We start from the raw sequence: 72,089 nt of genomic DNA, 5'->3' as shown, positions 1-72,089 counted from the left end.
GGTAAACTAGCCTATTATTAAGTTTTTTGATCTTTCATCTTCCTAATCAAGGCTACACATAAGAGGAAACGGCTCAGGCTGAACACAATCGGTTGGGCAGTGTCTCCCTTAAAAATTCTAAGTCCAACCTTAATTTGCCAGAGGCCTAACTTCTTACAGATTGGCTTTAGCCATTTTTTCCTGGCTTTAAGGTATGCTGGGCATATAAATAAAACATGGGACACATCCTCTTTCAGCCCCATCTCGCAAAACTCACATATATCTGAGCCAGCGGCCCCGGCCAACCCCTTATTGCAGTTCCAGCTAGTTGTCCTTTCTTTTAATTGCAAAATACCATACCGGAACTTTAAGTATAGGCTTTTGGCCAATGGAGGGTACATTTCGTCCATAAGGGGCTCTAATTGCATAGTCACTTTTAATTAAAAACATTTTGAGGTTAGGGTCCCTGTTCTGGGGTTTGATAGCACTGAGTCTCTAATATAGTCCCAGTACCTTTGTTTCAAGATCCTTTTTGAGCTATTTGTAAGAGAGTCAGGGTCAAACCAAAAAACGCTTAACCCTATTTTTTCAAACCATTTGTTGACGTACTCTAACCATGGCAAATGCGTGGTATTCTTTATAGCCAGTATCTCTTTCAATGCTTCTCTATAATCAGTCAGCTCCTCAGTGGACCATAAACGGACCCAATAGAGCAGCGGACGGAGAGAAGTATAGTCATCTGTACGTCGAAAATTAAGGTCCCATAATACCGGTGTCAGTGGTGTTGACCCAGGTATCCCTAGGAGTTGCCTAATAAAGGAATTTTCCCTCACTCGGAAAGTATCCTTTAAAACATAAGCCCAAAGATCCGCGCCATAAAGTGAGGATGATTGCACTTTGTACTTGAATAGTTCAATGGCTGGTGAGACTGCTTTAAAATGGCTATTTTTATGCCTCTTTAAAATCGGACACTGATTTTGAGTCAGCCTTAGTTTTGAGTTCTCCAATTGTGTTTTCCATGTAACGTTACTGTCTAAAATGATACCCAGATATTTAAAACTGGGGACTTCTTCAATCGGTTCGTTATTTATCTTAAAAACTTTACTAAAACCTTTATGAGGGTTGATTGTCATAACTTTTGTTTTTGAGGAATTGATTTCTAGTTCCTTGTCGTGGCAATACAAGCTACATTTATTTAAAAGGTTTTGAAGCCCCCTGGGTGTCTGAGAAATTAAAATGGTGTCGTCTGCAAACAACAATGCCGGAACGGCTTGCCCACTTAATTTGGGAGAGTCATGCTCGCAGCCCAAAAGAGTGTCGGGGATGTCATTGACGTATAAGGAGAATAAGCTAGGTGCCATTACGCACCCTTGCCTTACCCCTTTCGCTATTTTTATCTTCTCACTGACTTCTCCGTTTGGTCCCCATCTAACTCGTGCATAATTATTCTCGTGAAGTCTGATTAAAATTTGAAGGATGTTCCCGGGGACGCCCATCTTGTTTAATGTCTTCCATAGGGCTACCCTTGGAACCATATCGAAAGCTGCCTTCAAATCAACAAAAGCCACGTATATATGGGAACTTCTTATAATCATATATTTCCAGACTAGACATAAAAATCTAAAAACCTGGTCTATAGTGCTTATCTTTGATCTAAAACCTGCCTGGTATAGATAGAGTGTTCTTCAATCCAAGTGGAGAGCCGGCTAAGGACTTGACGGGCAAAAAAATTTTGCAACACGTCAATTAAGCTGATAGGCCGATAATGCGAGGGATTTGACCTATCACCCTTCTTGAACAGTGTTACAATCTCCGCCCCGTTCCAGGTTTCTGGGACAGGAGCTCCTCTAGCAATATCATTAGATAGTAAATTGATATAAGGAGCCCAAATATAGTTCTCGTGCTTCCAAAGATCACCTGGTATTCTGTCAGGGCCTGGCGCTTTCCCTGGCTTAACTGCCTTGATTGCTAGAATTGTTTCTGTCAAGGAGAAGACAAGAGGTGTGTCATGCGCAACCAAAAGAGGCTGCAAGCTGTCCCAACCTTCAATCTCGCCAGAACTTTCACAAGCATATAAAAAGGTGAAATGCTTGACCCAAATTTCCTCCTCTAAGAATTTATCTTTGCATTCAGTCGCCCCCCTGGTGCCTCTAGCGATGAGGCTCCAAAAGGAGGTCTGGTCTTTACACTTACATGCGTCCAACAAATCTGACCAAACCCTTTCGTCCCACTCTTTTTTGGCCATTAATAGGGTTCTTTTGTACTGAGCTCTCTTAATTCTCACAATGTCCGCTGAATCCCCCCTCACTGCTGTAATTAGGTCTGCTTTAGCTCTCCGGCAGTCCTGGTTGTACCAGGTGGTCCCTGTTTGTTTACTCTTTTGGGCGTTATGTGATCTTTTTACCGCCCTAGTTAGGATCTCGCCAAGTTGGTCAATTAAATGATCATGAGATTCTATCAGACAAGGATTTTGGGTGACAGTACTATTTCCTAAGAGAGGGGACATGTGCCTCACAAATACATTATAGATTTGACTAATGATTGTTGTGTTACCTAAAACCACTGGCCACTTCAGGGATCTACGGTTGTTTGCCACTAGAGGGTCCTGTGGCAAGGAAACAGTACTTTTAGTACTTTTATCAATGGTTTTAAAGATCTGAGTCTGGACAGATAGAATCAATGGATAGTGATCACTTTCCATGCGGTCATCCACCATTAGGTCGATGATCATGGGCCATGAATTCAGAGAAACTATAAAATAATCTAAATGGCTGGGATTCGCCCCTCTGGTAAATGTTGGTTTACTGGGGCAGTCTGAGGGCAACCGCCCATTGCAGGCACGTAGGCCTTGCTCGAGAGTCAAATTCAATAGTTGTAAAGCACTCACTGTACAAGGTGCTTTATAATTTGTGTCAACCAAGGGGATATTATTGACACTATCCTCGTCCTTGTGGATGTCTTCTAGGCCTATTATAGGTTCGAAACCTCTATTGAAGTCACCACCTATAATCATTATTGCATTTTGATCAAACCCCGCCACAATATTACTCAAATGGGTTACAACTGGTGATTCTTTACACGATCGATGTGGTCTGCTGTAAATATTGATCATGTAAATGCTACAACCCTTAGTGTTTTTTAACTCAAGTAATAAAAGGTCGGGATTATTTGTATCAATTTGCTTAAAGGACAGGCCGCCTGTGATTTTCACCCATATTGTTAGGCCGCCAGAAGGTCTTCCCCCATTTGTGTTAACTGCGGGGATAAAAAAAGATCTATAATCAACCTTGAAATAATTCTCGAGCCCCCAGGTTTCCTGGAACATAATTAAATCCCCACAGCCGACCAGCTCACCGCCTCCCTAAGCCAGCACCCTCCTGCCGGCTCAGCGAACCCCAGCCAGGCCGCCGACAACCTCACGAAGTGGATCAGCAACTGCGCAAACGAACTCGCCCCACTGAAGACCCCGCCCAGCAGACCCGGCAGCAGAAAAGCCCCATGGTTCACCGACGAACTCAAGAGCTCCAAGAAGAACTGCCGAGCCCTCGAGAAAGTATGGAGAAGGGAACCAACAATGGACAACATGACCACCCTCAAGCTCGCCACCCGGAAACACCACCAACTGATCCGCGCCACCAAGAAAAATGCATACAAGGACCGGCTGGACAACAACGCACACAACTGCAAGGAACTCTTCAACATCGTGAAAGAGCTCTCCAACCCCAACGCCGGAAACAACGACATCACCCCGTCACAAGACCTCTGCAACTCCCTCGCCTCCTACTTCCACAACAAGATCGCGGACATACACAACAGCTTCAGCATCCAACCGACGCACGCCACGACCGCAGCAACGCCACCCACCACCACCCTCCGCGCCTGGACTCCGATCAGCACCGAAGACACCGTCCGCACAATGAACTCCGTCCACTCCGGATCTCCGACCGACCCCTGCCCTCACCACGTCTTCAACAAGGCCGACATTGTCATCGCACCCCACCTGCGGGACATTATCAACACCTCCTTCGACACCGCCACCTTCCCGGAGAGCTGGAAGCACGCAGAACTCAACGCTCTACTCAAGAAACCCACAGCGGACCCCACCGAACTCAAGAATTACCGTCCCATCTCGCTCCTCCCGTTCCCGGCCAAAGTCATCGAAAAGACCGTCAACAAACACCTGGCCGCCTTCCTCGAGACGAATGGATCCCTCGACCCCTCACAGTCTGGCTTACGAGCCAACCACGGCACCGAGACCGCCCTCATCCCTGCCACCGATGACATCCGAACCCTGATGGACAACGGAGAAACAGCGACCCTCATCCTCCTGGACCTCTCCGCGGCATTCGACACTGTCTGCCACCGCACCCTAGTGCAGCGCCTCGGCAACGTCGGTATCCAGGAGAAGGCACTGGAATGGATCACCTCCTTCCTCGACGGAAGAACACAGAGAGTCCGCCTACCACCGTACAAGTCAGAGGCCACCGAAGTCATCTGCGGCGTCCCTCAAGGATCCTCGTTGAGTCCCACCCTCTTCAACGTCTACATGAGCCCCCTCGCGGCCATTGCACGCCAACACAACCTCAACATAATCTCCTACGCCGACGACACCCAGCTGATCCTCTCCCTGACCAACGACCCCGCCGCCGCCAGAGCCAACCTACACGAAGGGATGAGAGATGTAGCCGAGTGGATGACGACCAGCCGCCTGAAACTGAACTCAGACAAGACGGAGGTCCTCATCCTGGGCTCCTCGCCCTCCGCCTGGGACGACTCCTGGTGGCCTCCCGCCCTGGGCACCGCACCCAAACCGACGGACCACGCACGCAACCTGGGCTTCATCCTGGACTCCTCCCTCTCCATGACCAGACAAGTCAATGCCGTCTCCTCATCATGCTTCAACATCCTGCGCATGCTACGGAAGATCTTCTGGTGGATCCCCACCGAGACCAGGAAGACTGTCACCCAGGCCCTCGTCACCAGCCGACTGGACTACGGCAATGCCCTCTACGCCGGAACCACCGCCAAGCTCCAGAAGAGACTCCAGCGGATCCAGAACGCCTCAGCCAGACTCATCCTCGACATCCCACGAAACAGCCACATCTCCGGACATCTGAGAGACCTGCACTGGCTCCCCGTCAACAAAAGAATCACCTTCCGTCTCCTCACCCACGCACACAAAGCCCTACACGACCAAGGCCCGAGCTACCTCAACAACCGAATCAACTTCTACGCTCCCAAGCGCCACCTCAGATCAACCAGCCACGCCCTCGCCGCCGTCCCCCGCATCCGAAGAGCGACAACAGGAGGAACGTCCTTCTCCTACCTGGCCGCCAAGACCTGGAACTCCCTCCCGACCGACCTGCGCCTGACCCAAGACCACCTCTCCTTCAGGAAGAAGCTCAAGACCTGGCTGTTCGAGCAGTAACGGCACCCCCCCCTCCCAGCGCCTTGAGACCCTACGGGTGAGTAGCGCGCTCTATAAATGTCTTGATTGATTGATTGATTGATAGTCATGCCAGGCCGGATCTGAAAGGTTTTTTTTCAAACCTGCAATATTCCAACAGATTATTTTTGTTATTTCTAAAACACCTGGTTTCCCTGTTACCTGCTGTTGTATAATAGACCCGTTTACATCTAAGTATGGTGTTTGTGCCATTGTGTCAACATAGTGCAGTGGCTGTTGAGGATTTTTAACAAGTGCGATCTGCTTTGGTACAACTTCAGGATACAAACTAGGATGTATATATTCTATGCCACATGACATTGCCAAAGCCCCTCCATCAAGTCAATCGCAATCAGCTAGACCAGCTAGGGCCCCAAACCTATTTGAGGTGCTAACTCCCCAATTATAAGATGGGGCCCCAAGACCCCAACCATTTGCTGGTACATTCCATCTAGGTACAGGGGTAATAGGACATGCTGGATTCTGGTGAGCACCCAGCCATCCTCCATTATGGTTGCCATTGCCTATGGGTACAGGGGTAATAGGATGTAATAAATTCTGCTGCACACCTGGCCATCCTCCGTTGTAGTTGCCATTGCATAAGGCCCCACAATTGTTAGCAGATGTACCGGCCCTCGTTTGCCCATTAAATTCCAATTTTGCCCTGGAGTGGTGAAACAGGGAATATTATGTTGATTAACTTGCCATGGGCCAGCCCTATTTTTAGAAGCATAGTTTGTGTCAAACATTGTAGGTCCCCCATCCATTATTTCTCGCTAGCCAAGCTGGCTTCAGGGACTTATGATTATTGGCTTTTTGCGACTCATTATAAAAGAATTCTAATGTAAGGGGGATTATAGAACTACTTCTTCTTTGTGGTGGAAGAATATTGGATAGAATATCGGGAAGAGCAGCTGGATTTGAAAAATTTAGTATCACACAGTCGCCCTTCCATTTTTTTTGCTTATTTCCTTTCCATCTAACCCTCCTTGCCATTTTGATTTCGTCAGCCAGCCGCTGTTCACCCCCCTGTGCTATCCGCATATTATTTGACAGCCAGTATAGTGCCTTACTTATTAGTGACGGTGTTGACTCGGTTTGACCCGGTGGTAGGGTTGGTGTATTAGCTAGAACTAGCACCAATGGCGATGCTTCAACTACAAATTGTGTTGAGTCTTCTTCAGAACTAGGGGGCACTGTAGCATGAGGTGGATCAGTTAGTTGAGCAATTGGGGCATCTAGTGGCAAATCATTGATATTGGGGCCAGTTTGCAGGCATTCCGGAGAAGTTGGCCCTGGTGGGGTAACATCTGATGTTGACCCAGATTCGTTATCTTCCTTTGGACAATCGTGGCCCTTGCTAACATTACTTAAGACATTACCTATCATATCTGCTAATACATTTTGTGTACCTCCCAATTTCTTTATGTCCGCAGAAAGTTTATCAATCTTGCTAATAAGTGGCTTGATAAGTGTCTGAATTTTTATTTCTAACAGCTCTGCTATTCTTGACATTTGGTCCTCATCCGATATCTCCCTCCAATTGTTCTCCTCATGATTCTGGCGAGTGATTTTTGTCTTTGGTGGTGACGTAACCTTATTTTTTCCAGAGCGTGCCCCCCCACGTTTGTTTTGTAATCTACGACAAGCTCTAACTGCCCTTGTGGACTGCTTTACAGATGGTTCGTCCTCCACTTCTTCTTTTTCTTCAACCACAATGACAGCATGTGCATCTAAGTCATTGTCCACATGTGGCTCAGTATCCGCCACATTTGCTGCACTGGTATCGATACTGACATTAACTGGGGAGTTTGTTTCATGAGCATCGTTATTAAAATCTAATAGCAGAGACTCATTTGTTTGCGAGGAAGTCGGTGGGCTCATGGGAGGGAGAATAGGTAACTGAGTCAGTCCCAACGACTGTCTGCGCTCACTATTTATCTTGTTGACCACTTGAACAAGGTAGTTTTCCATGGTGTTATTTGGTGTTTCAGATCCCATGTGATTATTTCTTCTAGGCATAATTATACAAAGGGGTGTGATAGTCTTGTACCCAGTATTGTACACACAACTCAATAAAATGACAAAGTGTAACTCTCAAGGTTTAAAAGCAAATGTCTTACTTCAGTGCCTTATATAGGTATCCTGCGAACTCATTTCCTGCTTCGCAGTGGTGTTGTATCTGCTAGAAACTTCTCATCGAAGGCCCCCTCCTCTTTCCAAGCTCCTGGGCGATTCGGTGGCAGCTATACAGACTACTTACCGACCCCCGTCTGGTAACTAGGACTTGGGAGGCGGTCGACCAAAAGCAATAACACTTCCACTGTCAGTGAGCTGGCTGGAACTGATCCCTGGTGCTCAGTGATGAATTTTTTTAGGGGGGTGGCCTAGCCTGGCCTACTCGTGCCGATGAGGGCCGTAGAGGGCCCGCCCTTTGCCCGGGCTTAGCCCCGGGCGCTCCCGCGACCTCAACGCCGTTTTGAAGCACCTCCTGGTGATGGAGCGGGTCAGCAGCGTCAGCGGTGCGCGCCGCCGCGTTGGCTGCCGGGAGTTGGAGTCCCGGAACGGCGACGCTGATGTCTACCCAGCTGACTCTAGGCGGTGGCGGCTACTGGCGGGTGTCCGTGCCTGTGCGCCTCTGCGCTATACCCTGGACTGTCGACGGTGTCGGCTTCTGTCCTCTGGTGCCCAGGTAAGTGCTGTGCTGCTCCTCACAATTTAATACATATGATACTTTCTCCTTACCTTCAGAATTATTTAAAAGTCACTTACTTTAGTAGTATTGCAGCAGTTTAGGTAAATATAAGGACATGAGCAGAATAAAGCATTGTAATTAAACTTGCTAGGATGGGTGGTCGGTCCTTTTCATATCGTGGTCTGACCCTTTGGAATACTCTCCCTCTGGCCATCAGTAAAGAAACCATTTATCCCTGTTTCCGCAGATCTTTCAAGACCTGGTTATTTAATCAGTAACAACTTCTTATTTCCTCTCTTTTGCTACCAGTTCCGTCCAGGCGCCGGGAAACCCTTTTTGGGGTAGCTGTTGCGCCTTATAAATTCAACAAATAAATAAATAAATAAATAAAGAAAGAAATACATCTGTTAGGGAACATTATTACCGCTAGAATCCTAATTTGTCGTCACTCAAAATAAGTAGTGTTTAATGTTCATCTGTAACGGTGCATTATAGATTTCTGTTCATTGTTCATTTTCATGCAGCCATGAGCCACCCGGCAATTTGTTTTGATTAATTTCAAAACAAATGTGCTGATACCACTGTTAGAAGAAAAAGACAAAAGAAAATCACGGGGATCGTGTTCTGGGGTTTTCTGCACCGACTCTTCCTCGGCTATGCGTGAAACGAAGGTAATTGCAAAGTAGTCACACATAACTAATATGTTCAAGGAACTCGAAAGCCGTCTTTAATTTTAATCGTCCATGCTGATGCAAGTCGACTGCCCCGGTTCTCGTTGTGATTTTATGCAGTGTGTGCGTTTACACCTCTTGGATGGTAACCAGGTTTGAAAGCACTGAAAATGGTAGAACGTGACGCTTTAGGTGTGTGCAAGTGCATCCCTGCAGGCTATACACTGTGCATTCTAAACTCCACCATTCTACAGAGTTTTGTAATAATTATCGGGGTTATTAGTATTACTAATAGTATTATTATTAGTATGCGTAGTATTTTCTTCTTCGTGATCTCTTTCACCTTCTTATTAATAGTGTTCTAATTATGACTGTAGTATTATTACAATAAATAGATCAGGGGCGGCTCTAGTCTCATGGCGGCCCTTGACAGGGAGCGTAGGTAGGGGGCCCCAGAAGAGGGGGTCAGGGCGGGGTGGAGCGCGAGGCCAGTGAAAGGGGGGCGGGGGGGGGGGGGGGTGTTCAGGGTTTTTGGAAGTGGAACAGAGCCGGAGGCCGCCAAATCCCTGCCAGGGGCTGCCACGCAAATATGGATCCATCCTCAGAGGATTATTATATTAAGGATATATATTGGCGAGTCGGCCCCTGGGGTTTGGTGGCCCTGTGCAGGTGCACAGCTTGCACATGCCTAAGGCCGCCCCTGAATAGATATGGGCCAATTTACCTAGATATTTATGAGTACCGGAAGTGGTAATCCTGCACTACCGAATCACAATATAATAAATGCCCTTTGAATTGGCCAGAAAACATTTAAAATGTGAATATATATATATATACATACAATTAGAAAAAATAAAAAGGCCTGTTTCCTCTCGGCGCTAATGTGTGGAACAAATAGATTAATGCCAGAAAAGCCAAGCCTTCCTTGGTGCCCAAAAGACCTTGTAAGAAAAATTGTAAGTACCGTGTGGAGCAGATATTTTGTTAGTCCACACGCATGGTTGTATTTTGTTGAGAGCAATGGTTCATAATGCGGGAGTGTGATGTTTTGAATGGAAAAGAATGCATGTTCAACATCACAAGGAAACGAGGCACATAAAGAACAGGAAAGCCATTACGGAATCCAGAACATTGTTGGCAGTCAGTTAAGGTTACTGTAAATCACCGAAGAAGGGCGCATTTTAGCTTCCTTTGTGTACAACAAGGATATTGGAGTCTGCAATTTCGAAGGACTGGCACCAATGTATTCCAACTAGCACAATAACATGCAGCCAGGAACCACTTCAGGCAGGGAGTTCAGAGAAAGCCTTTTGCGCCGATTTAGGGCGAAATGTGGTGGACACAAAAAAGAATAGCATTTTTAGTGGCGTGTAAGAAAAAGCCATCAACAAACTGTTTCGCTTCAAAGGAGTACCCTGGAGATACACGATTCACAATAGAGCTTGTTTCTATGAAAAAAAACAATATACGGAAAGGACATCGATTGAGCAAAGCTACGACAAACCAAGCAACATGTGCCCCTGGGAAAACACCTTAATACCTGCCAAAATGAAAGTATATGTTTTGAGAAGTAATTAATAATTTGCCTGCTTATTGCCTGTCTTATACCACTCCTGCTTAACATATATTAACATTTGCTGTGGAGTGTCTACATGCAGGTGAGAGAGAGATTCATATGCTCAAAGAATGCGTTCAATTATTGTTCTTTTTTTACATAAAGGAGAACAAATAGAAAAAAGTAACATCGTAAATGACATAGGATATCCATTGATATTTGATACACTAATGGGGCATGGACGTCAATAAGGGTAACCACGGCTAGCAGCTGTTACCCTTAGATTGTGCTTTGGTTTCCATGGTACTGCCCTTGCTACCAGTGGTCTTTGAGAAGCAGCAGAAGGAAAAAATACCAAGACTCTAGAACCCTTCTTACCTTCTGCAGTTCGCACTCTTTTCCCTTCCTTAGCCTATCTGCAGCAAATAGAAAGCTGTTGAAAGGCTGTGTGTGTGACAAGAGGTAAACCTAGTAATACCATTAGGATCAAAGGTAGTGTGATGTCACTTCAGGTGGCATTTTAGTGATTCTCAGGGCCGTAGCGCTTAAGTCAAGGCGAATTACCTCCTCGTCCGTCTTCCCGTCCCATTCCTTAACAGGGAGCAGCTCGTCTGCTCGCCAGAAACCTTATACCTAACAGGGTTTTTTAACACTTCCCCCAATATGGCGCCACCTATCAGGTGAGAATATAGGGGAAACATCCTGTTTTTTTAGGTCTCGTCCTATTAATCGCGCAAGAGATAATAGGACGAGAGTATAGAGGCTCCTCTAAGCTCTGAAACCATAGCGGATTACGTCGAGTGCATGTGCACATGCACGCGCTTTTTACCATTTTCTCCCCCAGCCGCCTGCCTCCGAGAGCTTCACTTCAAAGGGATCCGCTCCGCCGCCCACTGCTTCACACTTTTCACGGCCGCCAGGCCGTGTCTCGCATTTCTCCTCCCTCCCTCCCCACAGCAATGCCAAGAGCTTGTCTCATTAGTCTCCCAGCGGCCGGCACAGGCTTACTTTCCCCTCTACTGCCTTAGTATCATCTTTATTATATTAGCAGCATATACACGGGCTCTGTTGCTTCTGACGTTACTATCCCGTATTAGTCTCCCAGCGGCCGGCAGAGGCTTACTTTCCCCTCTACTGCCTTAGTATCATCTTTATTATATTAGCAGCATATACACGGCTCTGTTGCTTCCGACGTTACTATCCCACTTTTCACGGCCGCCAGCCGTGTCTCGCATTTCTCCTCCCCCCCTCCCCACAGCAATGCCAAGAGCTTGTCTCATTAGTCTCCCAGCGGCCGGCACAGGCTTACTTTCCCCTCTACTGCCTTAGTATCATCTTTATTATATTAGCAGCATATACACGGGCTCTGTTGCTTCCGACGTTACTATCCCGCCAGCCGCATCCCTTTTCAGTTACCCGCCGCATGTCCCTAAATGTGCACAGCTGATTCCGGCGCTACCGTCCTGCCAGCCACATATGTTTCGGTCAGCCGCATGGACCAATTTGTGCACAGTTCACTCTCGTGCACACCCTTACCCGCAGCATCTCCTGCCCCATTTCTGCTTCTCCGGTACTCATGCTCACCACAGCCCCCCCTCACACGGCTCACACCCCTGCATTCAGGTTACCATGCCATTCCCCATCTTTCCCCCAGTGTTTTTACAGGCTAACTTTCCCCTCTACTGCCTTAGTATCATCTTTATTATATTAGCAGCATATACACGGGCTCTGTTGCTTCCTACGTTACTATCCCGCCAGCCGCATCCCTTTTCAGTTGCCCGCCACATGTTCCTAAATGTGCACAGCTGATTCCGGCGCTACCGTCCTGCCAGCCGCATATGCTTCGGTCAGCCGCATGGACCAATTTGTGCACAGTTCACTCTCGTGCACACCCTTACCCGCAGCATCTCCTGCCCCATTTCTGCTTCTCCGGTACTCGAGCTCACCGCAGACCCCTTTCACACGGCTCACACCCCTGCATTCAGGTTACCATGCCATTCCCCATCTTTCCCCCAGTGTTTTTTGGGCAGTACGCGTGCACCCATTGGAATCGCGGCCTTTGGCCTGTTTTTAGGTCGAGCTTAGAGCAGCTTGCTTGACTTTTTGTAAAGGGTACAAAAAAGTGCTTCCTACCAGAGTTTAGCTGGCCTGAAGCTTGAGTGCATATGTGCGTGCACACGTCGCCATCTGGCTCCTCAGTCACAGGTCATTCAATTGCTTTCCGATAACTTTCACTTTCGTGGCTTGGATTGTTGTTCACGATTCAGCAGGGTTTCTGTGTACATTTGTTCCGTTTTACATACCCAGAACTGGGGTAGCCAAAATTGTCGAGTCAGTAAGGAAGAATTGCCCACATGCATCAAGCGATTTTGGAGTCGCAAACGGTGCGAATCGCATAATTCGTCCGTTTGCGATTCCAAAATCACTTTTTGGGATGCATTAAACAATTTTTCAGAAATCGCAATTTTTTGCGATTTCTAAAAATGCGATTGCATTTAAGGAATCACATTATTGCGATTCCTTAAATGCAATGCATGAATGTTTAAAAAAAATGTGAATTCGCAAATAGGAGGAGCAAATTAACACGAGGTTGACCCTCGTGTTAATTTGCGAAATCTTTCAAAAATGCTCTAAAAAGCATTTTTGAAAGTGTCATGTTATACACACACATGTCCTTTGGACATGTGTGTGTGAAACTTGCACTTAAAAAAACATTTCAAGGGTGCAGGGGGGGGTTCTTTGGACCCCCCTCAGCACCCTTGAAATGCATTAACAAATTGCGATTCGCAAAATGAAAATCGCAAAAAGTTAATGCCTTCCCATTGATTCCTATGGGCCTCTTGGCCCATAGGAATCAATGTAATGCCATTCCTTAATTGCGATTCGCAATTAAGGAATCGCAAATACAGAAAATTAGGAAATCGCAAAAACTTTTGAGATTTCTTGATGCATAGGAATTTGCGATTCCTAAATTTCGATTCCTTAATTTTCGCAATTTAGGAATCGCAAATTCCTACAATGATGCATGTGGGTGTAAGTATTTAGTTGAGGCCCCTTTAGCTTGCAATATGTTTAAGCATTTTGTCTTTGCTCCTAAAAGGTCAAACATGCTCTTACAGTTAAATATATTCTTTTAAAATCTAAAAGGGTCCCCTGTACCGACTTCAAATCTCTTAATGACCTCGGAGGTGAAAAAAACCCAGATCTTTTTATTAGACATAGCAGGACCGGCATCAAGGACTAACTAAATTAAGGTAATACTGCCATCATTAAGTACTGAATCAGTGAACGTGCCTCTTATGATACGGTGTTCACACGTTTCAAGTTTGTACATTTAAATAATTAACGTGACTGGTTCCCCGAGCTCTGGCTTTCACCAGCGGAAATCCTTCCAACTAGCCACCCGCATCTTTTTCTCCACTATTCTGTATTCATTTATTGGAAACAGATCTATGCATATGAGTAAGTCGTTGCAAAACGTGCACACAGCACATCAAAACTCACGTCTGACAAGACGTCAGTAAAGGTCAATAGAAAGATCTATGAAAGGCCGATGGGCAAAGGCTTTCATCGCGGTAGGGTTAATGCCGATATTCATCCTCCCAAGAACACTGAAATGAACATCGGGTCAATTAAGTAGAAGTCCTTCTGTTCCTAACATTGTTAACAAGCTTGGCACGCTGGATGGACATACTACTGCTCTTATTGAATAGGTCTGCTGTTGTCCTGCTTATTTAATTGTTCCTCAGTTTTACCTAGCCTCAGTTTCTTCTACATTTAAGCTCATTCAGACACCGAACCCTATAGTGTGCCGGTCCAGCTGAAAGTCGCGATAGCAGAATGGGAATCATGCACCCTTTGCACGTCGACATTTGCTCCCCGAGCTGCCTGCCTCCGAGAGCTTCACTTCAAAGGGATCCGCTCCCCCGCTCCCTGCTTCACACTTTTCACGGCCGCCAGGCCGTGTCTCGCATTTCTCCCCCCCCCTCCCCACAGCAATGCCAAGAGCTTGTCTCATTAGTCTCCCAGCGGCATCCCTTTTCAGTTACCCGCCGCATGTCCCTAAATGTGCACAGCTGATTCCGGCGCTACCGTCCTGCCAGCCGCATATGCTTCGGTCAGCCGCATGGACCAATTTGTGCACAAAAGATGTTAATATTTCACTTCTGTTCTTGGATTTTCATCACAATAAAATGCACTGAACATAATCTTCCCAAAAGTTATTTACAAAAGTTTAAGCTATTACCATTATAAATTACAATAACTTTTATTTAAGTATTAGTTATTAAAAAAAATAAAATCCATTGTTATTTGTAATATTAATACATCTAAGTCATGTAAATACAACACATATTGCATTACAAGTGTCACGTTTGCAAAAGTTAAAACTATTGGCATTGTAAATGACAAAGCCATCAATTTCGCGATTTTCAAAACCAAAACATAAATAAAAAATGTGTCATTTACAATACCAATACCTCAAACTTTCCTAATGCGAGACCTATTGCATTGCAAATGCTTGTTTCTTCTGACTTCGTCAGTTACTCTTTGCCTAGCAAGGCGGTTGGTCTGGTAAGTGTTGTTCACTTCTTTTTAGGTTTTTTTGGTGGCATGCTGTAGCGGCCGCCTTATTTCTGTTTACGCCACCCACTCTTGCAGTCGCTTGTGTCTGTTTACTCGCTTCGGCGGCGGGCTTGTTCCTGGGCAATTTTAGCGGTCTTGGGGTACATAGTGCTGACCTCTGTGCTGCGGTGACTGTGCATTTACTTGGCATATGCAGCCTGCTCTTGTGGATGCTTCTCGTTTGGTCGGTGCCTTAACGCTCTGCTTTAGCAGGCGCAAGACCTTTGATTTTGGCTTGCGGTGCTATGCATCCTCCTGGTTTTCCTGCCTCTCTTAGGGTGTTTTCCATCAGCCTGGCTCATTTTTATGCTTCCGCCCACTTCCTGATTACCATAGAGGTCGGGTGCCACAGGACTTCGTTTTCTTTTTAAGCGAGACCTTTTTCAGTTGGTACCAGACCTCTGCTGGGTTGATTTACGGCACGTGTTCTTGACTGTTGCTCTGTTCTTGCACTGCCATGAATCAGGGTGCGTCTGGCTTTGCAGCTCCTACTTTGGATGCCCTGCACCTCATTGTAAATGAGGCTGTGGCTGCTACTTTCCAGGCTCGGGAGGCGGATGGCTCCTCTGCCAAAGTGCCTTGTGGGTCCCTGAGTCAGCCTGGTTCCTCGGCTCATGATGTGGGGGCCGAGGAGAGGGATTGTATGTGTGGTTGTTTTGTTCAGGGGACGGAGCTCTCTGATTTGTTTGGCCATGTGTGGGACAATTTGGTTTCCCTCCCCCTGTGTCAGATGTCCTGGAGGATGACTTTTTTTCTCAGTATCACCAACCAGTTCCTGAGTCTTTGCCCTTGCACAGCGCAGTGCGTAAAGTGCTTACACATAAGTGGAAGGATGTTGATAAGTCAGTTTTCCCTCGCTTTTGAAGTAAGAGTTTTCCGTTGGAGGGGATTTCTGCTGAGTTCCCTCAATCAGTCAAGGTTGACAATTTGATGGCTGGCCTTTCCAAGCAGGGCTTGGTTCTGTCCAATGATGCCCTTCCTTCTGACTCTGTTGATAAAATGGTGGAAGGGACGGTGAAGCGTTATTATTCAACTTCCAACTTTGCTGTCAGGGCCACGAACTATTCCAACTATATGGGCCATTCCCTGCTGAGGGATTTCCAGGCCCTGGCTCTTCTGTTGCAGGAGGGGGAAGATGCCTCCTCTCTCTTGGCTCTGAACTGCAGATGTGCTATTTGTCGGACATTTCTTTTGATAATTTATGTGCTGTAGCGGCTGATTCTGGGGCTTCGATTACTGCTCGACATCATATCTGGATGTGGTCTTGGAAGGCTGAGTCCTCTCAGAAGTGGTTCCTGCTTAAGTTGCCATTTGTGGGTTCCAGGGTGTTCGGTCCCGAGCTGGAGGATTTGGTCAAGCAGTCGGCAAAGAATCGTAAGCTTGTGGCTGGTGTTCGCCCTCCTACTCGGGAGTGTGGGTTTGGATACCGCTGTGCCTTTGGCTTTCCTTCTGCCAGGGGTGCTCCGCAGCCCTTTCATGGCAGGGGTCGTGGCCGAGGGGCCCCTGGTGGTGCCAAGACCCGAGCCCAGGCCGGTGGTTCTGCCTCTGCTCCTTCCCCAAAACAATTGATATCTGCCTTTTCCAGTTGGGGGTCGCCTTCATTTTTTTGTTTATCAATGGTTGAGTCTTCCGGATGCCTGGGCAGTGCAGACAGTGTCGGCAGGTTACCAGATCGAGTTTTCCTCTCCTCCCCCTCCAGTCTTCCGGGAGACTCCTCTGCCTCGTCATCCTCTGAGGCTGGCGGCCTTACTGGAGGGCGTGCGGCTTCTCTTGGAGAAGGCAGCTATTGTGGAGGTTCCTCCTCTGAAGCGAGGCCAGGGTTGTTATTCCATCCTCTTTTTGGTCCCCAAGAAGGATACGGTGGACCTGCGCCCTGTTTTGGATCTGAAGTGCTTCAATCTCTACATTCCTCATCGTCCTTTCAAAATGATGACTTTGCTGTCTATCCTGCATCTGGTGCTGCCGGGGTGTTACCTTGCCTCACTGGACCTGATGGATGCCTATCTGCAGTGCCTATCCATCCTGCGGATCAGCGTTTTCTCCCTTTTGCTATCGACTCCCGGCACTTTCAGTTCCGGGTGCTTCCTCTCTGCCATTCATGTGAGCTAAGGGTTTTAACGAAGCTCTTGGCCCCTCTGGTGGGTATTCTCCATTCCAGGGGTCCTCAAGTTTTTCCCTACCTTGATGATTGGTTGATTGTTTCTTCTTCTTTCTCTCAGGCTCTGACGGATGTGGACCAGGTCTGTTGTCTTCTGGAGTCCTATGGGTCCCTCATCAATCACAGGAAATCCTCCCTGCTGCCCTCCCAGACTCTGAGGTTCCTGGTGGCTTTCTTCCTTATGGATCTGGGGATGATGTTCCTCTCCCAGGAGAGACAGTTGACTTTGTTCTGTCACCTTTCGTGGGTTCTGTCCCAGTCTCAGGTGTCTGTCCGGCTCTGGTTGCGGAGTCAGGGGGAGATAGCTTCCACTCTGCATCTCCTCCCTTGGGCCCGTATCCATTTGTATCCCCTCCTGCATCACGTTTTGGCCCAATGGGATCCTGCCTCTCAGGACTACGATGCTCTTATTCCTGTTACACCGGGGATTCGGGCTGCTCTCCAATGGTGGTTGTCCCCTCAGTCTCTTTCCCAGGATTTCAACCTTCTTTTTTCTCCGGCTGTGGTAGCGTTGTCAACCGATGGCAGTGCCATGGGTTAGGGTGCTGTACTGGGTGCTTAGAAGGCTAAAGGGTCGGTGGTCCCGGTTCGAGTCTCTCCAGTCATCGAACTGAAGGAGTTGTAAGCAGTTTGGTTGGCCCTTCTGTGGTTTGCTCCTCTCCTTCTGGGCTATGCTGTCTCTGTTCAAACCGGCAACCAGCTTGTTCGGTCTTATGTGAATCGTCAGAGAGGCATGTTCCGGTCTCTGTTTCTCCTTTCCAAGAGGATCGGTCTTTGGGCCGAGTGGAATCTCCTGTCTCTGTCAGCTGTCTATCTTCCGGGGAAGGAGAATGGGCCTGAGGACTCTCTGAGCAGGGTGTTTCCTTCTTCGGTGACCCTGTGTCTGTCCCCTCTTCTGTTCGATCAGATCCTCCTCCGGTTCGGCCTTCCTTGGCTAGATCTGTCTGCCTCGGAGGATTCTGCCCTTCTTCCTAATTTTTTCAGCCTTGCTCCTTCTCGGCTGGCCTGGGCGATCAATGCTTTCTCCATTTTGTGGTCGCTGGGTCTCCTGTTTGCCCTCCCGCCCTTTGCCTTGATCCCCCAGGTCCTCCGGAAGATTCGATTGGAGGTCCTTCTGGTGGTACCGGAGTGGTCCTGTCGGCCTTGGTTTCTCCTTCTTTTGGCCTTGTCATTGTGCCCCCATTGGCAGTTTCCCCTGTATCCCTACCCTCTGCATGCTCTTCTTCTCTGCATGTCCTCTCTGCGCCGCCTCCGGCTGGTGGTTTAGCACTTGAGAGGTTGAGTTTGTTGAGCCAGGGTTGTTTGGTCGAGGTGGCCCAGGCTCGGCCTTGAGGTGCAGCTGCTGGATGAGAAACCTGGACATTACGGCGGCCACTCGATGTCCACCATCGAAAATCCAGGTTTAAGAATGCCAGCTGAGGGTCAAAGGCCTGGGGAGGAAGGGCGCAAGGAATGCCGAGAAGCCTTCAGCGCAGGTACAAGATACACAACCTCCGCATGCGAGCAGGCCTGTGGGCAGCGACTCCTTCGCGGCATCTCGGTGGGCTGAGCGCCTGCTGCGGAGATAAGCAACAGGGGCGTACCTTCAATTGGTGCAGCAGGTGCACTGGCACCGGGGCCCCGGCGGCGGCGGCGGCTCTTCCCGGCATCACAGTGGTCTGAGCCCATGCTGTAGAGATAAGCAGGCTTCTGGTGTAGGCAGTTCAGCCTGAGTTTTGAGCATCACTCACATTTCATTTGTGTGCATGTTTTGTAACATTTGATCCATAGAATTAGATTACTCGTAGACACACCATTGTCAGACATACCAGACCACTGTCTTAAGATGGCGTATGAGAAGGCAGAGTTGGGAGAGGGACGTACCTTTCACAGTAAAGGTATGTGTAGACCTGCCTTGACCCATTACTGTCCGAGCAGGGTATGGGTGCGAGCAGGGTGTGTAAGTGAGGTTCGGGAGAGTGGAAATGCAATCCAGGTTGGAGGCCCCTGACTCACAGCTCACAGCCACATGAGGATGCCCGTGAAGCGGCTCGGAGGGGCTTTATTACCCCTCACTCTTGTCCTCCACACACAACGCATCACAGTACAGGGGGGTCTGCCAGGTGCCATGTCTGGGTGCCATGTGTTTGGTAGCTCCCCCCTCCGACCTATTAGTAACAAGCTGTCATCTCCTAGTCAGCGGGGGCTGGGGTCACCCTTCCATCGGAGATGACAGAAAGCCTCAGAGGATCAGAGCAAGGAAAACACAGGACTCCTGGGGGCGAGGGGGGTCTGTCATCTCATCCCCAACTGATAAAAGGTCAGCTTCTGTCTAACGACCCGTCCCGCGCGCCCTAGAACCTATGAGGCAAAACGTAGCCTGCAGGTCAAGTCGCGGCCTTAAAAACACACAAATAATGAAGCACATTCAACATTTTAGTCAATGACACAGCACAAAGCAGAGCCGCTAAATTGCGCAATGCTCCGATGCAAAATAGATAATGGAAGCTGCACTACGTTTGCAAGGCGCTATTAAACGCACTTTCCCCCACATGCATCAAGCATTTTTGGAGTCGCAAACGGTGCGATTCCTTAAAATCGGCCGTTTGCGATTCCAAAAGTGCTTTTTGGGATGCATGAAGCAATTTTAGAATTCGTAGTATTTTTGCGAGTTCTAAAATTGCGGTTGCTTTTAAGAAGTCGCAGATGTGCGATTTCTTAAAAGCAATGCATCATTAATTTCAAAAGTGCAAAATCGCAATTAGGGTGTCAAATTTACCGAGTGGTTGAACCACTCGGTAAATTTGGAAAAAGTGTTTTAAATGCTGAAAATGTTTTTTTTTCAACATTCATGTTTCACACACACATGTCCTTAGGACATGTGTGTGTGAAACATGATGCGAAACATACATTTCAGGGGTGCATGGGGGGGTCCTTTGGACCCCCCCTGCACCCATGAAATTTTCAAAGTGCCACTCGCAATTTGCTACTGCCTTCCCATTGACTCCTATGGGCCTTTTGGCCCATAGGAATCAATGGGAATTGCGAAAATGTACTTAAGAATTCGGTATTTATTTGGGATTCGGTAAAAATTGCGATTTTTACCGAATCACAAATGAATACCGAAAATAATGATGCATAGCATTTTGCACTTCTTAATTTGCGATTCCTTATTTTTCGCAAATTAAGAAGTGCAAAATGTCACAATGATGCATGTGGGGGTTTGTATACTCCATGCAATTCTTATCTAACAAAAAACCTAAACAGTCTCTTCGTGCTTAAATGTTTTCAATGTCTAACCGCACCATACTCTCTCGATTTGGGATTGATGAAAGGTAGAGTTGGGCCTCACGAAGAGCAACATGTCATCTTCAAGCTAGACACACTCACATCGCAAAATCTCACAAGTCATGAAAGCTGACAATCAGACCCTAGTAACCACACTCCTCCACAAAACAATCATCAAACAAACTCTGGTCTGCAATGTAAAGAATAGGAAACCATGTCCTGGACTATGGAGCGGGCTCTGAAGCCATACAATGGGCGGTTTTTGCCAAGTACAAGTACCAAAGAATAACAACAACAAGCACGGCTCTCAGGAGGTAGGAGCAATGTTGCCTGCATGATAATTGCATCAGCCTGGACAATCACACCACCAGCAACTGAGCCAGGGACGTCTCATCACCAGGGCTATCAGAGACAGGAGCATCACATCACCAACCAAGACAATACCACCCCCTATCAATACTGCTGGATTACCGCCCAAAAATATCACATCACTAGCAAGATTATCCATGGCAGGACTATCAGCAAGGGCCATCACATCACCAACCAAGACAATACCACCACCAATCAATACTGCTGGATTACCAGCTACGAATATCACATCACTAGCCAAGATTATCCATGTCTGGACTATCAGAGATAGGAGCATCACGTCACCAACCAAGACAATACCACCATCAATCACTACTGCTGATTACCAGCCAATAATATCACATAACTAGCCAAGATTTTCCCTGGCAGGACTATCATCAAGGGCCATCACATCACCATCCAAGACAATTCCACCACCAATCACTACTGCTGGATTACCAGCCAATATTATCACATCACTAGCCAAGATTATCCCTGGCAGGACTATCAGCAAGGGCCATCACATCACCAAGCAAGACAATACCACCACTAATCAATACTGCTGGATTACCAGTTACGAATATCACATCACTAGCCAAAATTATCCCTGGCAGGACTATCAGAGACAGGAGCATCACATCACTATCCAAGACAATAATAATAACAATAATCCACATTTGTATAGCGCACAATCACCCGTTAGGGTCTCTAGGCGCTGGGGGCCGTCGGGAAGATTAAGCAAGCTATTGCCCAGATTCGCATGGTGCTGGGCTAACCTGCCGCTGGAGCCGGGGATCGAACCGTGATCCCCAGATTCCAGCGTCAGTCGCCCTGGCCGCGGCGCCACACCTCTCCCAATACCACCACCGATCACTACTTCTGGATTACCGTCCAATAATATCACATCACTAGCCAAGATTATCCCAGGCAGGAAAATCAGCAAGGGCCATCACATCACCATCCAAGACAATAGCACCACCAGTCAATACTGCTGGCTTACTGGCCAATAATATCACATCACTAGCCAAGATTATCCCTGGCAGGACTATCAAAGACAGGAGCATTACATCACCAACCAAGACAATATTTATTTATTTATTTATTTTTGAAATTTGTAAAGCGCGAACAAATGCCCGTGGGCGTCTCGGCGCTATAGACTCTGTGCGTGACTCTCCAGATGCTAGTTCATGAAATCGATTACTGGTTGAACAACCAGGTCTTTAATCTTTTATGAAATGAAAGGAGAGAGTGACTTGACCTAATCGACAGTGGGAGGGCGTTCCAAAGTCGGGCTGCAGTGACCATGAACCGTCTGTCTCCCCAGGAGACTGTCTTTGTGCGTGGTACTATTAATTGATGCAAAGTCGTGGATCTCAGTTGTCTAGGAGGGCAATAGAGTATTAACTGATCTCTAAGAAACTGCAGACCTTGATTGTGTAATGCTTTAAATGCAAGGCAAAGTGTCTTAAATTTTATACGATTTTTGATCGTCAACCAGTGGTAGTTCCGGATCGTTTGGGAAATTGGTTTAAGTTTGGGGGTCCTGGAGAGCAGTCTTGCTGCGGCATTTTGTATCGTTTGCATTTTGTTGACAACCCGAATTTGTGCATTGGCAAATAAGCCATTGCAGTAGTCCAGTGAAGATAATACCAGTGTGCTTACCAAAGTTTTACCGGCACTGTCTGGAAGGAACGGGATTATTTTTCTTATGAGTCTTAGCTTGTGAAATGCTGTTGCTGCTATTTGATTGGCGTGGGCGGCGAAATTGGGATGTTCATCGAAAACAACTCCCAAATTCCTAACCTTTGGGACAGGATTAGGCAGAGTTCCATAAGATGAAGGCCACCAGGCGGGTGACCAGCCTGGGGAGAGTTTCCCAAAGATGACAACCTCCGTCTTCTCGGAGTTGAGTTTAAGGCAGTTTGAGGCCATCCAGTCTCCATTCGCCAGCATGCCTTCTTGGAAGCACTCCGCCACCTCTTCTCCATCATTATTGATGGCGAAGACTAACTGGGTGTCGTCAACGTAAGAAGTTAGGCTCATCCCGTATAATTTGATAACTCTAGCTAGGTCCGACACATAAATGTTAAAAAGTGTCGGACTTAGGGAGGAGCCCTGGGGAACCCCGCAGGGTAGAGACAGATCACCCGACTGGAATGGTCCTAAGGTAACAGCCTGAGTTCTTCCAGATAAAAAGGAGGCAAGTAGGTTCTTTGCTCCCAGTTGGATGCCATTTTTCCGACACGGTCGATCAGGATGGAGTGATCGACCGTGTCGAAGGCCGCGGATAGGTCCAGCAGTACAAGCACTGCTGTTCCTCCCTGATCTCTGATGACTCTGATATCGTCGGCAGCTTTAATGAGGGCCGTTTCCGTGCCGTGAAATTTGCGGAACCCAAACTGGGTGTTGTCCAGCAAGTGGTGTTCCTCGATGTATTCGGACAGCTGTTAATTCATAGCTTTCTCTGCCACCTTTGCCAGGAAAGGAAGGCTAGCTATTGGTCTGTAATTTTTTAATTCGTCTTTATCCAGAAGCGTTTTTTTTAGAAGTGGTTTTAAAAGAGTGTTTTTCAACGTGTTTGGATAAATCCCTGATTTAAACATGGCGTTACATATTTGTGTAATTACATGTGTTAGTAAATCCATAACAGGGGGAAAGATTTTTGGTGGACAGGGGTTCAGAGACAAACCAGTTTTTATGAGTTTAATAATATCCGTTATTTGTGACTCTGTAATTTCTTTAAATTGGGTTAGGTCACAAACAGGGGGTACAGTGCAGGTGGAATATGTAATGGCATTGTCCTTGGATGAGAAAGCTAGGTAAATGTTGTTAACTTTTGTGTAAAAGTAATTAGCCAAAGCATCGCAAAGAGATTGGGATGGAGGGGGGGCCAGATCGGGGGCTTTCCCTACTAATTGCTTCACTACGTCGTAGAGTTGTTTATTGGAATTCTTTGCATTTTCAATTTGTTCGCTGAAGAACTTCCTCTTTGCCTCGGTAATCATTTATTTATATTTGGCAAGTGTCTCCTTATAACGAGATTTACTTTCTGAATCATAGGATTTGCGCCAATGTCTCTCAAGATTCCTACAAATTTGTTTTTGTTTTCTAAGATCTTCCATAAACCAGGGTGCAGAAGGCGCTATCCTATTTCTAGATATTGCTTTATATGGTACCAGTGCCTTCATGGCATTGCCTAACCATTCCGAATATTGATTCATGGCTATATTCGGGTCTGTGGAGATAGTAGGGCAGGTATTATCCAATACTGCTCTAAAGTCTGCATTATTTATGTCCTTCCAAACCTTAAAAGGCTCACAACTGAGAACAGCCGGTCTGTTTGTAGGAACATCATTGATTGAAATTGCGCAGAAAATGGCATGATGAACAGACCAGGGGAGCGGGAGGATGTGTTGTATATGGATCCCTTTTAAATTAGAAAAGATGCCGTCCAGGGTGTGACCGGCCTCATGTGTGGGTGAGGTAACCAATTGAGAAAGCCCTAGGGTTTCCATATCGGTCAATAAAGCTTGTGTTTCGTTGTTGTCTAGTTTATCTAAATGGAAATTAAGGTCACCTAAGACCGTAAAGGAATCCTCTATTGCTAGTGATTCAAGCATTGTATCCAAATTTAAGAGGAATTCTGCGCGTGCTCCTGGCCGTCTATAAAGGAGTGCTCCTTTGAAATTATGCAAGGGGGTCAACATGATGGCAAATTGGAAAGCTTCATAGGTCGGTGAGGGTGCAGGAGACATCTTCACCGTAAAGGTGTTACGGGCAATAATTGCCAGACCACCACCCTTCTTTCCCTGTCTGTCCTGTCGGTAGGCCTTATATCCTTGAGGAACTGCGACCACTAAATCTGGATCTGAAGCACTATCCATCCATGTCTCTGTAACAAATAGTATATCTATGTTCCTGTCCATAACAAGGTCTGCTATATCCTGTCAATGCCTACCTAACGAGCGAGCATTGATAAGTGCTGTTGATATATTTATGATTTTTTTTGTTACTCGTATTTCTGGGGTTGACAGTATTCTTGAGGAGAGGTAGTGAGGACTTGCAGTGAGTGCAGCTGATGATAGTAGTCAGTGGAATATGCTCCAGGTCATGCTTTAGGCAGTTACTACCTGGAACTGGTCAGAGCTGCATAAGTTTGGCTTTGGAATAGGAGATCTGGAGCTGCGTCCGGCCAGGGGTCATGGCCCTAGGCCCGGTCCCGGCGCAGACGGGCGCAGACGGGCTTGCCTTTGGCGCACCTTCGGCGTGCCGCCGGCGCGCCCGCTGCGCGAACGGGATGTCATGGCCCCTATATCCGGTGGAGAAGAGGGCGGGAGGTGGCCAACAGCTGGACTGCAACCCTTTCCTCCACTCAATATGGCGGCTGCAACCCTTTCTCCCACAGCGTCAGCACCTAATCGTCTGCCCCGGGGAGCAGGGTTCAAGATGTGGCAAGATCAGGAAGTGCGGGTATTTAAAAGTTCACAAAATAAAATTTTAATGCGCAAAATTAAGGTGTACAGCACGATTTTAAAAACAGCATGATAGCAGGCTAGACCCCCGGCTTCCGCCTCAGGGGAGAGACACAAACTAAGTCAGCGCGCAGCGCTCTGAAGCTGATTAAATATCCTGGGAGGGCGGGAGGCGGCCAACAGCTGGACCGCAACCCTTTCCTCCACTCAATATGGCGGCTGCAACCCTTTCTCCCACAGTGTCAGCACCTAATCGTTTGCGCCGGGGAGCAGGGTTCAAGATGTGGCAAGATCAAGAAGTGCGGGTATTTAAAAGTTCACAAAATAAAATTCTAATGCACAAAATTAAGGTGGAAAGCACGATTTTAAAAACAGCGTGATAGCAAGCTAGACCCCGGCTTCCGCCTCAGGGGAGAGACACAAACTAAGGCAGCGCACAGTGCTCTGAAGCTGATTAAATATCCTGGGAGGGCGGGAGGCGGCCAACAGCTGGACCGCAACCCTTTCCTTCACTCAAAATGGCGGCTGCAACCCTTTCTTCCACAGCGTCAGCACCTAATTGTCTACGCCGGGGAGCAGGGTTCAAGATGTGGCAAGATCAGGAAGTGCGGGTATTTAAAAGTTCACAAAATAAAATTCTAATGCGCAAATTTAAGGTGTAAAGCACAATTTTAAAAATAGCGTGATAGCAGGCTAGACCCCCGGCTTCCGCCTCAGGGGAGAGACACAAACTAAGTAAGCGCGCAGCGCTCTGAAGCTGATTAAATATCCTGGGAGGGCGGGAGGCGGCCAACAGCTGGACAGCAACCCTTTCCTCCACTCAATATGGCGGCTGCAACCCTTTCTCCCACAGCGTCAGCACCTAATCGTCTGCACCGGGGAGCAGGGTTCAAGATGTGGCTAGATCAGGAAGTGCGGGTATTTAAAAGTTCACAAAATAAAATTCTAATGCGCAAAATTAAGGGGTAAAGCACGATTTTAAAAACAGCGTGATAGCAGGCTAGACCGCCGGCTTCCGCCTCAGGGGAGAGACACAAACTAAGTCAGCGCGCAGCGCTCTGAAGCTGATTAAATATCCTGAGAGGGCAGGAGACGGCCAACAGCTGGACCGCAACCCTTTCCTCCACTCAATATGGCGGCTGCAACCCTTTTTCCCACAGCGTCAGCACCTAATCGTCTGCGCCGGGGAGCAGGGTTCAAGATGTGGCAAGATCAGGAAGTGCGGGTATTTAAAAGTTCACAAAATAAAATTCTAATGTGCAAAATTAAGGTGTAAAGCACGATTTTAAAAACAGCGTGATAGCAGGCTAGACCCCCGGCTTCCGCCTCACGGGAGAGACACAAACTAAGTCCCCACCAATCACTACTGCTGGATTATCAGCCAATAATATCACATCACTAGCCAAGATTATCCTAAACAGGCCTAGCAAGAGCCATCACATCACCATCCAAGACAATACCACCACCAGTCAATAATGCTGGAATACCGGCCAAAAATATCACATCACTAGCAAGATTATCCCTGACAGGACTATCAGCATGGGCCATCACATCACCAACCAAGACAATACCATCACCAATCAATACTGCTGGATTACTAGCTACGAATATCACAACACTACCCAAGTTTATCCCTGGCAGGACAATAAAAGACAGGAGCATCACATCACCAACCAAGGCAATATCGCCACCAATCACTACTGCTGGATTACCAGCCTTCCCAACCCCGGCCACCGATTAAATCGCCCGCACCGCAGAGGAATTCACGCCACGGTCAACGGGTTAACCTTCAGCGTCAAGGTTTGCTTGAGTTGCAATGTTCTTTCTTTTGCAGGTGCGTTCACATGATCATAAAAATTAGTGAAAGGGATACTGTGTCTTAGAGATACTGAGGCTAAGGAGGAGAACTTTTCTCAAGAATGAGAGGCGCAAACGAACCATAAGGTAGAACACCTATTAATGTCCTATCTGGAGACTGGAGACATTCAAGTATATCCTGATGTTTGAACAGTGAGACAAGGAGGATCGAGTGAGGATGCCAGTTCCTTGTATTTGTAGGTGGAAAATTACTGGATTTGATCATGTGGAACTCTCAAATGTTCTGTAGATCTAACTTGTGTTCACACTTTAGTTTTAGAGATCACATTCCTTAAAGACTCTGATGGGTACAGACCTCTCTGCGATGTTCTTATTGTGTGGCTTCATGCTATGCAATGTTCCTGATTTGGGAAACTTCTACCAAAGTCTCCTCAGTACTGACACCTTCCTGTTTTCTCTGATTTAACTAGGTCTCCAAGTTTCCAACTTTAAGCTTGGAATTAGTTTAGGTGATTTTAGATGCACTCATGCATAGACTGGAAGATCGAAACCCATACACTGATAACCAGATTTTATTCCTTATTCTATGTATTGCTGCAAGTGAGTTTTATGAATGTCTTATGCTGTACAGACTTAATTTCATTAAACACTTTGTATATCCTATGGTGATTTTAAATCTTTACAATATGTTCTTCAGATTTATATACATAAATTTGGCTCTTAATTTGTAACAAACCTTTTTTTTAACTTTATTTTCCAAGTTTTCAAGTTAATTGCACAATAAGAACAGTGTCACAATGGTACAACACCCAGTCACTATAAATTCTCCTCCAACGATTGCCCATGCATAAAATGTCAGCCAGATATCATACAATGGAAATGCACAATCGAATCCCTACAGTACTCCCATCTTAACATTGCAACATTAATCACAAAGCAATATGAGGTCCGTACTTGGCCAGATTCCAGGGCCTGCATTCTTCTCATTCATGAAGGTAAAATTCACATCTCATCTCATAGCTCATTATCAGTTTCTGCAGCATCCTGCAACATAAGATATTCCTGCAGAGGCCCCCAAATGTCCTTGGGCCTGGAAGCCATTGGCAGCAGTTCAGCATACGTAGTAATTTGTTCTTGGCAATAGATTAAGTCCACTATCCACTCCTTAAATTTTGGGGCACGATCCCTACCCCACCTTCATGCCACCCTCCGTTTGGCTAGTAGCAGTGACATAGCTACAAACTTTCTATACAGTGTAGGTATCGGTGCCGTATATCCCAGCAATGTTAGCAGGGGTCCCTTTCCAAGACATTACCAGTCTTAGTGCCTAATACTGTTAGTACTTGGTCCCAGTATTCCTGTATGGTCGGACACTCCCATGCTAAATGGAGAAATCCTCCTCCTGGCTGCTTACATCTTAGGCACCTATCTGTATCTGCCAATTTGAACTGCAATTTTTTCAGCGGCGTATAATATAATCTATGCAGATACTTATAATGCATAATTCGCAACCTGCAGCTGGACAAGATTTGCACTGTTTGCATGCAACAGTATCGCCATTGCTTATCAGAAATCTCCCGCCCTAGTTCTTCACACCAATGCGCCCGGGACTGTCTAACTATTCCTGCTCTATGTATACGGACACTGTTGTATAACCCTGACACAAGGTGTTTCCCATCCGGGGAGCCAACATGTGGTGTAGTGGGAGGAAATCAACCAGTAGGGAGGAGGAAAGAGGTCCATTCAGTCCCCATTACTATAGTCAGTAAATCAGAAAGGAGAATGGACACTTGTAGTTTCATAACCATTGGTTGTAGTGGATCACCCTCATAAACGCTGTGATGTTGCATGCAGTGTATATCTGTTATCCGCCCCACGTACAGCGTTATGGCATAGTCATCGGGTGTCCAATTACGTGCTATATGCCAGCCTCATCCTGAGGCAACCTCTGGTCTGGGTAGCAGTGTCTCGAGAGTAAAGAACACCCCCAGGGGGAAGGTGAAAAAAGGAAAAGAAAATTACCCCTGAAAAACGAGACCTCTCCGAAGGAAAGATTTAATGTAAAAAGGGGAGGTGAAGTTATTAAAATAAATTCGATATGGTGGTTAATCAAGTTATTGGATCACCTTATATCTCTTAAAAAAAGGTCGACATGTTTCTGCTCTCTCTGGCCCAGCCGGGTCTATGAAGTATTTGTCAGGACATACAAGACAACAGGTAAGTACTTACACCATTTGTGTAGTTTTCATAAAAGTGTGTGAATTTTCAACACTTGATTAAATTTATACTTTTGATTCCTAAAAGTAGTGAAACAAAAAGACAAACATTCACATTTTTGAATGTAAGAGGTTTTACACAATAGCACTGTGGACATTCTCTGATTTCAGAGAGTTAAATGGATAAACGTGCATCCCATTCTAAGCACTGTGGACAAGTGAAAGGGAGGAATCAAAGGGGTACAACGGGTCCTAGCTAGGAACACTTGGAGTTGAATTGCGAAACAGTGTGTAAATCATCGTTCTCTATATGAGTGAAACAAAGGGTTGTGGGCACAAAGGTTAGTTGGTTTACCCTCGTAAGTTTGGTCACTCATATGTCTTTAGAAATCTTTAAAAATAAATATTCTCTTACTTTGTGAACATTCAAACTATGTGGTTGTTGTGACAAAACTCGGCCGTTGGTCTATGCCGGTTTTTTATCTCTTAGTTCTTCACAGAATGGAGGGTGAACTTTATCAACCCTCCAGTGATTGCTAAGCTGGCAATGTCTATGTATTGGGCTGTTATTACTACAGAAAGAGTGGTTTGAGGTAATGTGTTCTCTCTATGAATGCATCGATACCCATAGGAATCAGCATAGAAATCAAGATATGCCAATTTTCATTCACCTATTAATGTATAAATTACAGCCATTTATACGTAAGTCCTGTTATGACGAACAAAAGCGTATTTGCTGATGGTACTATGTAAACTTATGTTGCTGGCAATGTGGCTGGATGTTACGTGTGGTTTTTAGATAAAGGGAAATTTAGAAGAAGGAAAATTTAGAAGAAGGAAAATTTACCTTAGTTAAGAAAATTGCATTCGTCTTCACGGTGTGGGTGTATTATGAACCCGAGCTAAGGTAAATAGAGGGGGAGGGGGCAACCGTGATTACCGGGTACAAAACACCTTGCTGTTATGTTTTCTTGTGAAGTCTCGCTGTGCCGCCATTCTTACCCGCGTGCTGGAGCGGTCTCCTCGTCCTGTGCTGGCTCTGCCCCTGGATGAACGGAGGCCGCTCCCACTTCCTATTTGTAGAAGCATCACAATAAAGATAGGACTGGAGTCGTCCTACTAATTCAAAGTCCTAAAACTGCCAACAGACAACATTTCCGTGCCCATCACAACCACCTTTGAGATTTATAAGTCCACACGTATTAATTTCACGACATATATAAATCGTGTTATGTATGAGGCACTACAGATTTACCATCCTAGATCGTGAGGTTAATCGCCACTGAGTATTAACGACCATATATTTTACTGGCATAATTAAGAACAATTTAATGCAATTCAATTTACACCGCATAAAGTTTTAGGACTTTGAATTTTAGCAGCACAACCTCTGCTAGAAAATGCTGATCTGACACAAGCTCTTGCCCAAACTGATGATTGGGACACACTAACTGATAAAAAAAGGGAACAAATTCGCAAAGCCATACATGGCATCATCATGACCGAATACTTGAGGTCCAAATCTGCTCCAAGAGGTCTGTGGGTTAATAATGCCCCAAGGATATTCCTACATGACCTAGCATTCCAGCGTCATTGGTCTTCCATCTCCTGGAAGTGCACTTTGGACTACCTGGTCCTAATAGTCAAAACAGCTAAGAGACTCTCAGAGTCCCTACTAGTCCAAATTCAGTGTGAAAACGAACTTAAAAAGAGCATCAACCCTTTGGTTTACAAAAAGAAACTTGAAGAGATCACAAAAGAGATGGATGACACACAGGAATTTCTCATGCAGAGTAAACTCCAAAAACTAGGAAAGGATCTAAAAAAGTTTAGTCAAGAACAGATGCATCCGTACTCTAAAGAGGATTACACAGCAACTGACCCAGGCTCAGATAATGAGTCGACTGGCTGGAACTCTTCGGATGGCACAGAAGGGAGCACGGACGAGTTCAGTACTAGAAGAGGACGTAACAGCTTCCGATATCGACGCCCACTCAGAGGCAATAGGGGACAGAGACCACCTTTCTTTCATGGGAACCACATACCTTTTTTCCAACCCTATATGCCACAATTTGCTAGTTGGTACAATCCCTTCAATCAAGACATGCAACAGCCACCACAAATCGGCAATCAACATATGACCAACATGGGAAATCAGCATCAACAACAACAGCCTTTTTTATTGAGAGGCCAGAATCAATCACGCGGACGAAAGAAAAATCTAACTTGGCAAGACCAACAGCCCAACGTCCAAACGCGCAGCATTTCATCAGCCCAGCCAGGCACAAGCAAGAAGAATCACTGATTGTCAAATTTATCAGAGATGACTCTGACCAAAGACCAAACTAACATCCTCAACAAGGGCTTGGGAGCCGGCGGACAAGGGGGGAGGAGTGGTGATACTTACAAAAGAAGGGTATGACCAACAATGTCTCGCTCTATTATCTGATACAAAATTCTACAAGAGACTAGACACAGATCCAACTGACAGATTGATTAATACTGTCGCTATAATGATCCATGAGGCAGAACTCAATATGTGGATTTCCAAAAAAGAAGCAGACTTTTTAACACCCAAAGAACCAAAAACACAATTTTTCTACTCACTCCCAAAGACTCATAAGAACAAGTCTCCACCTCCAGGACGCCCGATAGTTTCGGGTATTGGTTCTATACTTGAGCCTTTATCAAGGTTTGTCGATGAGTATTTAAAACCCCTTGTGCAAAAGACCCCCACGTACTTGAAAGATACCCGTGATCTTTTGATTCAAATTTCGGGAAGAGACTTTGACCCAGAAACAATGCTACTCGGAGGGCTAGATGTCGAATCGTTGTACACTAGCCTCCCTCAAGACAATACACTACAAATGCTGGAAGACCTTTTATATATTGAAAACTGTACACACAATACCCCAAGACACTTTGTACTGGAATGTTGTCCGCTAGCCTTAAAGGAGAACTATTTTGAATATAATGGAGAACTTTTTCTGCAATGCCATGGCACATCCATGGGCAGTGCCTTCGCCCCTTCGGTACCTGGACTTTATGTGTGCCAATTTGAGAGCCAGTTTGTACTCAATGACAGTAACCCACACGTTTCCAGTATTTTATACTGGAAACATTACATTGACGATATCCTAATGATCTGGCAGGCCGATAAAGACCTGAACCTGTTTATGGAGTGGTTGAATTGTCGTGTTTTGGCAGCTCCTGAGTTAGCGTTTAGCTCAGCTACACGATCTTTTCCGTTAACTTGACCAAAATGTACGGGGGCCATTTTGAATCCTTCCGACTTCCATTTTGTATGAACACGCTGCCTCGGGGTCAGCGTGCCCCTTTGACCTTTCTCGATACCCATGGTCATTTATTCTGCTCGGCAACAGGCTATTTTTAGTACTGGTCAAGCGCACATGCGCACTATGCATCGACTGGTCATTCTCTAGGAATGTTAGCATAAACTGACCAGTGCTATTAAACTCCTCCTACATGCTGGCTGTGTTCCAAAAATGACCTTATATGTACCTAAAGTGTGTAACTTGTAACCGCCTATCTTTTTATTGTCATTAAACTGTATAAAAGAGGTCGCGCACCGATGTTCGGTGTGCTACTTCTTACATTGCCGAAGGGTGCTGTAGGAATGTACCACCACCCCATGGGGTCTTAATAAACTTGTCTTTTGCATTTTCCAGTGTCCGTGCCAACTTCTATACTAAGGTGTTCGAGAGTTTAGCAGAATATGTAGGCCTGGTTGAACCCAACACCTCAATTGGCGACCACGAAGGGACTCATCGGCGACTCGGACGCCCGAAGGAGAGGTCGCGACGAAGGTTTGGAAACTCGCCATGGAAGCGATCGCTGCCATTGAGTGACCCGAGTCTTGGCATCCACGGTGTTTCTTTCCTTCCTTCTGATCTGACCTTCCAGGTGGCGCCGGTCCTCGACTGAGATTCCGATCTTGGATTGTCGTGTAGTGCCGTTTTGGCTGATTCGATCACAGAACTTGGCAGATGGATCTTGGACGTTTGAAGATATTCGGTAAGCTTCTGATTGGTGAGGTAGTCTATTGACACTCACTATGGCTTTTTGAATTTGAATTTGTTGAAGAGATGTTGTAAGCTTCTGATTGGTGAGGTAGTCTACTGACACTTACTATGGCTTTTTGAATTTGAATTTGAATTTGTTGAGTTAGCTAACATTTGAATCTTTGAATTTGGTTTATATGTGGAGTGCACCTCACATAGGCAGGCATGTAGGGATATTTCTCTAATTTATTTGATTTGAACGGCACACCGTGTATGAAGCACATTAAGTGCCATTTTATGTAGTATCGCGTTTCCATGGTACTTTTGAACATGCCTGTTTTCAGCACGCTCCGAAGGATGTGCTGCTTTGAGAATGGTACCAATTATCGATTAAATAAATCACAGCCGGCTCCCCCAGAGGGGACTCCTAATCGCGAGATGTATGTAAAATTTGGCATTCCGCCAATAATGTACAGCACATTATGGCACAAATACAGCAAAGCCGATCGTGAATTACAGTGGCCACTACATGGGTCATTTGATTTACGAAAGGTTCAGTATGTGGAGCAGTGTTTGTTTCAGCGAAGGTCTAGACAAGATATGTTTGATTGTGTGCGTATGTGGGAGAAAGAGGTGCGTGAACGAATGAAGCGTGAGGAAGCCTTGGCGGAGAAGGTGCAGCGAAAGGCTGCACGTGACAAAGCTTTACAGCTACAGGAGAAGGAGTTGCAGGAACAGAAAGAGAGGGAGACTCGGGAACATAATTTACAGGTTAATGGTCAGTTTCCCATCCGGCGTCCTCTTTATCCGGTCCTTACTAATGAAACAGATGATTTTTCATTACTAGATCGTTGTCCGCCTCCGTACGTCGCACCTACGGCTCCGAACAAGGATGCGGATGAGGACGACCAGAATACACAGCGTACAAGGTTACATGCGGAAAGAACTGCGGAATTGCGTTCGTTTGCACGAAAGTTAAATATTAATACTGTCACTGCTTCTGAAATTAGTAAGCAAATGGAACAATGGTCTGATCAGGAGCGAATGTATTTCTTAGATCATTTTGGAGATGAGGTTGTTGAACGCTTTAGAAAATATTCTCCAGAGTTAGAACCCAAGGAGATATCCAAGGGTCGCGATAATTTTCGTAAAGGTCTCTTTGTTCTTTCAGATGCGGATGAATTTTTCAAACGTTTGGTTCAGCTACGGAATGAGGCGACACGACTACGGGAGTTGGAAAGGTCATCTGGTCCGCCTGCGTCCGGATCGACGGATATATCCAAAGAATGCTCTATCTTTGGAACAGATAAGACCGCCGCGATTAATATTAGACCTATGCGAGAAGCTGCGCCTTTGTATGTCCCCCATAAAGGGGATGGCACAGATGATGATAAAACATCTAAAGACGCCAAGGGGTATTTTGTGTATAACTGGGTTTATACGCCCTGGAATAGAGCAGATGTTATGGCACTTAAGAATGCTTTGCCTGATCCTCGTAAAAACCCAGCGGCTTTCTATGAAAGTGTTGAAAGTGCAATTGCATCGTGTATTATGACGTTAGTTGATATTGATCTGTTTTTTGGGCTAATATTGCCCCCTGATATGTGGAGAGTGATTCGTAAGTTTGATGATTCCACGACTTTTGGGGCAGGTTGGAAAGATATAGTTCAAGCTGACTTAGACAGGGAACCAGCATGTAAGCCTTGTCAATTAATATTGGACCTTCCAGGGTGCATACTAAATAAATTAAAAACGCTCGTTCCCGCTAAAAAGATTGATTGGACCATATTAGCCTCTTGTAAACAGAAAACGGATGAATCGGTTTCAGATTTCTTTTCTCGCTTTGAGGAAGCGTTTCATGATTACAGTGGACAATCATTGACAGAAGATACAGGCAGACATGTATTCGTTGACAAATATGTGGCTAATCTCCTACCGGAGATTGCAAAACGATTAAAAGCGAGTGAAAGTTCGTGGACCACGGCAACCCCTGCTTCTTTATTGACTATGGCTCAATATTATGAACGACAGGAATCGGAGGCAAAGGAAAGTAGTGATAAGAAAGTGAAGGATTTGAAGACGAAGGTAATGTTGGCTCAGGTTCAGGCTACGAGGGGAAACAATCGAGGGGGACGAGGATCGTATAATAACGCTCCTCCTCCTCGATCCGACATATCTGTGAATCAGTGTGCATACTGTAAACAGTTTGGACATTGGATTGCAGATTGTCCATTGTTTCGGGAACAGCATAATTGGAGGGGACGAGGAAGTGGTAGGTCCAGGAATAATTATGGAGGACCGAGAGGTTATGGGACAAATGATCAAGGAGGTTATGGGACGAATGATCGGGGAGGATATGGAGCAAGGGGTCGTGGTCAGACAGATTATAATACATTCGATAATCGTAATCAATATCAGATCAATGAGGGTGGCTCTGTCGAGCCACGCGATGAGCGCTATGCATAGGATTGCGTAGGATGGGGTGTGGAATCGGTTGAGGTACCGGTTGATCAAAGGGGTCCATACATAGAAGCACATGTTTTGGGTTCCACTGATCAATTTCTGGTCGATACAGGAGCTACTCGTAGCGCTTTGTCCAAACACTTGGTTCCAAGGGCTCCCCTGTCTGGCGAGGTAATTACAGCTATAGGGTTCGATGGAACACCTACTTCTAGCCCACTGTCTCAACCCGTTACATTTCATGTTGATAAATTTGCTGCCCCTTGTCCCTTTTTGCTGTCTCCAAATACACCAGATAATATTATGGGACTTGATATGTTAAAACATTTTCGAGCTACTATTCGCTGTGCCCCGGAAGGAGTGCGAGTTGTGTTGAACGAAAATTATCCAGAAGTTGAGCGAGTGTGTCTTCTTCATGAATCTGAAGTATTAGCCTCCCTACCAAAAACATTGTGGGCCACTTCTGATACTGATGTAGGACAGATGAGTATTCCCCCAGTACATATTACGGTAAAGGAGGGAGTATCTCTGCCACGTGTCCCACAATATAAAATTTCGAGGGAAGGTGAAATTGCTTTGATACACATTGTGAATGATTTGATTTTGGCAGGAGTAGTTGAGGAAGTTCCCTACAATGTTTGCAACAGCCCAATTTTACCGATCCTTAAAAGAGATACAGATGCTAAGGTTTACCGTTTTATTATTGATTTGAGGGAAATCAACAAGATAGTAGTGCCTCAGTACCCGGTGGTGTCTGATATCACCACATTGCTTACGTTGGTTCCACCGACGGCAACTACTTTTACAGTCATCGATTTGAAGAATGCCTTCTTCTCGATTCCTGTACATCCTGATAGTCGATATCTCTTTGGATTTACATTAAATAATAAATCGTGTAGATTTTGTCGAATTCCCCAGGGCTATACGGAAAGTCCTAGCATCTATAGTCAGGCTTTGAAGAGACAGCTTGATTCCTTTGAATTGCAGGATGGAGTGGCTCTTATACAGTATGTGGATGACATCTTACTTGCAGCAGATACGCAGGAACAGTGTGAGAAAAGTACCTTTTCCTTGCTTTCCTTCTTAGCCAAAAACAATCATAAGGTTTCGAAGAAGAAGTTACAGTATTGTAGACCAAAGGTGACCTACCTCGGTCATCTTTTGTCTAAGGAGGGCCGTGCATTAACACCAGATCGAATTCAAGCAGTGTTAGATACACCAGTTCCCCGCACTCAGAAGGATGTTCGTGCCTTCATAGGTTTGACGTCTTTCTGTAGGCAATGGATATTGGGTTTTTCTCACATTGTTAAGCCTTTGTTAGCATTGCTGTCCAAAGATACACCGATTCCCATTGAATGGACAAATGAATGTCAGAATGCTTTTGAACAATTGAGACAGGCTCTCTGTTCTGCACCAGTGTTAGGTACACCTGACTATACGAAGATCTTCACATTGTATGTACACGAGAAGGATGGGTGCGCATTGTCAGTTTTAGTGCAGACACACGGAGACAAACAGAGACCCTGTGCATACTTCTCGGCGGTACTCGACCCTGTGGCTCGAGGATTGCCTGGATGTTTTCGAGCAGTTGCAGCAACAGCAGTAGCAATACGACAAAGTGAAGGAATAGTTTTGTCACACAAATTGTTGGTGTTAGTTCCCCATGCGGTAGATGCGTTGTTGAATCAAAGGAAAACACAGCATCTAACCAGTGCCCGTCTAACAGGATATGAGCTAACGTTGTTGGCGCCGCACATCACACTAAAACGATGTGCGACACTGAACCCTGCTACTTTACTGCCGGATCCTGTTGCTGAGACCCAGAAGGAAGAACAAAATGATTGTGTTTTTCTGACTGAGGAACAGACAAAGGGTCGTATCGATTTACAGGATACACCATTTCCAGATGTAGATGGGGAGCTGTGGGTCGATGGATCGTGTGTGAAGTTACCAGATGGCACGACTTCCGCAGCTTATGCGATCACGACACTTAAGACAGTGGTAGAAGCAGCACGGATACCCCAGAAATCGGCCCAAGCAGCTGAATTGATAGCCTTAACGAAAGCATGTGAGTTAAGTGCTGGGCTATGTGTGAACATTTACACGGATAGTCGTTACGCTTTTGGAGTAGTGCATGATTTTGGCCTACTCTGGAAGGAACGAGGATTCTTGACTTCACACGGAGTACACATCATGCATGGAGAATTGGTACGCAATCTCCTGAATGCACTATTATGTCCAAAGAAAGTAGCAATAGTCAAATGCAGTGCACACAAAAAGGTGACGGATAAAGTAGGACAAGGCAATGCTTTCGCAGATCGCATTGCGAGAGAGACCGCTATGCTACAAAATAATTCCCCCATGTACGTGGTGAAATCACAAGCCGAGCGGTGGCATGATGCTAGAGAAGAAATATTAGATATACAGAAGTCAGCATCTGAAGTAGAACTTACGAAATGGGCCACTGAAGGAGTATTGGATGATGAGGGTTGCTGGCGCAGTAAAGATATGGAAAGATGGAAACTACCCATGGCCTATTTACAAACAATGGTGCAAATGACACATGGGCTGGCACATATTGGAGCTCTCGCAATTATTAAATTGCTTACACGGGTTTGGGAAAATCCTGAAATTGCTAGTACGGCTAAGAGAGTAGTGCAGACCTGTCTGATATGTTTACAGCACAATCCTGGACAAGGGACTCATACTCCTAAAGGAGGGTTTGTTCCACCTACTGCACCGTTCGAAGTATTGCAAATGGACTACATCCAGCTGGAACGCTGTAATAACCTCAAGTATGTCTTAGTGGTGGTGTGTGCCTTCAGTAAATGGATTGAGGCTTACCCTACGAAAGACAATACAGCATTGACAACAGCTAAGGTGTTACTCAAAGAGTACTTCCCGCGCTATGGTGTTTGTAAATTTATGTGGAATGACAATGGTCCTCATTTTATTGGGAAAGTAGTGGAGTACGTCCTGAAAGGATTAGGAATCAAGCAACGATTCCACGCTGTTTTTCATCCGCAATCAGCAGGTTTGGTAGAAAGATACAATGCAACTCTGAAGCTGAAGCTAGCAAAGATTGTGGCATCCACATCTTTGAAATGGCCGGACGCTTTGCCCTTGGCATTGCTGTCTATTCGATCAGTGCCACATTCTCGATCTGGCCTCACACCATATGAAGTGGTGTTCGGAAGGCCGATGAATATCTGGGGAGTTCCTAAGCCTCGTTTGATACATGATGTGCCTTGTATAATGATGAATGACTATCTGGCACGATTAACAAATGATTTACTTTCTATTCATCAGCAGGTTCGAGAAGCGCTCCCCGATAACTCCACCGGTGAGGCTCACGATCTTCGTCCCGGGGACCACGTGATGGTCAAAGTATTTGAGAGATCCAGCAGTTTGGAACCGAGGTGGCATGGTCCTGAGCAAGTGCTGCTCGCCACCCGAACAGCAGTACGAGTGACCAACAAGAAACGGTGGATCCATTCTACCCCTTGTCGTCGTGTTTCCCCGGACCTGGTGAGCCCTGTGGTGCTGTCTGACTACAGGAAAATTTTGGATGCAGAAAAGAGCCCAGCTGTTACGTCCAATGAATTGGAAGGAGCCTTCCCGGACCACACTGTTTCTGATGGAGTGAAGTACAATCTACGTTCTAGGAAATAATTTCTTTTTGCATTTTTTTTTAACTGGTTGGTAACCGCTCTGAGGTTTGTGAAACGGAAGCCGGGAATATCAAGGGGGGGGATCAGTTCGGCCCAGTGTAGCGACACCCGTCTTGAATCTCGGAGAACGAACCAACGGCAGCCTCAGTCCAGAACCATCGTTTTTTTTCTCTTAGTGTTGCTTTTGAAGATCATTTGTTTTGCGAATTATGGCATCTCCTTCGACACGAAAAGGGAGAATTCTTGGTGCTGTATTGTTTGTGTTGACTATAGTAGTGATTGCAGTGGTAGCTTGGACTATAGAACAATTGTTTCCTGCACGAGAACACTTACTGCCTACCACTCCAAGCCCGTCCGAACATTTTCATTTTACTTTGCCTTATCATGAAGAGAGACATAGACAGACCTATTTGAATAATAGTTTTATTCAGATTTTGCATCACACTCACAACATGACCAACACATCAAACTGTTGGGTATGTGGAATGTTGCCTGGACATCAGAAGAGAGGAGGAACGCCACTTATTCCTCTCCCGTTTTCTCATAATGGTTCTTGTAATGCTTGGTACACTCTTCTTTTTACTTTACGATGGCCAACGAAAGGTGGACTACTATTTCGATTGAACAAGATATGTTTTAATGACAAAGATGGGTATCCACAAGCTGAAGGAACTAAATTTGAATGGGAAGAATATCGTCCGGACAATGTATCTACACCTCGTGTTTATACGAATCAAAGACTTATAAATGTAACGGATTTACACGTCATAACGGTTATTGATACAAAAGCAGATCTTTGTATTAGAAATAAAGGTACAATCCCTGTAGGCCGCAGCGAATGTAATGTTACACTTGCTTTTGATACACCAAACGGAATTGCATTTGTAGCCTCGCGTAATACATATTTCATTTGTGGGAACAAGGGATACCACCGTCTGCCACTGGGATGGTTAGGGACATGTTACATAGCTTTTGTACTGCCGCCTGTATTCATTGCTCCTCCTATGTATCACAATGATTACGTTTTATACCATGACTTCGTACTAAACAGAGTTAAAAGAACATTAGATCTTGATGGGATAGATCAAACTGATACTACTTTACAGCAATATGTAGATTTCAATCTAGGGTTATTTTCATTTGTAGGAGCTGCGTTGAATAGCCGAAAGATTAGGAGGCTTACACGTGTGGTGGAAGCCGTTGCTAATGAAACTGCCTCTGCTTTGGGAAATATAACTGAAGAATTGCAGATTACTAGAATTGTGACGCTCCAGAACCGAATGGTTCTAGACGTGATACTAGCTGATCGTGGTGGAGCATGCCGCATTATCGGTAGTAGTTGCTGTGTGTACGTGCCAGATAATTCACCTTCCGTGTATGATTCGATTACGAAATTACATAAGATAGCTGCTGAGATCCACCCAGAAAATGGAACTTGGACCCTTTCTGGTTGATTCTGGACTCTATTTAGTACTTGGGGTTGGAAATTATTAACCATTCTATGTATTTTTATTGGAACACTGTTTTTCCTCTGTCTATGTATTCAATGTGGCCCTACTTTATGCTCTGTATGTATCACAGCCTGTATCCCGTCCAAACGAGCTATTATTAAGCAAGAGGAATTGATCAACGATGAAGTGCTGAAAATAATGGCCATCAATATTGAGGACGAGAATCCTGATTGCGTCCGTTATGAGGTAGCTTTTGCTAAACGCTAAAAGGGCCGTCTGTCGTGTTTTGGCAGCTCCTGAGTTAGCGTTTAGCTCAGCTACACGATCTTTTCCGTTAACTTGACCAAAATGTACGGGGGCCATTTTGAATCCTTCCGACTTCCATTTTGTATGAACACGCTGCCTCATGGTCAGCGTGCCCCTTTGTCCTTTCTCGATACCCATGGTCATTTATTCTGCTCGGCAACAGGCTATTTTTAGTACTGGTCAAGCGCACATGCGCACTATGCATCGACTGGTCATTCTCTAGGAATGTTAGCATAAACTGACCAGTGCTATTAAACTCTTCCCACATGCTGGCTGTGTTCCAAAAATGACCTTATATGTACCTAAAGTGTGTAACTTGTAACCGCCTATCTTTTTATTGTCATTAAACTGTATAAAAGAGGTCGCGCACCGATGTTCGGTGTGCTACTTCTTACATTGCCGAAGGGTGCTGTAGGAATGTACCACCACCCCATGGGGTCTTAATAAACTTGTCTTTTGCATTTTCCAGTGTCCGTGCCAACTTCTATACTAAGGTGTTCGAGAGTTTAGCAGAATATGTAGGCCTGGTTGAACCCAACACCTCAGAATGGTAGAGACCGATGGTTAAAATTCACCTTCACCTCAAGCAACCAGACGATAGATTTCCTTGACCTTACCATCTTTACTGAACATGGCAAATTGGAAACTAAAACGTTTACTAAACCTACTGCAAAGAACAGTCTCTTGTCCTACAAAAGCTACCATCCGAAACCTTTGCGGGACAATCTTCCTTATAGCCAATTTCTGAGGCTAAAACGTAACTGCAGTAAAAACAGCGACTATACACAACAAGCACAAGAATTGAGTCAAAAACTAATAGCTAGAGAATACACAGCCCCTACCACTTCCAAGTGTCGCAAGCGAGCTAGATACCAACCGAGAGAGTGCCTTCTACAAACCAACGACAAAGAACCAATCCAGGATCTAGTTACATGTGTAACCACTTATTGCCCAGCAACCTACGAGGTCCAAAAATTGGTAAAAAAAACCTGGCAAATCATTACATCCGGTAAACACAACTGGCCGAAACCTAGGTACGCAAACAAACGTACGAAGAACCTTAAAGATGTGTTAGTACACACACGTCCAGTCAAGAGAAATACAGTGACACTAACTAGAGATAAGTATATAATGCCCATCACAGGACACTACCCCTGTGGGACTTGCGTGGTGAGCAAACTTACGAACACGACTAAGACACTGCAACTCACAGAAACTCGAGTTTGGACCCAAAAACAGCACACCAACTGCAACTCCACCCACGTGATATATTTGGTGAGCTGCCCATGCCAAAAGAAATATGTGGGCATGACCTGCAGAAAAGTTAAGGTCAGAATAGGAGAGCATAAGAGCAATATAAGATTGAAGAAAAACACCACCAAATTGTGTTGTCATTTTGTAGAAGCAGGCCATGCCTGTGGAGAACTGAGATGGACAGTATTGGAAATGTTGACAGACAAAACTGTGAATGCAGAGAAGATATTGTTCGAACAAAGATGGGTGAACCGTCTCCAAACATACTTTACAGGTCTTAATGACAATATACCGTGGCACCAATTCGCATAAAATCATCTAGCCCATTGTGCCCCCATTGAACAGCATCTCTAAAAAAATACAGACCTTTATGATATCACCATACAGGGCAAAATCCCTTCCTAACACCGAGAGCTATTTTTAAATTTCATAATTCACAGCCCTCTCTCCCTTCTCCAATGGCGCCAAGCACGACTTATTATTATTATCGATTAATCTGGCTTTCCAATTTCGATAAGTATAGTTATCTGCCAACAGACAACATTTCCGTGCCCATCACAACCACCTTTGAGATTTATAAGTCCACACGTATTAATTTCACGACATATATAACTCGTGTTATGTATGAGGCACTACGGATTTACCATCCTAGATCGTGAGGTTAATCGCCACTGAGTATTAACGATCATATATTCTCCTGGCATAATTAAGAACAACTTAATACAATTCAATTTGCACCTCATAAAGTTTTAGGACTTTGAATTAGTAGGACGACTCCAGTCCTATCTTTATTGTGATGCTTCTACAAATAGGAAGTGGGATCGGCCTCCGTTCATCCAGGGGCAGAGCCAGCACAGGATGAGGAGACCGCTCCAGCATGCGGGTAAGATTGGCGGCACAGTGAGACTTCAACAGAAAACATAACAGCAAGGTGTTTTGTACCCGGTAATCACGGTTTCCCCCTCCCCCTCTATTTACCTTAGCTCGGGTTCATAATACCCCCGCACCCTGAAGACGAATGCGATTTCCTTAACTAAGGTAAATTTTCCTTCTTCTAAATTTTCCTTCTTCTAAAGTTCTCTTCTAAATTTCCCTTTTTCTAAAAACCACACGTAACATCCAGCCACATTGCCAGCAACAGACGTTTACATAGTACCATCAGCAAATACGCTTTTGTTCGTCATAACAGGACTTACGTATAAATGGCTGTAATTTATAAATTAATAGGTGAATGAAAATTGGTATATCTTGATTTCTATGCTGATTCCTATGGGTATCGATGCATTCATAGAGAGAACAAATTACCTCAAACCACTCTTTCTGTAGTAGTAACAGCCCAATACATAGACATTGCCAGCTTAGCAATCACTGGAGGGTTGATAAAGTTCACCCTCCATTCTGTGAAGAACTAAGAGATAAAAAACCGGCATAGACCAACGGCCGAGTTTTGTCACGACAACCACATAGTTTGAATGTTCACAAAGTAAGAGAATATTTATTTTTAAAGATTTCTAAAGACATGTGAGTGACCAAACTTACGAGGGTAAACCAACTAACCTTTGTGCCCACAACCCTTTGTTTCACTCATATAGAGAACGATGATTTACACACTGTTTCGCAATTAAGCTCCAAGTGTTCCTAGCTAGGACCCGTTGTACCCCTTTGATTCCTCCCTTTCACTTGTCCACAGTGCTTAGAATGTGATGCACGTTTATCCATTTAACTCTCTGAAATCAGAGAATGTCCACAGTGCTATTGTGTAAAACCTCTTACATTCAAAAATGTGAATGTTTGTCTTTTTGTTTCCCTACTTTTAGGAATCAAAAGTATAAATTTAATCAAGTGTTGAAAATTCACACACTTTTATGAAAACTACACAAATGGTGTAAGTACTTACCTGTTGTCTTGTATGTCCTGACGAATGCTCTATAGACCCGGCTGGGCCAGAGAGAGCAGAAACATGTCGACTGTTTTTTAAGAGATATAAGGTGATCCAGTAACTTGATTAACCACCATATCAAATTTATTTTAATAACTTCACCTCTCCTTTTTACATTAAAGCTTTCCTTCGGAGAGGTCTCGTTTTTTAGGGGTAATTTTCTTTTCCTTTTTTCACCTTCCCTCTGGGGGTGTCCTTTACTCTCGAGACACTGCTACCCAGACCAGAGGTTGCCTCAGGATGAGGCTGGCATATAGCATGTAATTGGACACCCGATGACTATGCCATAACGCTGTACGTGGGGCAGATAACAGATATACACTGCATGCAACATCACAGCGTTTATGAGGGTGATCCACTACAACCAATGGTTATGAAGCTACAAGTGTCCATTCTCCTTTCTGATTAACTGAGTGTAGTGGGAGGAGGCATATCTTGGGAAAAATCAGGAAGAATAGACTGCATCCCTTGTCTAAGCTGAATATATAGGAATGTGTCCAAGGGCGTGGGTTGCACTCCTGACAGAATATGGTCAAATGAGCGGAACACCCCGTCGTGGAATAGATCCCCCCAGGTGGTTACATGTGCACGCATGCATAGACTCTGAAAACCTTTCTCCTGTAGCAACGACAAGTCATGATGATATGACAACGGGAGCCGAAATAAAGAAGAGGCACTTTGAGCAACGTTGTTACCTGGTGCCATGCATCCACCGTACCAGTGACAGTTGTAGGCGGTGTTGCCTGTGTGCTGGCAGGGCCATGTATCACACCATTTAGTGGTACTGGAGCAGCAAGCCAATCTTCTGCAGCCTATTGTGACATGTAGCAAGGAGGGTACATCCAATAATAGGCATAATGCGCCTGTGCGCTTAAAAAATAGATCTCAAAATCCGGAACATCAAACCCCCCCTGCTCATATGGCCTTGTTAGTGTCGACCAACTAATTCTCGCCTGCCTCCCCCCATAAGAGTCTAAGCAGCTCAGAGCACAGCGTTTTACAGAAAAAACGCCCGGGTCATAAGGGATATTAAGGAATAGGGAAAGAACCTGAGGTAGTACAGTGGTTTTAACGAGAGAGGCTCTTCCGGCAAGCGAAAGAGGTAATGAAATCCAGCGAGTTACATTGGCATTAAGGCGTGGTATAGCCGTACCATAATTTGCTCGTGTAGTGTCATCCTTATCTCTGGTCACCTGAATGCCGAGATACCGCAATTCCGTGTCACAGCCCTACCAGGCACAAATTCCGACTGGTCAGGCAGTAGCAGCTTATCTAATAAAAGGGACAACCTATTAGCCAAAACTTTCACCAATATTGTAGTATCACAGTTCATCAGGGACAATGGCCCATAGGAGTCACAGGACTCTGGTGGTTTCCCCGTGTTAGTAACAATGTAACTACCACCTCCCTCATAGAGGCAGGGAGAATTCCCACTTCTAGGGACTCTTCATAAACATCCTTCAAAACTGGTGTCATAATATCAATATAGGCCTTGTAAAATTTAGCCGGAAGGCCATCTGAACCCTGCGTCTTCCCATTCTGAAACTGCATGATAGCCTCCCTAATTTCGTCAATCTCAAATGGGATGCTGAGGAACTTCTGCTGTGTATCCCTGAGCCATCCAAGTGCGACATCCCCCATGAAGTCCTCCAGATCAATGGCATCATGCCTCTGAGAAGCATATAGTGCTGTGTAATGTGAGGTGAATGCCTCCAGTATGTGTAACAAATCCCTATGTGTCGCCTTTCCCAGTTCCTGTATTTCCAGCACATGTGTGTTGAAACGAGGGCCCTTAGCTAGTGCAGCTAGCACCTTCCCTGGTCTGTCACCCTCCCCGTATCTGCGTGCTGTCCAATACCGGCCCCTGAACTTTGCCTCTCTGTGCGCAGCATCTTCATATTCAGTTAAAAGCGCACAAACGTCTTTCTGTACCTGCCCCACTGCACCCTGACCCATCTGTCTCTCCAACCCCCTCAGATCTTGCTCTAGCTTGCATATTGTATGCTGTATATCCCTCAAGACTCCGAAACTCTTAGATATGCAGTACCCATGAATCGTCACTTTAAACGCCTTCCATATCAGTTCTACACTTTCTACTGAATCTTTATTCTGGACATAGAAATCTTTGATCGCCTCACCTAACTCTACTCGAAAAACGAAATCCAACAGGGCCGTGGGCTGGAGCCGCCAGCTCGGCCGAGGTCTATCATAGCCTGGGAAAGACAACCAGACCCTGACCATACAGTGATCAGAAAACGTCCGGGCCAGATGCGTAACATTCCCAATTGTCAGCCCAAAGCCCCCAGTAACCAGAAAATAGTCTATGCGCGCCCTTGTTCCCCTATATGACGTAAAATGTGTACCCTCACGATGCGAGGAATGCATGTGTCTCCAGCTGTCTATCAGCCCACCTTCCATTATTATTCCCTGCAGAACCTCGTGAGCCTTGGTATAATGTTGCGAACTGGCATTTGACCTATCTAATTGTGGGTTTAGAGCCACATTAAAATCACCCCCCCCAGATAATGTGAGTCGATCCAATCGCTAGAATCTTACCCTATAAATTAGTAAAAAATTCTGGGCAGTCCGAATTAGGGCTATAACAGTTAGCTGTTGCAACAGTGTCTCTACCCAATCGCCCCCAACGTATGACATATCTACCCTGTGGATCCTCCATCACCCCCATCCTTTCAAAGTGTATAGACTTACTGCAAAGTATTGCCGTACCACGGGCATAGGTGGAATAGGAGGCGAACACTCAGCAACTTGCCCATTGGCTAGCAAATACGTTTGTGGCTTTTGGCGCAATGTGGGTTTCCTGCAGGAGTGCTATTTGAATCTGCTGCTTGTCCAGATAGGCCAAGACTTTTCTCTGCTTTCTCGGATCCCCAAGGCCCGAACATTCCATGAGCTCACCCTAAGAGTGTCGCCGCCCTCCTATATCGTCAATCAAGGGATTCATCTCCTGAACGACCTGCAGTGCATGTGGACAGTCCATCATTCGTACATATAGCAAGGCATAGGTGGTTACGTAGACCTGCATACTTGTATCAATGTGACAACAAACTCTCCCTCCCATCCCACCTCTCCCCCACTGAAGCATCCCAATCATGCCAGTAATGTGCAACCCTCCCCCCTCCCAAATGACGCGCATCTTCTCAGATACACCAACTGGGCCTAAACCATCCCCCAGTAAACTTAAGGGAAGACAGATGAGAAGCATCAACAAGGCAACAACAAAATTGGGGTTCTCCATGGTGGGAAGTGCGCCTAGGTAGCCCACGTATACCTCTTGTCAGCCCAAAAGCTGCGCCGCTCAACCGCGGCATTCCAGGTCCAACTTGAGGGCGTCCTGTAGTTCAGCATTCTCTCTCGTCCTCTAAAATACCTACAAATCAATGGCCATATAGCGGGCATGCGCAATGTCTCATCCCACAATTCTATTATCGTTCAGGCTACTAGCCATATCAACAAAACATGAGGTGTAACTATTAACTGCCACAGAGCCATATGCCGGGAGCCTCACTCTTCCTCCGGTGACTGCGATCTAGGGGAGCCCTCCAGTTCCAGTTGTGACCTTTTCTGCTTCTTAAGTTGTTTCAAGTAATCCTCTACTTGTTGCGGATAAGTGAAAACATTTTGTGTCCCTTGATGAGTAAGGCGGAGGCAAGCAGGGTATAGTAGAGCATAATCTATTTGAGCTTGCCTGAGTTTTTATTTAACTCCCAAAAATTTGCAGCGTTCCTCTTGCACGTGAATCGTAAAATCTGGGTACATGGTGAAAGATATGCCATTGCTTTTTCTCCCGAGCAATTCGCAAAGCGACGTCTCTGTCCCTATAATTTAATAGGCAAACAATATTAGGCCTCGGAGGGCTACCAGCGGGAGGTCTTGATCCGAGTGAAGGATGTGCTCTTTCCACTACAAAGTGAGGAGACAGCAGGACAGTACCCACCACAGCCTTGAGCAAATTCTCAATGTACTCCTCAATCCGCCCCATGTTTGCACTTTCTGGAATGCCTAGTACGCGTATGTTATTCCTTTGACTTCATGCCTCTATGTCCTCGTTGTTTGCCGCTATAATCTTGAGCAGCCTGTCCATTTGCTTCGTCGCCTTTTTCAGCTGGACAGTGGTGTCCTCTACATCCGAGACACGTTGTTCCGCTTCCTTAATGCGCGTCTAATGCCCTTCTATTGTTCGTACTATGGCATCCATTTGCGTAGTGACCGTATCAATTTTATCCGCCATGGTCGCAAAGCCTTGCCGAACTTCAGTGAGAAGGGACTTGAGATCGTCACTCAGCGTTTGTAGATGATCTTGTTGAGGAGCCTCCGCTCCAGCATCCTCTTCTGCATTCTGCTGTTTATTAGACTTTTTAGCCTCGAACGTAAGCCTCGCCTGACGAGCATCTAGCCTCCCCATCTTGACCCCTGGCCCAACAGTGATCCCAGTACAACTGGACCCAGCGATTCTCTGAACAAGACGTATTTCACTATCACACCACCAATCCACCAACGTTCAGGTGTGTCCAGCAAGTCAACCACCGCTATCCAGCAGCGCCTATAGTTGAGATGTCCAGGGTCACAATGCTCTGTGCCGCGCACCTCCTAATAATGGTCAAGTGTAGGAGCAGTCAGAGCAGGCCCAAGCCCGATATGTCAACCTAGAATCAGCTCTTCCTGGCACACCGTTCGCTAGTGCTCAACCCAACACCTCAGTTGGCAAGTGACTCTTCATTCTTTTTCTACTACCAGTCATAAGGCACGTATAGGTGATTTTCCTTCACAAGTGGCCATGCTCAGAGTCTGCAGTCAGAAAATGGGAGAGCCTCTACCAGACAATGCAGTCAAACCCACAGCCGCCTGTGCCATCCACAGATTCCTCCAGTGCTTAGTCCCACGCACCCCAGGGGATAACCAATGCAGCCGCCTTTCTGTGGGAGTATCTGCACTAAGCGCCGGCCTTCGTACCGCTCTCCACTGGGGCAGTGCACCCTCAGCACTTCTCGTCGTCCCTCCTTGTATCCCTGGCAGCAGCACCGATGGCAAGGCCCCAGTCACTGTCACACAATCAGGTATTGTGCTCTCTCCTCTGGGGCACTCTCTCCTCGCACCTCACGGCAGCTGACACACTATAGCAGTAGTTCGGTGCCTCCCACTTGCAGGCGCTACCATCGAAGTTGGGAAATGGCGGCACCACCGCAGCTAGTCCACCTCTGCTTCCTATTCTGCCTCGGCGGCCACCAAGCAACCATTCAAGAGCCGCAATCACCAAGCAGGATGCGCACTCACCGCTCAAGTAAGTATCGGGGGTAATGGCGGGAGGCACCTTCAGCAGCGCGAATGCCGCACAGTACGTTCAGGAAAGGGAGACAGACTGCCGTGAGACCCTCGGGGGCAGCCACTCTACGTCCGTATCTCCGATGCGCCTGCCAGGTATTCACCGCACAGCACTTAGCGGCAGTAGTCTTTCTCAGGGCCGGCAACTTCCGCAAATTCGTCTTTCTCTCTCACACCCCGGCCTGATCACCTTGTGGCAGTGCTTAATTTGTAAAATATGAAGTCCAGGTGCTCAAATGTTTGTCGGAGACCACACCCATTTACCCGGCTCCACCCACTTCCTTCACTAGCTCCACCCACTTCCTCTATTGGCTCCACCCACACCCTCAACTGGCACCCAAGCCATAAACCTTAAAAATGGCATACATGTCCTCAGGCCAGAACACATGGAAATGTTACACACAAGCACCCATGCCAAAAACCATGGAAATGCCACACATAAGCAAGCACCCAAGCCATAAACCGTGGAAATGTCACACTTAAGCCCTCAGACCAGAAAGCATGGAAATGTCACACATAAGCACCCATGCCAGGACTAGGCCAAAAACTGTGGAAATGGCACACAAACATCCATGCTCCAGGCCATAAACCATGGAAATGTCACATATAGGCATGCAGCCGGGGTGTGTTGTTGACTTCCAGCCACAATAAACTGACCCCCCCGCTGTCCACCATCCATCTGCAGTATTATCAAAAAAGCAGCCTTTGTCTAGCTTCTAGATTCTTTTAACATTCGGCCTCTCCTGCTCAACTACAAATCATTTTTCAGATTGCGCTGCACCACTGAAGCCAGTCTCTTCACAAATCCCAGAAGATGCCCTCTTGACCACAGGTAAGGATAACTGCTGCCTCCAAAACTTCAGGAACTATCTGTCACCTTTAACTGTGTTGACCATCCCGCTCTCATACCCTGAAGCATGAAGGGGATTGGCTGCCAGCGCCCTCCACTCGGTTTATCCAACCAACACCAGGTTGTTCACATGTGCGCATCAATAACCCAGAAGCACCCACTGCCTGAGTGCAGAGTCACTCAGAGGTCTGTCAGGTCTCCATTCATCTTCAACCTTTACATGTAGACTCTTGGAACTCTACTCAGTGATCAAAACATCAACATTTACTAATAAACTGATTGACAGGATGTTTTGACTTGAAAGGGGTGAAAGAGGAGGTGCACGTCCGAAGTTTCTGTGAGTGTGGTGAGTGAGTTTGATATTTGTTTGGTGAAGAGGTGGTGTTTATTTAGCGCGAAAGTGTGGTTGTTCTTATCCTTCCTTTGCTTCTATTGAACTGTGTATGTTGGAACCCTTTCTCCATTCCATGTTCCACCTTATATATATGCCCGCATAGAATGTTACGGTGAGATGCTACACTCTTCTCAGAGAGTCTACTTGTACTTCTGCAGGTTGGCAATAAAGACATATGCCCAGCTTCGGTGTTTCCTGTGATTCAATTACTGAGGAGAACACTGCAAAAAGGATGACCAAAGTCAAAAACCTGCCTCCAGATCATTGTCTCTTCAGCACTGGTGAAGTTGACAACAAAATGAGTATCTTCGTTTTTTTTCTGGGCCCAGGCATCTATGTTAGATTCCAGATAGCTCCCACCCAAGATAAAACTCCAAAAAACAGAATGGCTGATCGCTCGCCGTTTAAGTCAGACGTTTGAGTTAGGACTAGTTGGAAATGAAATTAATAAACCCGGCCTCACACTTTCCAGGTTGCTGCTCCCAGCCAAAAAAGGAAGAGAACGTGGGTGTGCTGCTAATTGTATTCATCATAGCTCATTTGGGACGGCTGGATCCAACTCCTTTCTATCATTGATTGGCTGTCCGCAAGCTGCCCTCAGCTCAGTAGCTTTAAAATTACAAGCACTGTCCGTAATATGAACATTTAAGGAAAGAGGCAATAGTACGAAATCACAGTCCATGTAAATAACGGAAAGGTTGTCATCCTGTTGTAAAAGCCCTACAAACGTGATGCTAAATCGCTAGGCATCAGTAACAATATAAATATACAAATCAGAAACATCAATGGTGAGCAAATCGACAGAATAAACTCGAATCGCAGGTAAAAAATCAGTGAACTATACGTTTTTCTGGGTGAATGAATAGATCAGGAGCATGTACCCGCCTAACAGACTTTCCTCACCCACCCCAAAATACATTCACCACCATTAACTTCATAGGGATCCCCCGTCACAAACACTCACTGAATGTGTTTGATTACGTGGGTATGCTGTTTCTATGAGTGTGGAATTTGTTTGGTGAATACAAGTAGTGCACTTTCTCTGAGTGCAGCTTGTTTCCGTTTACACGGGCGTTCTTGATGTTTTCGACACTGTTTGTTCAACAGGGGTTGTGACGACGAGGGTCGTTCACTTACTGTGACTATAAATGTTTGATCAATACAGGGCAGTTCATTTACTCATTTTCAGAATAGCACTTTTCTCACTACACTAGCTCATCGCCCGAGGGCATGTGTTCCCCAGCCAAGCCGAATAAAAAGAAAACCTTCCAGAAGAAAGTGAAAGAAAAACACAAAGCCCGAGAAAGAAAACATGACTTTGAAATAAAAGGGTGAAATGACAAACGAAACTTTCATAAAACCAAAATCAAAGATGATTTACCATATTCTTCCTCGTCTGCTTCGCCCCCTCCTTTGAAGAAACCTGTCCCTGCCCTGGTAAGACTCGTGGAGGGGGTCAAGTCACCTCCAGGCCTCCTGTCCCAGATTTATGGAGGCAGTCAGCTTGAGTTCCTTTGCTCTGCCAGTTGCCGCCTCCAGCCCCGACATTATTTGTTTTTTTTTGGGCTGTGTCTGGACGGCTCTTTGTGAATATGCCCCAGGCCCAGTTCTTCCTATCTTTCCTCCTACTCTCCCCTTAGTACCCAAACGCTGCCTTCTTTCCAAACTTCCTGCGCTGGCAACAGGACCGGAGGTGATGTCCCCCCCACCCCGCGCCTCGGGCAGACTTTGCATCTCATCCCGCCTCAGCGGCGCGGCGGGCATCACAACAGGATACATTGTATCAGCTGCAATCACCACAAGCCTGCAGGAGCAGTGCGTGCTCTAGACTGACATGTAATTTATGATGAGGCAGGGGCCCCGGCATTTTCTGAGTGTGAGAGTGTGCCTCATAAAGCGGGCTGCTGCTGCGGCATGCAATTTGTTCTATTTCACCTATAATTGCGTGCAATATGAGTTCTTCACCGGGGAGACCTGGGTGAATTTAGTGAACAGCCTTATCCCGAGTAGACCCGGCCCTGAAAACGAAGTGCCGGTGCTTAGCACCGGAAAGCACCGGCACAAATTAAGCACTGCCTCATGGAGAGCCGGAACCTCCAGTAGCTGAGTGCACCGCCGCTCAGCAGCTCCGGGGACAGTGGGATAAAATCCCAACTTTCACTTCTCTCGCTCACCAGTTCTCACAGGCACCTCCAGCAGCCCCAGCAACTGCACCGCTGCGGCTCCGAAGTCAATAGGATTCACACCCCACGGTTTATTACTAATAGTGCAGGCGAAGAGGAGGATAAATGAAGGATTTTATGACCGGTCTGCGGGAGCCTCACTCCATGGTGGCCATTCCGCTCGTGCGCCATTCTTGCTTTTAGAGGTTCTTCTGTGTCTTCTGTCTCCCTCTCGTGGCTCGCCTTTTGCAGAGTTTTTTGATTCAGCATCCTTCGTTGTAAATCTGGTTTTATTGTTTTATAAAGCCACACATAGTAATCATACAGCCAGGAATAACATTATACCTTACATTATATCACCAATGTCTGTGCTCCCATAGGTTCGCAGGAGGAGCCATGTCTCCTTCAAAAACTGTTACTATATAATGCAATTCTCAATAATCGTCCAATCGCACATATACCTATTTCAATAGGAGCACATTGTCTACGTTGTTATGTCTACTTTTCGGCAATATAAGTCTGAAAATGAACAATAGGTTAACCCGATCAAACTCTCATTCCCTCTCTCTGCTTCAGGTGTGCCCAATCTTCCAATCTCCGAATCCAATATGTACATCAGGTACGCCAAAATCTCATTTCAGGATATTTTGGGGACCATACCTGCCCATCGCCATGCGTTTCACGTTAGCACATTCACTCACCACCTGCCCAGGACCCTACCACCTCTCCTACTCCAGGTCCGCTCAAGGGGAACCCTCTGGAGTCTCCTCAGCAGGGCCCACCTCCGAATCAGTGTCAGGTATCTGAAGTTCTATCATTAATGCTTCCCACGCTCTGGCTGCTTCCAGCACATTCTCATTATTAGTACATATAGCATGCTGCAATCTAACTGTACTCTCGCTTTTGGCCCATTTGAGTAACTCCGATTTCCACTTCCCTATCGTAGGCCCCCGTCGTGACTTCCATTGGGCCAGGATCTCTCTCTTAGCCAGTAGTAACCCGAGATCCAGAAACTTGCTTGTGATCTTCGTCTTAGGGGTGTATGGGAACCAATGTAATATACAGGTACCCATGTCAGTGTCTGTACGCCACTCTGTAATGCCACAAAGCTTGATTCAGTGTCCTGTCACTCGCTCTCCTGTCCTGGCCTGGGATCTCCCCTAGTTCTGCAGACCTTGACTGGGTCCCCTTTTAAGCCTTTGCTCTCTGTGGACCTTAAGTTCCTTATGGGTACGATTCTTTTTTTGGTGGCCATTTCTTCTGGGCAGCGGGTTGGTGAGCTTGGTGCTTTGATGGCTTCCCCCCTTTTTTATGTTTTTGCTCTGACAAGGTGATTCTTAGTCCTTGTCAGTTTTTTCTGCCCTAGGTTTTGTCTTCTTTTCACTGTCAGGAGGAAATTGCCTTCCCTGTCTTTTCTCCGGACCCCTCCTCCCCCGTGGAAAAGGTTCTGCATCCTTTAGATATGTTGAGGGCTCTCTACATCTATTTGGATCGGATCAGTGCTTGTCTGAAAGTTGATTCCTTGTTTCTTACGTACGGGATCTCTGGGAAGGGGCTACATCCTTCCTTGTCCACGTTGACTCACTGGGTGAATTGTGCTGTTATTTTAGATTATAAGTCCACTCACTGTCCTCTCCCTTTTTCTGTCCAGGGTAGGTCCACCCGGGATGTCTCCTCCTCCTGGGCCATGTTCAAAGGTGCCTCCTTGTGTGACATTTGTAATGCTGCCAGGTGGGCCTCTATCCATACCTTTGTTTCCCATTAGGGTCTTCAGTTGGGGACGGCGGCCTCGGCTGTCTGTGGCGATCATGTTTTGTCTGCTGTACATGGTTTGTGATTTGTACTGCTTTCTTTTTGATTAAATGGACATGTTTGCTGCATTTCCTGGTCTTTTTTCATACAATCACCGTGTGCTTGGAGGTAAGGCTCTGTTACTCACTGGTAATCTTCATTACTCTGAGAACTTGTCTTTCCGTCCCATTCCTGAGTCCTTCCCCCCCCCCCTGGGTTTTCTTACTGGTGATTGTTATTGTTTCTGGGTTCCTTTGGTACTCTCAGGATGTTTTGTGATGCACTTCCCCTTACATTCTCACCTGATAGGTGGCGCCATATTGGTGAAAACTCTGATAGGTATAAGGTTTCTGGGGAGCAGACAGGCTGCTCACTGTTAAGGAATGGGACGGGAGGACCAGGACTTGGAGTAATGAAGATTACCGGTGAGTAACCGGACATTCTTCATGCTGGATTACTAGTTTCACGCAACACAGCAAGTGAGAGAGGGAGAGGGAGAGAGAGGGGGTGAGAGAGAGGGAAAGAAAGAGAGGGAGAGAGAGAGAGAGAGAGAGAGAGAACAGAGAGAGAGAGAGAGAGAGAGAGAGAGAGAGAGAGAGAGAGAGAACGGAAAGAGAGAAAGGGAGAGAGAGAGTGTGTGCACATGTGTGTGTGTGTGCGTGTGTCCAGTGAATGTCGTCACTGGGTATTTATAGTTAGCTTCGTGTTTCATAAGAAAAGCATTTTTTGGTTTGCTAATAACTTTGACACCGTTTGACAAATCTTAACAAAAGTTTCCAAAATATGTTCATCCACCTCAGTTCCTTCACTGAAAGTTTCTGAATGATCCATGAAGTTTGGGACGAGACAAGAAGGGGGGTCCCAAAACCAAATTTTCCATAGACCTTTTTCTGGCCGTGATTCCTTAAACTGCTGAATGAAATTACACCAAATCTGTCAGGAAGCTAGAACTTGGTCAGGAAAGAGGGCTTTTTGTGATTTGGTGGCAATCTACTCAGTAGTTTTTGAGAAATGGAGATACAAAAATATTTGTATATCTGGATGGTTGGGTTTGAGGGACTCTTGTGATGGTCCCGCCAGTTCAGCTTAAAAAAATAGAGAGTTCTGATTTGGACATGGGGCTTTTTTTTCCCTTGGGCAACCTCGATCCTACAGGAGTGAGGGTCTAGCATAAACGGGTATTCCGATTGACTGACTACAAAATAAAAACAAATGTTGTGATGCCAAAAACAGGGCTTCAGAGACTTAGGGTCTGATTACGAGCTCGGCGGTCCCACCTCCACCGTCGCGTTGGCATCAGATTCACTGTTGCGGAGTAGGCAATCTGCCTGCCGTATTATGATTTTGTCTAATCGCTGTCCAAAAGACTACTGCGACACCAACAGCCATTCGCCGACCGCCTCGCCATCGGTCGGGGGAAAGCAGTTCTCATAGGGCAGTAAAGAGAAGTTTCACCAACGTCCGAATTACAAGTTGGACTTCAGACGAGCTGACCATGGCAGTGGGACCACAAGCTTCTAGTTGGCGGAATGAAAGGATTTGGGTTGCATACTTACCCATTTCCTTTTCTTCCTTCAGTCTCCCACGTGGATCTTTCTCCAGGTCCGCCCTTCACAGCAGCATCTTGAGCCTGAAGAAAACAGCCCTGTTGGAGCCGAAATCCAGATAAGTCAGTTTTATACTATTTACCAATTGACTGGACTGGGCACATATGGTCCAGGATCCAGCAATGAAAAAGTACTTGTAGTACGCATTTTTTCACATGTCATGCATATATGTACACTGCAGTCAAAATCTACGCCTTTTGCATCGACATATCTGAAAAAATATGCACCGCCATCAGAAAACCATCGCAGGGTCAGTGGTCACATGGTAATATAGCAGGTGGAAGACCATTGCTGCAGTGGTCTTCTAGTGACTGCCGCTTTGGCTGTCGGGCGGTAAGACCGCTAAAGGTGTAGTCAGGCCCTCAGTTCCTTGTCTTAAAAATGGTTAAAAAACAGTACAAGTGAGCAGGATAGGGATACTGTCCCCCCCCTGGTCTTTGTGGTCCCGAGGGCAAAAGTAAAGAAAAAATAGGTTTTATACCCACAAACCTGTGGTACACCTGTGGGAAGGCAGCAAAAAGAAAAAAGGTTCTGTGCCATTTCTGGGATATAATATGACCCCAGGGTTGGCCTGAGCCCGGTAATAAATATATAACATTTTAGGGAAGGTCGCAGGTGTGGAGCCCGCTCTCCAAGACGTTTTTAACACTGGGGACCGCACCCCCCAATTACTGCTATTTAAAACAAAGAAGGAGTGCCCCCACCCTGAGCCTCATAAGACCTTGGGGCCACCATCCCCAGGGGCCAATTTTTCAAATAAGAGAAGGAGGGCACTTTGCACTCCCTCTCAAAGTTCAGCAAGGGGTTTTGAGTGTTCAGAAATGTTACGGCGCACAGCAGATAGTGGTAGGGTTAAAGAAATGACAATCGTGGTTGGTGTTTCTTGGTCAGAGGAAACCCAAAACCTCTGAAAAAAGAGTGGGGGGAGCCCACCCTTTTAATTTAAGCCAACAAAGTCCAGAGCACACAAGAAATGTTTTTGTAAGGGTAATCACAGTTTGTTGATAAAAATAAGATCGCACACAAAGGGTTCTTTCTGTTGCATTTTATTAGTGAAAAAATGGTCTTCCTATCAAGGGAGACACAAGTAGCATGAAACCAGCCGACACGTGTTTCGTCAGATCGGGTGTTAACCCGTGACTCTTCAGGGCTGAAACGTGTAAGATGAGGCGGTATCGAGGGACCGGTTATAATTCCAACCCGGTCCTTGTTGGGTTTAGTCCAAGACGAAAAGCCAAAAATGGCAGAAAGCGAATATGATGTGGCAAGAATATCAAGGTCTGGAATAGAGGCGGGTAGTGCCTTCTATCGAGCGATCAGGGCTTTGAGCCGAGGATTCAATGAGCAGCAAGTTGTGTTGCCGGATGCGAGACAACACAAACATTTTAAGGGGAGGGGGCAAAAATGCCCCCTCCCCAAGCCTCATAAGGGACCTCATTCCCCAGAGCTCACGCTTATAATAATAGGGAAGGGGACAGGTGATTTCCCCACCAACAGCATCCTAAGGCCCCCTGGACCCCATCCCCCTGTGCTATATTTTGAAAATGAGGATTGGATGTGTGGCCACCTTCCCTGAGCCTTGGGACCCTTTACCTCCTGGGCCAGTTCATTTGAACTTCAGAGATCCCACTCCACACCTGGCATTAGCTGCAGAAATGCTCTCTTGTGGGCAGTGATGCTCAGTCTGGTCCCCTCTAGCAGGAGCATGGAAAAATATCTGTTCACGTCGGGTGGGAGAAATGTCACCCAGGATGTGTGCATGAAGGGAGAAGACTTCCACCCGTGACCTCCAACCTTCTGTTTTATGAGTGCCCAGGAAATGGGGTCCCTGGGGCTGTAAAGGCTCAGGAATAGGGGGTGCGGTTGACCCCAGGTGTGAGTATTAGAAAACACAGCAGAGGTAGAACATAGGAAAATGAAAGCAAGATGGCAGCTGCATAGACGCATCACGGAGTAGCTCTCACGAGGTCTCCAACACCCCCTTTCTCCCACTGATACGGCTCCTAGTTACCTGTTGATTTCACTCACGTATATGCGCGGACAGTTGGCGCTGCTTTCCCCCTTCTTGTGTGACAGCGGCATGCTGGCCAGAACTCCAGTGCAGAGACAAGGCAGGATCGGGAGCTGGTGCTCTGCTGTGCTCGAGCCTGCTGCACAACGGTGCTACGGCATCATTGGCTGGTGGACGGTCTCATCAAGGGATTCCCCCGATTAGTGGCTGGCCTTAGCTCTGGAACTGCCTGGGTGTTTACCTGCATCAAAATGCCACCTAAGCCATCAAAGCTACTGAAATATAGAGGAGAAGCACTGATAACATCCAGTAGATCTGCTGCTCATGCCCGAGTTGTCAGACAGGACTCTTCCCTTGAACAGCATGTTGCAGGGTCAGGTAAGCCAGCTGATGTCCAAGCAGGGAAACACAGGCCTGGAAGCACAGGTGCAGGAAAAAGAAGGAATCATGTTGCTTCCAAAGGCAGCAGGGAAGGGGCTGGCATGGAGGAGTAGACAATGGGTCTTGGTAATGATGCTCTACCTACACAGCAACCGCAACCTGCAATAACTATTATTTGCCAGCAAGCACTCCGGTAACTTGCCAGGCACTATAGAGAAACCAGGTGGGCTGGGGGAATCAGCTGTGTGCACCACTTTGGCTCCTGTAGCATTGGCAGGGGAGGCTTCCCCAGCAGACATAGACTCAGCCAGCCCAGGCGGGACTTTGCCACTTGAACAGGCTTTGATTTCAGCGGGGCAGGAGGCAATAAGGAGGGGTGCAAAAAGGAGCTTGGTATAGAGCAGTGTGGAGCTATGGCAGTAGCATTGACAGACATTACCCTGGATGGGGCGGATACATTCTTTTCTTTGACAGATGGCTCGGAGTCTGTGGTACCAGACTCATAGAATAGCAAATCTAGTGGAACAAAATTCTCAACTTCGCTTAGGTGCTGGAAGCACCTGACACTGCGCTTAAGTGCCCGAAGAAAAAAAGGGCCCGTAAATGAAGTACTGAACCACGGAACCAGAGAACGAAGAAAATAACTTGCAGTAGCTTGAAATGAGATTACTCCCATACAAGGATGGTTGGAACCCCGCAGAAACACTAGCTGTGAATGAGATAGACACAGCTGTCTCACAGCTAACTGAAACCATGTCTTCAAATTCTGAGCTAAGCTTAATACTGGAGTCCATTAAATAACATCGGGCTGAGACACAGGCAGATAGTAAAATGGCAATGCATGCTACAAAAAAATTGGAAGGTGCTGTTCAGAAGGTGGGGAAGGCGTGTTCTGAAATCGGGCAGCGGCTGAGTCACATCGAGGACAGGACCACGGCCTTGGAGGTAGAGGTCACAGAAGTGAAAGAGCAAACCAAGATGCATGAGTCCCAATTAATTGACGTACAGTGGAAGCTGGAGGACATGGAAAACCGACAGCGTAGGAATAACTTTCGGTTCCTTGGGATAGATGAAGGCATGGAGGAGGATGATATATGCTCTTACATGCTGGATCTCTTGAAAACATCATTCCCCAAACTGTCAGTATGGGATTGGGCTGCGGAGGTTCAAAGAGAACACAGGTTCCCGAAAACACGAAATAACTCAGCCCAGGATGGTAGAAACCCAAGGCAATCACTGGCTATCGTTGTATTTTTTGTGAACTTTTTGCTTCGTCAGGCTATTTTTGAAAAGGCCCATCCAGATCCAAGATGGACATACCAAGGCTCATCATTTTTTGTTCGCCCGAATTTTACCATATTACTGTCGATGGCATTGGCATCATCAGCAGGTCATTAAGCCATTCCAAGATGCTGGCTTTGAAGCATATCTATTGGCTCCTGTGAGACTGAAAACTATTGTCCGTGGCTCTGTTAAATTCTTTACATCAGAAATTAAGGCCAAAGAATATTTGTGTCAGTTTACGATGGATAGGGGCAATGCATAAATATGGGGATATTAGCTAAGATGTTGCTAAGAATTTACTAGAGCCTTTGTAATATTAGCGATGGTTTCCTAGGGTCTTCTTTACTACTTGTGTTTTTTTCTTGGGGCACAGTCCTATTGCGGGAGCAAAGAGGCTACCATTTATTTATTTATTTATTTAATGACACTTGTAGAGCGCGTACAATTACCCGTAGGCGTCTCGGCGCTAATATGCAATGATGTCTCTCCCTGATTGGTTTGTTCAGAAGCCTGGTTTACTGATTAAATAACCACGTTTTCAGTTTTTTCCTGAACTGAAGGAGTGAGGAACTTGTTTTTATGTGGTTTGGTAGGGTATTCCAAATTTTGCAGGCCGCGGTTAAAAAGCGGCGGTCACCCCAAGAAACTGTTCTGCTGCGTTGGACCACTAGTTGGTTAAGTGAGGTAGAGCGAAGCGTTCTGGGCGGATTGTAGGGAATTAGTTGCTCTTTAAGAAAGCGTGGTCCTTGGTCCTGCAGTGTTTTGTAAACTATGCACAATGATTTAAATTTTGCCCTGTTTTGAATGGTTAACCAGTGGTAACTTTTCAAAGTATCGGAGATGGGTGCGAATTTGGGTTTTTTGGACAGCACGCGTGCCGCTGCATTCTGCACGGTCTGTAGTTTTTTGGTAACTCTGTTTTGTGCATTAAGCAGAAGACCATTGCAGTAATCTAACGATGTTAGGACCAGGGAGGTGACTAACGTCTTAGCTGCTGAGTCTGGTAGATAAGGTGTGATTTTTCTTATCATTTTAAGCTTAAAATGGGCGTTAGCTGCCACCTTGTTTGCGTGGGCCATGAAGTTGAGCTGGTCATCGAATGTCACTCCTAGGTTTCTAACCTTAACGGTGGGGCAAGGAGGGGTTCCTAGAGCCGATGGCCACCAGACTGCAGACCAGGCTGGCAAAAGATTGCCAAAGATAACCACCTCCGTTTTATCGGAGTTGAGCTTCAGGCAATTCCTTGCCATCCACTCACCGATGGCATTCATCCCTCTTTGGAATCTCTCTGCCACCTCCTGTCCATTACCCTTTATGGCCAACACCAGTTGGGTGTCATCGGCGTATGAGGTTAGGCCCATCCCATATGCTTTGATGACACTAGCAAGGTCCGACACATATATATTAAATAGTGTCGGACTTAGGGATGAGCCTTGGGGGACCCCACACGGTAATGACAAGCCAGCTGATTGAAAAAGGCCCAGTGTGACCGCCTGAGTTCTGTTGGCCAAGAAGGAAGCAAGTAGGTCCCTAGCAGTGAGCTGAATACCCATCCTTTCGACACGATCGACCAAGATCTTGTGGTCGACCGTGTCGAAGGCTGCTGAGAGATCAAGAAGGACAAGCAGAGCTGTTCCTCCTTGATCGCGGATGACTCTTATGTCATCAGCTGATTTGATGAGAGCGGTTTCCGTACCATGGTGTTTACGGAAACCGAACTGAGTGTCATCCAGCAAGTTGTATCTTTCTAAATATTCCGACAACTGCTGATTCATAGCTTTTTCAGTGACTTTAGCTAGAAAAGGGAGGCTCGCAATGGGGCGGTAGTTTTTTAATTCACCTTTATCTAGACCGGGCTTTTTGAGCAGGGGTTTGATCAGGGTGTTTTTTAATGAGTCAGGGTAGGTTCCAGATGTCAGTATTGTGTTACAGACATGAGTTATGATGGGGATGACTGTGTCTGGCACAGTTGCGATCACAGAAGTTGGGCATGGATCCAGAGCTGATCCATTCTTAATCGATTTTACTATGCCCTCAACTTGGTCAATGGTCAGGGGTTTAAAACTAGTCATGGTGTTTTTATGGGTGATCATGGGGGTGATAGCACTACTACTACCCAAGTCTGATTTGAAGACTTGGTAAATATCGTTTACCTTCGCAAAGAAGAACTTAGATAAGGCATCGCATAATGCTTGTGATGGGGGTGGATTAAGATCCGGGGTGTTTCCAGAAAGAGTTTTGGCGATGTTATATAGCTGTTTGCTAGAATTTTTAGCAGTCTCTATATGGAGTGTAAAAAAATGTTTTTTTGCTGCTACTATCATTGCTTTATAAGAAGCAAGAGCTTTTTTATATTTTTCCTTATTTTCGCTGTCGTAAGTTCTTCGCCAGTGCCTTTCCCTGTTCCTAGTTAATTGTTTTTGGATTTTTAGTTCTTTTGTATACCACTGAGCTTTAGGCAAATTTCTATTTCTTGAGAGGGATTTAGTAGGTGCCAGCTGAGTCGTGGCATCGCCCAACCATTTCTGGAATTGGTTGGTTGCAATATTAGGGTCGGTGGATAGATCCGGGCTGGTGTTGTTTAGGAGCACCGTTAAGTCATTAGAGTTAATGTCTTTCCATGCTTTGAAAGTGCCAGTTTTCGAGTGAACAGCCTTTTTCCTCAGCGCGCCTTTGATAGTGAGGCTGCTGAGAATGACTGAGTGGTCTGTCCATGTCATGGGGAGAGCTGAGGTTATATAAAGACCTTCCACATTTGTAAAAATTCCATCCAGCGTATGGCCTGCCTGATGGGTAGGGGTCATGACCAATTGTCTGAGGCCCATTATTTCTAAGTCTGATATAAGGGAATTAGTATCCCTATCACTGATTTGCTCCAAATAGAAGTTGAAGTCACCCATAATTGTGGTGGAGTCTTCTGTGACTATGGACTCAGTGATATTACTTAGATTAGCTAGGAACGCAGATCTGGTCCCAGGGGGTCTATAAAGAAGTACTCCCTTGAAGTTATACGTAGAAGACAATTTTATATTAAAATGCATAGCTTCACATGAGGTAATGGGAATAGGCGAGAAGCGGACCTCAAATTGGTCTCTTGCTATGATGGCTAGCCCACCTCCTTTCCCTTTGGGCCTATCCTGCCGATAGGCACTGTAGCCTGGAGGAACTGCCGTTACATAGTCGGGGGCGGATGCCTCATCGGACCATGTCTCTGTGATATAGAGAACATCTAAGTTAAGGTCGCTGATGAGGTCAGCTATTTCCTGGCAATGTTTACTGAGGGAGCGCGCGTTTATGAGTGCCATTTGAGAGGGGAGGGGGTCTGCGTTGCTAACCTCCAGTCTCCATCACACAGACCAGTTTGGTCTGGTTGCTTTCACTAGAGGGGGGAGGTGGGAGAGGGTGGAGGATGAGGGGCGTTTGGGGGTGTGCCAGGGAGGGGGTGGGGGTTGAGAAGGGGTGGAGGTTGGTGGTGTGATGGTGTGATATTCAATATACAGCAAGTGGATGTAGCCGTAACTGTAATTGTGATGATGTATTTTTTGTGCAAAAGAACAAAGGCACTGTGCATTTAGACATGCCCTGGGAAGTGGGTTGGTAGTAGTTAGTGGTATAGCAGGCCCCGAAAGGATAGAATGGGGGAGTGAGGTTTTTCTCCACTTGGGTAGTACTCTTTGGTGGTGTTGACAGCCTCTAAGAGCTATAGTCTGCTTGCGAATCGCATCTATTAACATCTGTGGGTTAATAGATAAAGTAAAAGGAAGGCGGGTACAAGAAGAGATACGTTTTTTAAGAGCAGATGTGTATTGTTTACAAGAAACCCATGTTGCCAGAAAAGATAGGGCCCTGCTGAATATATTGGATTATAAGCTGTTTGTTATACGTCACAAGAAACTAGGACCAGAGGAGTTGCGATCCTAGAGAAAGGGGATTATGTTATCCCTGGTCGTAATACTGCAGACAAGCTGGGAAGATGGGCATTAATGGATTGCAAGGCAGGTTGTGGCTCTGTCACACTATGTACGATTAATGCCCCACTATTAGATGACCCCAGTGTGTTTAACTTCCTGGCGGCCGAACTTCTATCATGACCTGTGCCACTTGTCATTTGTGGGCTCAAGGGGGGGCTATGTAATAATGAAGAAAGGTATGTGGGGCACAAGCTACAATCATTTAAATCCTTGGGTCGCCTATAGAAAAAACTATGGCTGGTTGAGTCTGGGCGTCGCTAAAGGCACCTCACCTAGGATATACTAATTACTCAGCTCCCCATGGCAGTTTAGCGAGGTTGGATCATTTTTATGTATCACCCATATTGGTTAAGGGGGCACGTGTTGAATTATTCCCTAGAGCGGTGTCAGATCATAACCAGATTATTTTTGAGTTTGCCATTAAAAGGCTGGCTCTTACACCTGGAAAGTGGACATTTGAGAGGGGGTTGCTGCCGGATCCTGACTATGTCAAACATATGCAATCCTAGATTGTGAGTTTGTTTTAGTTAGAAATAAAGGGGGTGCTGATGCAGGAATAGTTTGGGGGACTCATTTAAGGCGGCTGTAAGGAGCAAAACCCTGAGTTTTAGCATCTCTAAACAGAAGAAGGAATGTGGACGCAGTTGAGAGCTTTATCAAATGCTAAGCAGTCTGGAAACAGAATTAATTAGTGCTGTTGAAAACAGGAAAGACTCCGCTCCTATTTTAAATTTGATAGCTGTCACCAAGGCACACCTAAATGAACACTTTGCAGAGAAAATAGCTGGGAAGTACCTGTCCAAAGAGCAGGACCGCTACGAGTACAGTGAGCGTATTGGGCAGTAAGGGCACAGCATCAGAGCATGGTTGGCTGTATCAGTAAGGTCAAGAATCTGCTTAGAAACAGTTACAGAAATTACAGAGGCGTTTAGGCTTTTTAAGGGCTTTTATGCTGATTTGTATAAAGACTCCTCTAACCATGAACACATGCTCTCGGATAATGGTTTGGTAGATCAGCCTGGTACCATCAGGGGAGGCTGTTGGGGCAGATCACATTCGTCAGGAATTTTACAAGGTATTCTTTACAGAAATACAGTAAGAATTGCTGTGTCTTGTAAATAAAGTTAAAAGCGGGGCCCTGCCCCTAGGTCATGGGGTATCGCTAATATAATTATCTTTTTAAAGAAAAGTACAGACCCCGTAGCTATGGGCTCATATAGACCAATCACATTGCTTAATAGTGATGTGAAGGTATACTCTGAAATCTTTGCCACCCGATTAGCTGGTTTTATACACCAGTTGGTGTCTGAGCAGCAATATGGGTTTATCCCAGGCAGAGGGACCACTGATCACGTTCAGAAGGTCATAAATCTATTTGATGCAACTGAAGTTCTGGCAAAAACATTATGGGCAGCCTTACTGGATGCTGAAAAGGCCTTCGACCGTGTGTAGTGAGCCATTTTGTGGAAAGTTCTGGAAGACAATGGCCTGGGAAGTAACTCTATTGGTGCAATTCGTGCAATGTATAACAATCCTATAGCCCATTTGCAAATAATGAGACAAGAATTTGAGCCCTTTTCAATAGAGAGGGATACAAGACAGGGTTGTCCCATTTCCCCTCTTTAATTTGCTTTATTTATTGACCCTTTTCTCAGGAGGCTAGAGTCTTCGCCAGATATTGTACCTGTTAGTCTACAGGGCTGGGACACAAAAACCCTGGCCTATGCCGATGATGTGGCCATAGTTACCAGGGAACCAGGTAGGCCTCTGCGGGCGATTGAGGAGATTGCAGAGAACTTTAGGAGTAGATCTGAGTTTCTGCTAAATAAGGCCAAAGCTCAAGTCTTCATAAACAGTCATACACTCGCCTCTGATAGTAGGATCACAAGTGAAGCTACTTACCTAGGTATATGTATTACTCCTAAGGTGGGGTATATAATTGATTTAAATTTGGTCCCCATTCTTGAGAAAGCCGAGTAGAATTTTAAACAGTGGGAAAATCTGAGATTGTCTATAATGGGAAGATGTAACTTAGTCAAGATGATTTTCTTCCCTAAATTGCTATATGTGTTTTGCTCCGTCCCACTGGAATTCAATGGTGAATGGTTTAGGAAAATTGATAGATTGGTAGCAAGCTTTATTTGGGCATATGGGAAAACTAGAAGAGCTAATATCTTCATGTGCTTACCCAAAGAAACGGGGAGGTGGGCGCTTCCTAACCTCAGATTATACTATCTTGCCGCTGCTATGCTGTGCTATATTATATTGTTTAACATTCAGACAAAGGAGCGTCACGGAGGCAATCGTGTATCCTCCATTTATGAGCTACGGATCGGCAATGCAGCCTATGGATGCTCATTTACGTTTTTTGAGTCAAGCTACTTTAAGGGATCCCGCCTTAAGACTTTTGTATGCTGCATATAGAAACAGGGTGGTGGTTCGAAAGAAAATTGGGGTAGGTAGGTATAGCAGATATACTCCCTTGATCCAGAATGAACAACTGCCCTGCATATTTCATGACAGCTGCTTTGATAGATGGGGCAGCTGTGGGCTAGTCAGACTGGGAGATCTTCTCACTGGGAATCTGTTTGCACCCTTCGATGTGATCTGTGAAAATGTAATGTTGGGCCACAGGATTTTTTTAAGTACTCGCAGATCAGGGAATTTTTATGAAAAGCACTGGTGGAATAGCTGGCTTTGACCAAATACACTTGATGGAAGTGATGGTAAAGAATATTACCCCTTCCATTTTTCAGCTAAATTGTTGTTTGTTGAAATTGGTCCCCAATGATTTGGAGAAACAATGTGGCAAATGGCAGGAAAGACTTGAGCTGGCTGACTCTGGCTTTTTGGAATCACTGGAGCAGGGAGGATCTATTATGTCTGCATTGATTTTGCAGTCACAACACTATAAGACGCTGATGATCTTTATATAACTCCAGCAAAGATTGTAAAATGGGGTGGCGTGGTGGGGACTTGGTGGCCCAGATGTCAGGCGATGGATGCGGATCTGGTTCATATATATCACTCCTGCCCCAGCTTAAACTTCTTAGAATTAGAAATCGTTGGCTTTTTGGGAAGGTATTGAAATGTAAAATCACCCCATCACCGCAACTTATGTTATTGGCGGTGGACAAGACATTGTCGGGTCCTGGGATGGAAATGTTTTTTGTTGCAATGACAGTTTTTAGATTGTGTATTTCTTCATCATGTTTAGATACTTTACCTCTGACCTTTCAGCAATGGAAGGGGTGATTTCTACATGTATATCAATTTGAAATGGCTCTGTATGCTCGTAAGGGCGTGCAGGCCAAAATCAAGGGGAGGAAGGTATGGGGAGCGTTAACGACATGGCTGAATATGTTTCCTTGAGTATTTACTTTTAACCCCTAAGACTGCTGACAAACTGGACTGTGTAATAAATTAGTGCTGCTACAGCTTTTTTAAACACAATTTATCTTGGTTAGTTTTTTAGATCTACATGTTAGCTATTTATGTACACTTGCTGAGATTGTATTTGTATTATTTGATGAGAAAATAGAAATGAAAAAATGAAAATGGGAATAAGGGGCATGTCCTCCTCACCTTAAAAAAAAAGGACACATGGGATGGGGTCCCCCGGACCTGTCAAGGCTCAGGGAGGGAGGCTGCACCTATCCCTAAAATAACCATGGCGCCAGTGTTGGGGTTCCCAGAGTATGAAAAGGCTCATGGAGGGAGGGAGCCTCCCCAATATTTATTTACAAGTTGCAGGCTCCTGTGGGCCCAATATGATGAGTGGTGGTAGGGAAAGCAGCAGGGTTGTGGTAGCACCCACCAGCAAAAAAACAGAATATGGGTGTTCCTGGGTGAGCATCAGGACACCCAACTTCTTTTTTAAAATGGATAGCAAGGAGTGTCCCATAATGGCATAGGGCATTTTATATATATATATTATCAGGGTCACAGGAATTATGTGATAGGAGAGGGCCAAATTGGGCAGCAGGGTTGAATAAATTATGTTGCAAAAAAAGGAAAATGTATGCAGCATAATGCGGCACATTTTGTAATAGTAATAGTACATAATTTCAGTGGCCTTTATATTATTCAGCACCTTGGCTGGAACATGTGGATGATTAAGATTGTGTGCTATATTCCTTTAGGGGAAGTACACTATCATTCTTAAAACCTGAAATGAGACTGCAAGTTAAAGTCTTTTGGAATAATCCAGGTTCAAAAGTACAGGTCAATGGTTGCCATGAGGCCCTAAGGAAAGGTGCGGTACAGAGTTTGCAAGGTGAGTAAAACTCTTTTATTGACTTGATTCACTTACGATGCTAGCAATAAATCCAAGTCTATGATCTCTCCCATGTTTCCAATTATGTTGTTGTAGGTGATCCAAGTTCCTGAGGCAATTGAGGTTGCATATCAAGGCACTCCCCGTAAATCTGATCATCCTGGCAACATCAGCAACCCCTATCAGGAATATCTACCTACTGCTCTAACATGCATCCTCCATATGACATTAAACACCAATGAAAATGCACTTCAATTAGCCACGTCTTTCAAGGACAAGATCAACAAAAGTCCTCAACACAATGGCAACATAAAAACATCAGCCATCATTCCAAGTTTCCATTGTTCTGAGTACCCAAATGGTCTCCATTTTATGTGCTCTCCATTAATCACCTTTTAAGACACCTCATCTTTTTAAGAGGATTCCTTGGGAGCACAATATCATGCCAGCATCTATAATGTACAAGTTCACTTGTGAAGTTCTTATGTTACTCCGCGCATCTGAGTGGAAGTCATTATTCCCAATGGCATTGCATCTGGAAATATTCGACATTCTTTAAGATGACCATTGTGAATGATCATGACCTATCAAACAACTCTCCAATCACTTACATACTATATTCAGCACGTTTGTTTGAAATTGCTGTTGTCAACCATTTTTATGAGAAAAGTAAGAGCAACGATTTCTCCAGATGGAAACAATATGGTGCCCAGACACCGTGCATTACAAAGACAGCACACTGTGAAGGGAATGATGCCCTTCACTCTTCATCAAAGACAACAGTAACTCTTTTCTTCTTGTCTTGTACCACCTGCAATACTGCAATACTATATTGACCATCAAATCCTCCTCAACACCTTCTCCTGTGTAAAAAATATCCCCATACAGTGAAATATAAAATGTACATATGAAAATGTTTTCGTAAGAAAAACAAATGTAGTAATGTTTACTTATGACAATGTACGTGAAATGTGTGTAAAAACAAAGACAAAATAAAAAGCAGTTAATAATATGTTAAATGTGAAAGTGTTTGTAAAAAGTGTCTAAATATGTGAAGATAAAATTCATGTTCACAACAAAATGGCTAAACAATGTTTGTAAGAATGTAACAACACTACTCTCTAACCTACAAATTGAAACATATACTCTTTAGATAGAGTGTATTTCCTAACCCCACTCCAAGGTATGCTACACTGGGAAGGTGTTCACATAGAAGGGGCTACATTTAGTATTCCCACTCCAATCAAACATACACAGTTTCGGGAGAGGATTTTATAGATTCTAAACACCATGTGACCCATTGACATGAGATGAGGCAGTTTGCTACAAATTGTAGGATCGCTTGGAGAGATGGCTCTGGCAGAGAGAAAGGATTTAAGACGTAAGAACTTGTAGAAGTCAAGAGGATGGAGATCGAAACGTGATTGTAAAGTGCCGAAAGGGGGAGGCCCAGACCCCTCATAAAGATCTTTCACTAAGTTCAAACTCTTTTTTGACCATTGCTCACAGTAGAGGTGTTTACCATCTTCCTTTATGGCTGGGTTGAACCACAACGCGGTTAGGTTGGATTTGCTTATTTTGATTTGGACTTTTAAATGTTTCTCTAGGTTCAGGAGGGCCCTTCTAGTGTTAAGAAATGTGTATTTGGAATGAGGAAAAACTGCCATATCCATTGACATTAGAGCTGGTAGATGTAAGTTATCAATGATGGCCTTTTCGACATGAACCCAGACAGGCATGTATTCGGGTTGAAGTTGGAACCAATTAACACCTTGTTTGCACAAATATGCTGTCTGGTAGCACCTAAAATTTGGTAAGCCTATGCCACGCTTATCTTTCGGCAGTTGGAGCTTCTTCAGGGAGATTCTTGTTTTTTGCCTTGCCATAAAAAAGTATTGAAGAGCTTATATATTTTGATGAGGAAGTCATCTGATAGTAGCATTGGGAGCCTACTTATCAGATATTTGACCAGAGGTGTGATCATCATTTTTAAAGATTCCGCTCTACCCCACCACAATAAGAATTTTGGTGACCAACCGTTTAGGAGAGAGGATATCTTTTTATGAAGGGTATGTTCATTAATTTTGAGGGTGCTAATTAGGTCCTTTTCAAATTCGATCCCTAAATATTTAAAGCTTTTGTTTTGCCAGAATAAGCCAGAGTTACCTATAATGCTTCTATCACCTATATTATTGAGGAGTTTCACCTCCGTTTTGTCCTTGTTAAGCTTATAGCCTGACACTTCGGCAAAATCTGCAATAGAGGACATCAGGGCCGGGATCACTAAATCTGCATTCTCAGATACGACTAAGACGTCGTCAGCATAGGCCGAAATTTTGACTGTGTAGTCCTCAAAGCAAATACCTTTAATATGATCATTATGTCAAAGATAATATAGGAAGGGTTCAATGGCGAGCAAAAAGAGGGAGAGAGATGGGGGCAGCCCTGTCTTGTACCTTGCTCCAGGTTAAAGGTTGACGATAGGCAACCCCCTGCACGCACTCTCGCTGATGGATTGGAATATAAGGCCATCAGCATACGAATAAAGTCTGTTCCCAGCTTAAATTTGTGTAAAGTGGCTTCCAGATAAGACCAGTCGACCTTATCAAAGGCCTTCTCTTCATCTAATGTTACTGCAACGGTCGGGGTGGTAATTAGCTTGGCCTTCTCTATTATTTGTGCTAGGGTACGGGTGTTGTCGCTAGACAGTCTATTTTTGAGAAACCCCACTTGTGATGGGTGAATGAGTTTGCGTAGGATTTTCTGGATTCGTTTGGCTAGGATCTTGGCATAAATTTTGCAATCAAGGTTGATCAGGGATATCGGCCTGTAATTCTTCGGGGAAGTCGGATGTTTCCATTCCTTTGGAATTACTGCGATAATTGCTTCCGCAGGGGTACCGGTGGTTTGTCCACTATTAGCGAAGCCCGTATATAGGTCTTTAAGAGGTTCTACTAGGGTTGAAGAAAATCTCTTGTAAAACATGGTGCTGAATCCATCTGGTCCCGGGGCTTTCCCGGTTTTGAGAGTTTTGATGGTTTGTTCAATATCTGTAACGGATATGGGGAGGTTAAGGTCCGCCTGGTCTTGCAGCGAGAGGGAGGGGAGAGCACATTTATTTAGGTATGTACCTAATTTGGTTTTATTAAGCTCTTTGTTTTTACTATATAGGTCATTGTAGAATTCTTTGAATATGTCAGCAATTTTGGTGGGATCAGTGTGTGACGTCCCTAATTTATCTACCAAGCTCTTAATAGTAGTACGTTGTAACTTAAATTTCAGATAAGATGCAAGGCTCTGACCAGCTTTGTTTGTTTGGCATAGTTTGAAGTTTTTGTGGTTCTTAAGCCAGATTCCAGCTCTATCACTAATAATTTTGTTGTATTCATATTTCTTGGTCATTATGTCGCTTAGGTTCTGAGGGTCTTTAGAAAGCATGTGCCTCTTTTCAAGTGTTGATATCTCTCATTCTAGGCGCGTTAGGTTATTGTTGGCTTCTTTGTTCATCGCTGCACAAATCTTAATTATGACACCTCTAATGGTGGTCTTAAGGGCCTCCCATCTCGTAAGGTAAGTAGTGTCCCCCTTCTTGTTGTGAACAAGGTACTCTTGTATAGCCGTCTCGATAGCCTCCCTATTCCCATCACTTTTCAAGACCGCGTTATTGAACC

This window comes from Lissotriton helveticus, chromosome 2_1 (genome assembly GCF_964261635.1).
Source record: "Lissotriton helveticus chromosome 2_1, aLisHel1.1, whole genome shotgun sequence".
NCBI classification, from domain to species: Eukaryota; Metazoa; Chordata; class Amphibia; order Caudata; family Salamandridae; genus Lissotriton; species Lissotriton helveticus.
The sequence above is the reverse complement of the archived record's forward strand: the minus strand, read 5'-3'. Positions refer to the sequence as shown.